Source organism: Papaver somniferum, chromosome 1, assembly GCF_003573695.1.
Source record: "Papaver somniferum cultivar HN1 chromosome 1, ASM357369v1, whole genome shotgun sequence".
Lineage (NCBI taxonomy): Eukaryota > Viridiplantae > Streptophyta > Magnoliopsida > Ranunculales > Papaveraceae > Papaver > Papaver somniferum.
Window position 1 is genome coordinate 69,500,756 of NC_039358.1, and position 72,089 is coordinate 69,572,844.

Consider the following 72,089-nt stretch of genomic DNA (forward strand, 5'->3'; position numbering starts at 1 on the left):
ATTAAAACCCTTGCATATTCACCAAAAAAATCTACTAAACCAATAAGAATTTAGAGAAGAGTTTTGTTCTCTTTTTGCTCAGTTATCAAGTCGGCATGTTTCATGCGAAATTTTCTTTTCCACTTTTTTTGTGCGAAAAAACCATTTTTCACTTTCCTTTTATTTGAAAATTTTGTGTTTATCTATGGATACATACTGTTTGTTGAAAACTTTTAACGTAAGTGAAATAAAAGGGCAAAAGTGGTTGGTGGGATTATTTGGCTGGTAGCGATATTTGGGTATTGGGTAGTGGACTGGGTGATAGGACCTTGAAATATGAAGGTGGAATTGATAGTTGGACTTTTAATTGTACTTGTGGAGTTAAAGATCTAGGAGGGATAAGGATTTTATCTTGCGAAGTGTGTAAGGTAAGGAAGCATATTAGGTGTGTTGACATCGATGATGTTGTTGCAGTGCCATTGTTATTTGTCTGTGCTGTAAAGATACAACCCGCTATTGCACAGAAAACTGAGGCTATGCCGCATGAACAAGTTCAAAGTGATGGGTTCGAACAAGTTCATAGTGATGGGTTCGAACAAGATTGCATGGAAATTGAGGCTATGCTTGAACAAATCAAAATTGATTGGTTCAAAGACTATTCTAGGGAACCTGAGTTTACGACCTCAAATGTGTAAACTGCAAATGACATAAACAGTGGAGAATATTTACAAAATGAAGCTTACCAAGCAATTTAAAGTAAGTTTATCAGTAATGTGCAATGGGAAAAAGCTCCATGTACAAATGCATTAGGCAAAAGCCATACTTTGGCCTGAGGACTTCAAATTTGGGGAAATTAGGAATATGTCCCATTTCCTTCTATTATCCATGGATTATCTAGGCTATAATAGGGAGAGAAGTACTGCAAATCTTTATGTGAATCATTTATATAATGACAATCGTTTGATTGTCCCTCGTGAAATTCTTTTAGTGGGGACCGGATTTCATACTGCTAAACATTTCCTCGCTGAAAAGGATTTCTTTGTGTCGATTGATCCTGTAATTATGAGAAACATATTATCAGTATTACGTGTATGATTTTTAAGATTTTGGAGCGAAAGATAAAATGGGAATATGCGGAAGTGTGAGTTGGCATGGGGTGTGAATATGTGGCCATGTGAACATTGAGTCCATGTACATGACATTGATTGTATTGTCACCGATTGTAAACAGTGAATATGATTAGATTTGGTAGTTAAATAACCAATTAACGAAAAATATTTGTGATGATAGTAAAACTTAACAGATTTGCACGTGATAGCGCAAGATCTTAACCTTAGAGCTTTCATAAATAGTGATTTCTTATTGGTTGTTACTTACTACCAACATGAAGTTTCTTTCAAATCATGTTGCATTGGCTTAGTATTCTACTGAACCCTATTTTTCTCAAATATCTAAACAGATTCATGTTGTTGTTGGTTCTATTGCAATATTTAATCATATTCCATTTCAGCTGGTTGGTAGAATTCCAACTTCCCCAGGAAGTCCAATTGATGATAGAGTATATATGAGTGCACCAGTGTCATTATACACGTAATTATGGAAGTTTATATTCAGCTCATGATCCCATCTGTATCTCAGTGATCGGGAGATATCGAGTTGACAATAGGTGTTGCAATATGTGGGCTAGCATATTGCGATAATTCAACGTTGCACTTACAAGTTGGTGAGCACATGCATAATAAATAAGATTGGTTATATCTCGGTTTATTATAAAGTTATTTATATTGGTAATGGCTCGTGTTGTGCAAATACGACTGATCAAGTTTAAAATAAATATATGTGAATAATAGATATTACAAATGTGTTTGCAGTGCGAAAAAAAAAGATTTTATTATACTATAGAAAAAAAACCATATACCAGTATCACCTATGTTACAAATCTTATAATTATGTTTCGTTAACTTTACCATAAAGTGAAGAAGGATATGAAGAAATTCAAGAAGGTGCATTGTTAAACACCACAATACAAATCCTCACAATATTGTATAATTTTCAAGTTACATTCGTAATATCGAAGCAGAACTTTTAAGTTATGATCGGGATATGAGAGTTGTAATTATAAGTTCGTGTTTATCTGAATACTAATATTAGCCCATTAAAATAACTACTGATATTAGTACATGAAAATAAAGTGACCATAAATTCTAGTATAACAACTATAAAATTACAATTCTTATATACAAAAACGCGTGAAATATTGGGAAGTTAATGATAACATTTTAAGTTATGGTTGTCGTCTTTGCTAACTTTAGAGAGATTAATATTTGAGATCGATTCATTTGATATTTTGAGCAAACGTATTTGTGTGCTTTCATTTCCCAGTAGATTGCGCATAATTAATTTCCTTATTTAGCAAAGATAAATTTCGCAACTAGTTATACAGTGGTAGTAATTCCAATGGGGTAAAATCACCTTGAGAAATGTCTTCCTCTCCCAATTCCCCCAAGTTCCCCACTACCATAGCTTGTTGGGAAGCAGCCGACAAGGTCGAAGGAGGCGACAAAAGTAGGTGGAGGAAAGCCAAAGACGGGCAACCGGTTTGCCGGAAACTACAAGGGTGTAAAGGCCCATTTGGTTTTCATGTGAAACCAGTAAATTCAGCTCTAGGTCTGTCAAAGGACAACTGCGAATTACTAGAGCATTCCAACAATGTATTCCGGTACCGACGACGAGAAAGATGTGGAGATGGGGGTTTACGCTAGCGTCAAGAGAGATAAGATGATGGAAATGACTGCAAGTGTTTCTCGGCCAAGCAAGCAGCTAAACCATGTAATGCTAATTATCGTCACTGTGAGCTCCCAAAGCTAAATATTAAAAAATGAATTTGGAACAGGGCTATCAACTTTTTATAACTAATTAAGCGTTTCCAAAAAAAAGAAAGAAATCCAATGGGGTATTTCAAGTATTAATGTAGCATATATTCTAGATTATATTTATGATATATTTTTCTTAATTATGAATGAGTTATGATATATTCTAATTAATCCTTATTTAGCAAAGTATAAATTTCGCAACTAATTAGATAGTGGTAGTAATTCCAATGGGGTATCTCAAGTATTAATGTGGCATATAGAATACAAGAATATCAAGACAAAGCTAATTCCAAAAATGAGCATTAATGTACATCTTTCGATTTTGAAAATGATTTATCTTGTTTCCATAACAAGCCTTGATCTAAACACTATAAATGGTGGAGTCTTTTATTCTTATAAACTCCTCCAAGAACATACCTGGTTAGGTGGAAGTTATTGTCCAAAGAAGTAGCCTTTGATTAATTTCGGGTGAACGAAGGATTAACTTGTTTAAAGCTTTCTTCGGGGATCAAGAAGGAATTGGCGTCGGTAGGAAACTAGATTATTATCTGGTTTGTTTTTTATTGTATTTGTGACTAACAAGTAGCTCTCTTTACATATTTTTTGTTTATTCCATAATCATTCTCTTATACAATAAGGATACTCAAAAACTTTGAAGATCGAGTTATACATATTCAAGTGATTCAGAATCTCTGGATAGAATTACCGATTAAGTCAACAGTCTCCATTTTGTGCAGCTATCGGTAGTAGAAACAAGTTTATTTTGAAAATATTACTTTGAAGATTGAAGACTGTGGATAACATGAATTTAAGAATCTTGGTTTGGTTATCTGCTAGACTTAATTGACTTGAACAACAAGGAGTCTTTATTAACAACAAAAGAACCTTGTATAACAAACATAAATATTATAAAATCAAGTGGTTTATTTCGGTAAACATAAACCTTGATCATCTCATTCAAGGGGTTTAAGATCTGAATATGCCATGTGGATTCAAGTGGTTCAGATATTAAACGAAATAACCTTGACTTGGGATTAAATTACTCTTTCTGTTTGTTATCGAAACTGAGTTAGAATCATAGAATTTTCCTTGGATGTTTGATTGATATCCTAACGGAAATCTTATTCATCTATTTGGATGTCGGGTAGCAATAGTCTTCACTGCAAATTGTGGATCAAAATCCTAGATTGTAATGCACATTAACTAAGATATATAGAACGTGCATGCCAGATTGGTTGTAGATGCAGAGATACTGAGATACTGAGGAGATAGAACTAAACTGAAGTTGCATAGTAAGAAAGAGTACAGCGGTTAATTCTTGTTTGAGTGAATGCTTAGCTGAACCCACAAACATTGATATGTCAAATCTATCGTTAAGTTTGGATGCCAAAACTATTTATTGATATAACCTACTAAAGTTGAGCTTTAGATTAGATTAGATAAGGTAGTAGATTCCTAAGATTATCCAAGTTACTCTTGAAGATTGGAGACTGAAGATCACACTAAGACATCATTTTGAAGAACTTCATCAACATGTAAGTATAAAAGACTGATTTTCCATTCATATTGTTTCCCGTCTGTCTCTCTATCATTCTTAGAAAAGTCTTAGATTTTAGTGGTGAATAATCACAAAGAAGAATTTTAGTAGAGACTAGAAATATGCTTAGCAAGTCGAAATTCCTTAATCCAAGATTTGCTTGGCAAGATTGGAAATAAAGGATCATAAGAGAAAATCAAGTGAGAACTAAAAGTTTGTGTTAGAAAAATTCATCTTTTGATTTAGCAAACAACTTAATTTATGTAGTTTACTACTGATAAACTTCTTTGTTCAAGTTTCAGAAACTCACAATTTGAGTTCACGAATCTAAAAATCTATAAAAGTCTGAATTAGTGAACTTTTCCACGTTGAATTAGCAGACATAATTCACAAACCCATGAAATGAATTTTAATTTTTAATTTTTTTCTTACTATTACTCGCACGTGTGACCACAACGATATCTCGTATCTGAAAACTAACATTCGACCTGTCAATTCTCCAGGGATAATAAAGAAAGCGAGGATGTATTGGATAAACAAAATCCACTTGGTTTTAGGAACACCATTCCTTCAAAACTCGCGTGATAATTTTTTTAAATTAGGCAATTGCCACAGTGTGTGCAACTTACTTATTATTGGTAGGTTGAAGATATATATGGAAGTAATTAATTTAGGGCTAATTGATTTTCGGTACTTTATATATTATCCAAATTTAGTGTTTGGTATAACTTTTCCCCAACTTAGGGGTTGGTACTTGGAAATGTCGTTAACTATATCAAATTTTATCATCTATAATGTTTACGCACTTATTATTTTACCTTCGGTTGGACCAAATTATCCTTATTGTCACACAAACTTTTTACACGCTTCAACATTTTTACCTAACCTCCTAACTCTCCATCCCATTTTCTTTTAGCTTTCCCTTTTCTCTCTTTCATTTTACGACCAAATTTACACCACTACCTCCATAATCTTCCGACCAAAACCTAAATTGTTTAAATCCACTAATTACTATCGAAAAAAACTAGAGCTTGGCGCAAGCTGATTAATTACAATTTCAATTCACTCATCTATCAAAAAAATTATCAAAGAATCAAAATCAATAATGTACAAATCATTTTGGCCATAAGTAATCGAACTTCAATATGATAACAATTCTGAAGAACATAAGTTTCGAAAAACCCGCTCCACCTGACATGAACCACCACTAATAAACCTATACCTGCCCACCACCATTTCGATTTCTTTATCTCTTAATGAAAAACATCAATACCAATTGCAAGTAAAAAAAATCCGCTGGAAGAACATTATCACAACTTACTATACAGAGAGGTAACTAACATAAAGAAAAAAACTATTGATTAAAAAACAAACATATCAATTGGACTAAAATATTTGTTCATTATAATTTCTTATCCTAAATTCTCTATCATCCTTTACTTCCCTAGCATCGCCATATTCACCACCACTATAACATCACTACTTGTAACCAACACCACCAGTTCAAAAAAGTAACAACAAAAATTGGGGTTTTTATTTAATGAAAAGCAGGGTTTTTATTTATTAAAATTGGGGGTTTTATTCAAAAATTGAGGTTTTGGTTTTATTCAGTAAATAAGGGTTTAGTTTAATTCATAAATTGGGGTTTCGATTTACTGAACATGGATTTTGATCTACTTAATTACTAAATTAGGATTTATTTGGTTCAGTAAATCAGGGTTTTGCTAGATTCAAAAATTGCATGCATACAAGTTACTTACCAAACTCATTTGGCATCTCTTGATGCTAATCTCGCATCATTGGCCATGTCCAAACCCTGTTTGGCACATGCCATTGTCTGGCTGCAACTCGGACATGCACTCCGCATATCTGACCTTGGCCAAGTCACGGATTATTTGCAACATCACTTGGCCACTTGACAGCCATGTCATAGACCTCCCCACCAGCTGAAATCGACTCCCTCGTCGATTCCTTTTGTTGTAGGTGAGCCTGAATTTGTTCTTCAAATTGCCACAATGTAGTATCCTTCTCCCAAGAAGCTTCGGAGTCTGGCAACCCTTGCCACTTAATCATAAAATAAGTTTCATATTCTTCTTGCTTTTCCCCTCAACTCGATCATCAAGTATAGCCTCAACTTGCTTGTCGAATTGTGATCTGATTACTGGTGGTGCACGCTTCGCTTGTTGTCTCGAAGTGTCCAGTAAATCAGGATGGTACTTTTTCAAGAAGCTGACATGAAAAGTCGGATGCACTTTCAATCGTTCCGGCAACACGAGTCTGTAAGCTACCTTACCAACTCTTTTCATCACTTCAAAAGGACCATCATACCTTGGAATTAGGCCTCTATGCACTGTCTTGCTAGAAATCTTCTTCCAAATTTGGGGCGTTAGCTTTAACAACACCATATATCCCACCTCAAATTCCACATCTCCGCGATGTAAATCAACATACTTTTTCATGCGTCTCTGCGTCTTGGATAAACTATAACGCGCCTGCTCAGTCATCTCCATATTTGACCTTGCATAACGATATGCTGCTGTACAGGAACCTTGCTTCTTAGCCTTTTGCACCTCATGAGGGGTTAATGGTTGCTGGCCTGTTGTTAACTCAAAAGGACTCAACTCTGTTGATGAACTCTTGTGTAAATTGTAACAAAATTGGGTTGTATCCATTAACGCCGCCCAATTTCCCTGACTTGAAGTCACATAATGCTTCTAGCAATGCATTTATCCTCTCCGTCTGACCATCGGTTTGGGGGTGATTTCTAGTAGAAAACTTCAGTTCGGATCCAAGCAATCCAAACAAGGCGGTCCAAAACCTGCCTGTAAACCGTGAGTCTCTATCACTCACAATATCTCGAGGAAGTCTCGAATACTTCACTACATTCTTGAAAAACAGATCCGCTGCAATGTATGCATTACAAGAATGGGGACAGGGAATGAATGTAGCATACTTCGAAAAGCGATCAACGACGACCATTATCGAGCTAAAACCTTGCACCTTTGCTGGCCCATTAATAAAGTCCATCGACAAGCACTGCCATGACTTGTATGGAATCAACAAAGATTGTAGCAATCCTGCTACGCTTCTCCTTTCCGTCTTATCCGGTTGAAACACTAAGCATGTCTTCACATACAATTCAATATCTTCATCCATCTTAAGCCAGTAATAGAAACGAGCTATCAAAGCATGCATTCGTTCCATGCCTGGATGACCAGCCCAAATGGAATCATGCGTCTCTCGCAAGAGTTCCCTTCTCAGTCCACCTGAATTATGTACATAAATTCTTCCTCCTTTGGCATAAATGACTCCATCATCTAGCCAATATCGACGAACGATCCCATCACAGATCTGCCTAGTCAGACGCACACATGCCTGATCATTCTTCGTCTCTTTTTTGATTCAAGGCAAAAACTCTGCCTCAATCTTGGTCAGTGCCGCAACATATTCTTACACCAACTTTCTGCTTAACGCATTTGGCACAGAATTAAGCGTTCATGGCTTATGCTCGAACTTGTAGTCGAACTCGCTCAAAAAGTCAAGCCACCTTGCTTGTTTTGGCGATAGTTTCTTCTGGCTGGAAAAGAACGTAATGGCCATATTATCCATCCTTATGATGAAATAAGTTCCCAACAAATAATGGCGCCATGTTCTTAGGAAATGTATCACTACCAACATCTCTTTCTCATGCATAATGTATCTCCCTTTAGCATCGTTAAGCTTACGACTCTCATAAGCTACCAGATGGCCATCTTGCACCAAGACTCCCCCTAGAGCCCTGTCTGAAGCATCAGTGTGAACTTCAAATAGTATATCGAAGCTAGGCAAGCGAAGAACTGGTTCTGTCGAGACCGCTTCCTTCAATGCACCGAATGACCATTGACACTCGTCAGTCCATGCCCATGATTTGTTCTTCCTCAACAAATCTGTCAGTGGGGCGACTTTCTTTGAATAGCCAACTATAAAGCGCCGGTAATAGTTTTCCAAACCCAAGAAAGAGAGAAGCTTTCCAAGCTTCTTCTGCTCAGGCCAATCCTTAATGGCCTGTACATTTTTCTGGTCCATATGCACGCACCCTTGCTATATCACATGGCCAAGGAAAGTAATTGTGGTCTGGGCAAACTCACACTTTTCCTTATACATATACAAACTTGCCTCCCTAAGCTTTGCAAACACTTTGCGAAGATGCATCGCATGCTCTTCCAAAATCTCATTGTAAATGACTATGTCATCCAAGTATACCACTATAAAGCGGTCGATGTACTCAGCAAACACATCATTCATCAGGTTGCAAAACGTTGCAGGTGCATTCGTCAAGCCGGATGGCATTACACGGTACTCAAATGAGCCATACCTGGTTACCATTGCAGTCTTTGGTTCATCTCCTTTTGCTATGCGCACTTGGTAATAACCTGAGCGCAAATCCAACTTGGTGAAGAATTTGGCCTTGGAAAATCGATAAAACAAGTCTGCCAATAACGGAATTGGTTACTTGTTCTTCACAGTTAGCTTGTTCAAATCCCTATAATCAACACACATACGAAGCGAGCCATCTTTCTTCTTTTGGAACAAAACCAGAGCACCAAATGGAGCTTTAGACGGTTGTATATAGCCTGCCTCCAGCAGTTCAGAAATCTGCTTCTGCATGTCCTCAAGTTCTAGCGGTGACATACGATATGGTGCTTGCGCAGGCGGCCTCGCCCCTGGCACCAATTCTATCATATGATCGATCCTACGCCGCGGTGGTAGCGTCTTACGCAGTTCTGCAGGTATCGTGTTTGCAAACTCTTCTAAGACCTCAGCTATTCCATCCTCAACTTCTACCACCTTTCCTGGTTTTATCTCAACCAACACGCCTAGGAAAGTAGCCAAGCCTTTGCGCATACCTTTTTTCACCTGAATCGCAGACAAATATGGCTTAAGTATCTTGTTTGGTTCACTTTGCCTCACCATAGAGACAAAACATGGGTATTGAGGGTGCTGTATAAATATCCCATTTCTATGAGGTAATGGCGACGCCTTCGTCGCGCAAAAAAAAATCCATGCCCAAAATCAGGTCATAATCATCCATGACCATCAATATAAAATCTAGTTTCCCTTTCCATTCTCCAACTTGCACATCTGCATTGCGAACTTTCCCTCGACTGGTTTTTGGTTATGCATTAACAACTTTAATGGTGCTAGCCGTGCTAGTAACTGTTAAGTTCAATGCCATGGCAACGTCTGGATGAATGAAAGACTTTGTAGCACCGGTATCAGCAATCGCTAATACCCACTCTCCATTGATCTTCACATCAATGTACATCATTCCAGAAGACATCTTCTTCTTGGTGTGTGCTTTGCTCCCTAGCAAACGACTGATGTTGCGATGTTGGTCCATACCAACATCATGCTGAGCCCTCCAAGCATCGTGTTGTTTGCAGCGTCTCGGGTACCCTTAGTGCAGTTCTGATATGTAGAACAACTCGTTTCACCCTCATCAAGTTGTTCCGAGGAAATTCTTCATGTATGATTATCAATTGCAGATTCTTGGATTAATGGTTCACATACCTTTAATGATAACCTTTGTCTTGATCTTCGCCCCATCCTTTGCATGCCTTTTACTTTCTGTGTGGATTCTTCACTTCAAATACAATTCACGGGCAAACTCAAGAACAACAACAAATTCACTCAGCCTTCTATAATCCAACGTGAACAGAGAGGCCCTTAACCAGGAATCTGATACCCGAATTGTCACAGGTTTGCACAACCCAAATGCAATACCAACTTGACAATGACAATTATGCTCCACAACACAATCTCAACCAAACTCACACTTAGCCAATACTTCAACTTCTTGACTAAATCTCTATTCAACCCATACTAAATAGAAGTTTTGATCACGAATCTTCCAAACCTTCAATCAAATACACACGCTCCGCTTGATGCATAAACAATAAGCCAAAACAAAGGGACAATGCACCAACAAAACTTAGCTTTTTAAACTAGGTCGTAGCCTTTTATTTATTGCACACTTAGGGTTACACACTCTTCTTGTTCCGGATTACTCAATCCCTTCACAAGATCATGCTTATATAGCCTTACAAAAGCTATTTACAAGTAACTGTCAGGCAGTTACATATTTACTTTATACCAGGCAGTTAGCCAACCGTGCCAACTGATCCAACTACATTCTAAAGCCAAACAAACAGGTCCTAGCCTTCAGAAATGCATAAAGAAAAGCAACTTCCATGTAACCAACTCGAAAACGTCAAGGCCACGTGCCCGATACATGTCATTCCGGCCTTGTTGCATAATCATTGTGTCTGCCAGCCAAAGTCGCGCAATCATTGCTACACATCATTCTCCCAATGATGTAAGTGTGCTAATGCAAATCTGATTGACCATGTTCAAACCCTGTTTGGCACATGCCATTGTCTGGCCGCAACTCAGACATGCACTCCGCATATTTGACCTTGGCCAAGCGACTGATAATGCGCAACTGTTGTGCATCATCACTTGGCCACTTGACAGCCATGTCATACCAGGGGAGGGAGAGCATGCTGGATAAATTTTTGGGTTGCTGATAGCATTTTCGATCTAACCCTCTACGAATCAGATTCCAGAGAAACCTTCCATCGGCAGAGGAACAGAAGACTGAAAAGATCTAAACCAAAAGAAAATCAGAAACACATTTGTTCTCCTTACAAACCCTAGATTCTCGTAACCTGCCAATTTTTTCTCCTTTTTACGACAATCATTTCTCCTTGTTCTAGAAATGGTAAATTCAAGTTCATCAATTCATTTGCTGAAAGAAAAATTACAAACCAACCATTCTTGCATCTTTTAATCGCTTATATGTTTCTGCAGATTCGATTCATATTGTTGCAAAACAGACAAGGCAAAACTCGTCTTGCAAAGTATTACGTTCCTCTTGAGGAATCTGAGAAGCACAAGGTTGAATACGAGGTAAATTCCACAAATTCGTTCGATCTAGTCTAGTTTTTTCATTATAATTGTATCTATTAAGGTTTTTGAGTTTGATTTCACTTTACAGGTTCATCGTCTGGTGGTTAATAGGGATCCCAAGTACACGAATTTTGTCGAGGTTGGTAGTTTTTGAGTGTTTATTATAATTACACATAGTTCAGCATATTTTGATTTCATATATGTTGTGTAGTAGTAGCTATTTGGTCAGCTTATTGCATATATGTTGCCTAGAATACGATTGATCTGTCGTGTGAGCCCTGAGTAAAGTAAATTGTTGGGCAAATTCATCTTTTTGGAATTCCTGCCCCATTGTCCTGAATGTGACCATGTCCTAGGACTTGCAGAAACTTCGTTTTGGATATTTGAGATCAAATATGTTAAAAACATGTACTTTTAGCTTCTTCTCAAGTATGTGAATTTATTTTGAACTTTCAAAGCTAGCAAAAGAAACAGCTCTCCAAGACTAATAGGTTCTATCTCTAAGTACGCAAATTTGTATTTTAATTGGTAGATAAAATTGTATCGCCGGCCAGCCAGAATGCAAATGTACCTCAAGATTTAACTTTGAGGCCATTTGGAGTACCGTGTTAGTACTTCCTTTTGTTTTTAGTTGAAATGTATTGTACTGGGTAGTATTAATATGCCACTATTGAGACCTCGGATAGTTCATCCATCTTACATATATTATCTTTGTACGTCTGCAAACACTTTAATGGCATTAGCTTGGTAACTCATAAGACATCTCATGGTATTATATATAAAAGGTCACTGAGTTTAAAACTACCCCGATTCTTGCAGTTCCGTACAAACAAGGTTATCTACAGACGATATGCAGGACTGTTTTTCTCCATGTGTGTTGATATAACGGATAATGAGTTAGCGTACTTGGAGTGCATCCATTTATTTGTCGAAATATTGGATCATTTCTTCAGTAATGTTTGTGAGCTAGATCTGGTTTTCAATTTCCATAAGGTTTGTACTTCTTCTTTTTTGTCTTTGATTTGGTAAATTATTCTCCTGCTTAGTTATTGTCATCACTTGAAATAATCTATGTTTTCTCATGATAGGTATATCTAATTCTCGATGAATTTATTCTGGCTGGAGAGCTCCAGGAAACAAGTAAAAAGGTCTGTATGCAAAGTATATCTTCCATTCAACTCATTTTCTGTAAAAAAAGGTCTGCTAATGTATCTGTTTGAAATCCTTTTCCTCTCTATATCAGTAACTAAATAATAGGTTGATTTTTACACCTAGTCGTAAAAGAAAAAATATATCTTCCCGATGACGAACTCTAATTTTAAAACCATTGCTGTCTACTAGGGCCTTCTCAGAGATACTATATGAACAACATATGTCTGTTGCTCACAATCTTTCCTGCCCTGATAGAACATTAACTGAAGCAGTAGAAGTTATGCCTAAAATGCTATCTTACTTAAACTTGCAGGCTATCATTGAGAGAATGGGGGAGTTGGAAAAACAAGAGTGAGAAGCCTATGTTCAAGATGAGCTTGCTTCCTGTTGTTGTGCATCACAGTTCAGTCCGCTCTGCAATTTGTTTATTCGATTGTATAAGTGATTAAGTGATAGGAACGTCAAACAGGACTTCTTTATTCCTGTGTCTCAGGCAGTATTATTATTCAAGTACAGATGTCTATTTCTTCCGCCTTGATGTATATACATGTTGGTGAAATGTCTATTATTATCTCTGCCGAATGGTTTCTTCCGAACTAAATTCCATTTGCATTTGATGAAGATACTTGAATTGGGTTTTGTTGGTTTCACCATCAGACTCAATTGGCTAAATTGAAAATTGAAAATTGAAAATATGACCAGTGACCTCACTTTTCTAATTGAGAATTTGACCTCACTATTCTACTTGTTTCTCTCGAGTAATCTCTCGAGTAAATCAAAGAAATTGGTCTTTTACGGATGGCTGTTATTCTGTGTACACGACGTGTAAGAATATCTTTTGGCACTAAAGGTTTTTGCTTTTTAGTTGAGAACATCTTTCTCATATACTTTCTGATTCTCCAACGTTTCTGTTTTGTCTTAATCAAATTTTCTATGTAGTTTATATAATCACCTTTTTGATGCATTTTTCAATTGCCCTTGTCCTGGATTTGCGTAGTTCAAACACAATTTTTCTCTCCTCTAATGGCAGTTAATCTTCTTTCAGCTGCTCTAGCAATACTTTTGTTGGCACTTGTGTGCAATCAGGCAGGTAATTAGTTAGGCTTTCTAATTTTTGGTTCTTTTGAAAGAAATATCAGCTTCTTACTGCTGACTTGCACTGGTTTTCTTTCACAGATTGTTACAACTCTTTAGATCCGCACGGAAACATCACTGTTACTTTCGACATACATAAATGGACATCAGATGGCTATATGGTTAAGCTCGTCATCTTCTTTGAATTACTACAGCTAGTTTTTGAAGATTTTATTCAGTAATTTGTACTTTGTGACCAACTGATATCTGACAATTCTTAACTGAAAACATCACAAGTCTAACAGGCTTGTTCAGAAGAAATTTATGTTACCTCAATATATGATCATATACAGAGTTATGGTGAACAATGCAGGCAAGAGTGACTATCCAAAACTACTACCAGTATCGCCACGTGGAGAAGCCAGGTTGGGCACTAGGATGGTCGTGGGCCAAAGGTGAAATAATATGGTCAATGATTGGTGCTTTTGCAACACAACAAGGGAATTGTTCAGCTTTTAAGAATCAAATGATTCCACATTCATGCAAGAAAAATCCAACGATTGCTGATTTAATGGAAGATGCTAAAGCGGAGAAAAGATCAGACAACTGCTGTCATGGTGGACTTCTTTCTGCATGGGCAATTGATTCTTCAAAATCCTTTTCTAGTTTTGAAATAGTAGTTGGCAATTTGGAGGGAAATTCTTCTGGTCATATGCCTCGGAATCTCACTTTAATGGCTCCCGGACCTGGTTACACTTGCGGAGCATTTGGAGACACCGACCCCACCATTTATCTAGACAATGATGGTAGAAGAGAAATGCAAGTTTTCAGTAAGTACAGTCCCATTGTTATTATAGGATAAGCACTCATAGCTAATTTTAGCCTGAACAGGTTCAATCTGACCTGGATGCATATTACTTGAGACCCTGCCTCAGATACTGGCTGAAATCAAGTGAGCGTTTCTGTAATTTGCAGGGACTTGGAAAGCAACATGTACTTACTCTTCCTTCATAGCTAACAAGGCTCCGGTTTGTTGTGTTTCTCTCTCTACATTTTACAATCCTACTATCACTCCGTGTCCCGCTGCAGCTGTACATGTAGACTTGCTGCCGACAATGGTGCAGGCTCGTGCATAGGGTATGGTTTTCTCTTCTCAGTCCCTTCTCCCGCTACTTGTATCTTTAGGTTATAGTACTCGAAAGCTGAAAGTCTGTGTATTTTAAACACTGCGATAAAGATGTAAGACACGATGCATTAATTGATGCAGTGATGGCTTCTGATCCAGTGATCTGGACAGTAACAACAACTTACTACAATGCACTGATCACATGTGCCCGATTCGGGTCTACTGGCATGTAATGAGGAACTATGATGGTTATTGGAGGGTAAAACTTACTGTAACAAACTATAAATTTGGCACAAACTATTCCGATTGGAATGTACTGGTGCAACATCCTGGTTTCAAAATGTCTCCTTCAACTTATAGCTTCAACAGTACATTGCTTCCATCTTTGGGCTTTGAAGGTAATCAATCTTTAGACTACACCATTCCAGGTGCTACATAGTAGACAGACTTTAGAAATACATCGTTCTTTGCTCATGGGATTCGATTCCTTGTATGATCAGGTGATAAGGTAGCTCTTTTCTGGGGCATTGGTCACTACAACAGCGAACTTCCGCAAGCCAAACTGAATCAAGAAGGATATGTGACAACTGAGATACTTTTGGGGAAGGATGTTAAGTCATTTACACTGAGAAATGGATGGGCTTTTCCTCAAAAAGTTTCTTTTAACGGCGAAAACTGTGTAATGCCTCTTCCTGATGATTTTCCAATACTGCCTAGCAGTAGCTTCATCTGGAAACCAAACACTTACCACCTTTTATTACTTTTAACTGTCGTTTTTGGAAGTTCATAAATTTTTGTGTGTTGTTTGCATATCAAGTAAAATATTTTTCTTTGACATCTTATTACTGATAACAGCGAAAAACTGTGTAATGCCTCTTCGTGATGATTTTCCAATACTACCAAGTGGTAGCTCCATATCGAAACCAAATATTTACCACCTTTTGTTACTTTTCACTGTCCTTTTTGCGAGTTCATAATTTTTGTTCTGTGTTGTTTTGCAAATGTCCACTAATATCAGGTAAAATCTTTTTCTGCGACATGTTGTTGTCATAAAAATACTCATTTTATGACACCACATGATTTTCGGACAAATGGTATCTCTAAAATTACAAGAATGAAAATATTTTATATTATTACATTTAATGTACATGAAAGTTACATAAATTCTGTCTTCTTATAGATTCGAACTAAAGTCAATACACAAAGAAGTGAACAACCAAAAAAAAAAATGGCAGTCAAAATCAATCTATTGTTTTGTTCACTTTTCATCTTCTTGTTCATCGTCCAAAGAGGTTCAGGAGAATGTTCATTCGATGACATAAAAATCGAACAACAAAAGACTGGCTTAACACATCAAGGCGTGGACGAATACGTTGTCAAGTTTTACCACACTTGCAAGTGCCGTATACTGGACTTGGTCGTGGGTTGTACTAACTTTCAGAGCACTGAAACAATACACCCTGCAACGTTGGATTTTTTACCTGGTGGCCCTGATGTTGAATGTAGGGTCGGTGGTGGTCGAGATATTACAAGTCCGTTTTTCTTCAATTACGCGTGGTATAAACCTTATGAATTCATCCCTAAGACATTCAACTACGACTGTTGACTCCACAAGAATGTCTTCAGCATAGTTTATGTAGTCTGCTTTTTGATTATTTTGTTTGCTAATAAATGAAATGTCGTACGTTATTATAAATCGTATCAAGAATGAAATTCTATTATCTTTTGCTGATAAATGAAAGATATATTGTGTTCAAGGTTCAAGTTTGGTATTATCTTTATTACAAAGTGTAAAAGTGAGTGAAAGGTGTAATAAACATTAGACAAAACACCTATTTTGCTAGAGAATATATTATCTTTCTTACACACAAGGCAAAGAAGATACGAAAACCAAAACCTCCTTAACAGACCAATGAACACAGTACCTAAAAGACTTCTTTCCCTTGCCAACATCCAGAAATCTAACTTCATAACATCCAGCATAAAATTGGAAAACCAAAACAAAAATCATTCGAATGTTATCTTTAGCAGCAACTCCGGGACATCCAGTGTCCAATGCCAAGGCTAATTCTCGGACCAGAAAGACGCACCCGTCTTTGGGTCTGGTGCGCTGCAACAATCTGCATGATCATAGCTATCGCGGTGATAATCACGGGGGTCGTCGTGTTTGCAGGTTACATGATTATGAAACCGAGAATCCCTTCTATGAGTGTCAACTACGCTTTTCTAGACAGGTTAAGCTACGATCAGTCAGGACAAGTGACCATCCAGATATCTCTAAACATCAAGGCAGAGAATGAAAACATGAAGGCAGATGCAAGCTTCTCCAACGTAAGTTTCCTCCTCAATTTCCATGGATTCAAGATTGCCGAATTAAGGGCTGACCCGTTCGTCCTGCCTAAGAATTCCTCGGTCAATCTTGCTTACGCTGTTCCATCCATGTCAATTCCATTAGAACAGGATGCTTGGGAAGACATGGTCGCATCAGTGAAACAGGATAAAGTATCATTTAGTCTGAAAGGCGATGCAAAGACTAGATGGAGGGTAGGTATTATAGGGCCTGTCAAGTTCTGGACTCACTTATCCTGTCAACTTAATTTCTTCGCTAGCAATGGCAGCAGTATAAAAACTGATTGCAGTTCTAAGTCTAGATAATCTAAAAGTTCTTCCAGTTATTTCTTTTTGCTGTCCTTGTAGGGATAGTTCATAAACTTTCTTAGTATTTGTCAAAACTCATTTGAAACTGTATGTATATTACCAAAGCATATCAAGTACAGTATATTTTAAATCCTTTTTTTTTTCCTGTCATTTTAGGATCTTGCAAATTTTAACAACAGTCGGAACCATACATTCGCACCCATGATGGTGCGTCCTTGCTATCATTTTCCACCTTTTTGGTGTTTTATTTTGTATCTTGTACCAATATAAGTATACCTATGTTAGAATGGGGCACGCTATTCTTTCCTGTTTTAATCTATAAAGAATTGGGTGTCGAGGAGTTTCGAATTCAGATTATATATGTATCTGACTTTACCCATTGTGTTACAATGACATCGCCAAAATAGAGCACCTTAATCGATCATTTCTCGTGGATTTCGTGGAGCTCTTAGTTTTTCCTCACCGGTGACCGACCCCAGCTGACATGAATATTTTCAGTTTCCATCTGCCGGATCTCCGATGACTAGATACATCCCCATTTCATACCAATCCTCCTAAATTATAGGCCTTGACAAATGCATCGCTAGGCGCAGCATCGAAGTCTATATAAGCACTTACAACGCGTTTGTTTTTTCCTCTATATAGGTAGAGTGTTCTATATAGAGGTTTACCTCTATATCTATATAAATATCACTATATAATCTCTCTTAAAATCATGTTTGTTTGATCACTATCTAACAACTCTATATTGTGTACCCAATTTTATATATTTCTCATTTTACCCTTATAATATTCAAAAAATCCATGAATATCCATTACAACCAAAGATGTTCAAAAATTCCAAAAGGAAAAAAATGTATTAGAAAATACAACCAAAGATGTTCACTTTTTCTGAAACGGAGCGAAAGTATAACTTTTTTCTGAAACGGGGTAAAAATATCACTTTTTCTGAAACGGATCAAAAATATCACTTTATCTGAAACGGGCGAAAGTATCACTTTATCTGAAACGGGCGAAAGTATCACTTTTTCTGAAATGGAAAAAAAAATCACCTTTTCTGAAACAGGGCAAAAATATCATTTTTTCTGAAACAGGGCAAAAATATCACTTTTTCTGAAACATGGAAAAATATCACTTTATCTGAAACGGGCGAAAGTATCACTTTATCTGAAACGGGCGAAAGTATCACTTTTTCTGAAACGGAAAAAAAAAATCACCTTTTTCCTGAAACAGGGCAAAAATATCACTTTTTCTGAAACATGGAAAAAATCACTTTTTCTGAAACGGAGCAAAAATATCACTTTTTCTGAAACGGCGCGAAAGTATCACTTTTTCTGAAGCATGCGAAAGTATCACTTTTTCTGAAACGGGGGGAAAATATCACTTTTTCTGAAACGGCGTCAAAGTATCACTTTTTCTGAAACGGGGAAGTATCACTTTTTCTGAAACGGGGCTAAAGTGTCACTTTTTCTGCAACGGAGCAAAATATCACTTTTTTCTGAAACAGCGCGAAAATATCCCTTTTTCTGAAACGGGCGAAAATATCACTTTTCTTAAAACATGTAAAATTTTAGATTTTAAATTAAGGAATTATTTTTGGACATTATAAGTTTGTTCGAGGATATATTAATCATTTGAAGGTTTAATGGAGGTAGAGGCTCAAAAATAACACCTCATTGGTGCTATTTGATTTCCTCTATATAGATAGAGATTTGCCTCTATCTTTGTAGAGGTAGTGGAAAAAACAAACACCAAATAAATGAGACCCATCACTATGTAGAGGTTAATATAGAGGAAAAAACAAACATGATGTTAGTGTCCGGGATCCCAGGCAGAACCAAGTAGCGGGAGGGATCGTTTTTTAGAAAACTTCTCCGCAGAGAAGAAGAGAGAAAACAGTCCAGTTTCTGAGAAAAACACAAATAGTCAGTCCTCTTTGTTTATACCTAAAAAATCACAAACCATAGAAATTCATGAACACCGAAAAAACGAAGTCGGAGTTTCTCAATTTCGCCATTTTGTAAGTAGAAGAAGTAGAAGTAGGGTTTTAATTAAAACCCCTCTCTATGCAACTACAACTTCAAAAGATGAGTCCAATACAGAACTTCGAACAACATGCACGGGCTCTTGTTGATCCTGATCTTCGTAAGTTTCGAAACCCTAATTCTCTCTTTTGATTTTATTTTTACTATTTCTGAGCGAAATTAGTCTTGTTTATTGGTATTTTTGGTAATTTTTGCTGCGGACTGATGATTTGATTTTTTGTGAAATCAGCAATTCAAACGAGATTGCTTATGGCGATGGAGGTTAGAGATAGTCTAGAGATTGTTCATACAGCGGAGTATCTTAACTTTCTGAAATGTTACTTCAGGGCATTCTCAACAATATTTACACAGATAACAACGCCTCAATTTACTGATAATCCTGAGCACAAACTTAGGAATGTCATAGTTGAGGTGCTTAATCGTCTACCACATAGTGAGGTTCTTCGCCCTTTTGTTCAGGACTTACTCAAAGTTGCTTTACATGTACTCACTGTGGATAATGAAGAGAATGGGTTAATTTGTATCCGTATTATTTTTGATCTTTTAAGGAATTTTAGACCTAGCCTAGAAAATGAAGTGCAGCCATTTCTGGATTTTGTTTGTAAGATATATCAGAATTTCAGAGCGACAGTTACTTATTTCTTTGAAGATGGGGGTGGAGGAGCAGCAGCTAGCAGTGGAGGTAGTGGTGGTGGGATAAGTAGTGGTAGTCTTAGTATAAGTGGTAGTGGGAGTAGCATCATGAGTGGTGGGTTAGGGTTAGATGATACTAAGATGTTGGATGCCACAAGTTTGGGATCAACTGTATACACGGGTAACAATGGCCAGCTTAATCCGAGTACTCGCTCATTTAAGATAGTTACTGAGAGTCCTCTGGTGGTGATGTTTTTATTCCAATTGTATGGGCGGTTAGTGCAGACCAATATTCCTAATTTGTTACCTTTGATGGTTGCTGCCATATCTGTACCGGGTCCTGATAAGGTTCCTCCTCAGTCGAAGAACCACTTTATTGAATTAAAGGGTGCACAGGTTAAGGTAATATACTTTTGTTTCATTGTGTTAATGAAACCATTTCTTTTCCTATTTTTGTTTTAAATTCATCAGCTACTCTAAATATTCAAGGCTTGATACAGTCATCAATGAAATGAGAGACTTATACAGACACTTAACTTTTGTTATCCATATTGTCTACTTTATAATGAAACTAGTTTGACTGTAATCTGTCTAATGATTGGTGGTGGTTAAAGCTGTTTTCTCCATTTATTGCAGACAGTGTCTTTTTTAACGTACCTGCTGAAGGGTTTTACTGATTATATCAGACCACATGAAGAAAATATTTGTAAAAGCATTGTAAATCTGCTGGTTACATGTCCTGACTCTGTTTCCATTCGTAAGGTATGAGATTGGCTCATGGCGACTCATCACTTGATTTTTATGCGTTCTCTCCTTGATAGTTATCTGTGCCAAATTGATACAGGAATTGCTTGTAGCCTTAAAGCATGTTCTTGGAACAGATTTCAAGCGGGGTTTGTTTCCTTTGATTGACACACTATTGGAGGAGAGGTAATACTACTTGGGATTTATGGAAATCTCCATGTAATGAATTATCTTTTATGATGTGTAAATTGATTATTTCTGTAGAAATATTGACTTCATTATGTAGTGTATACTAGCATAGCCTTGTATGCTAACAGCTGAAAACAAGTTCCCCTTCATTTATTAATGCTTGAGTATGGGTAATAGTTTTTTATTCAAGTCTTGTAACTGACTTATTTCTGTTAATTCATGCTATTTCCATATTTTTAGGGTTCTTGTTGGAACTGGCCGGGCATGCTTCGAGACTTTAAGACCTTTGGCTTACAGTCTACTGGCAGAGATTGTTCATCATGTCCGGGGAGATCTTTCGTTGTCACAGGTATTTCCTTTCAGACAGTGAACACTTTGTGTTGCTGTACATGATTTCATTTATATCCTGTGAGCATTTTCTATTTTGTATTTTTGGATTGAGACATGGGGTTTGTGTTTGTGTTGTTTACGCTGCTTGTGATCCAGAACAGTTTCCATGGTTTATTCTTCTTTCGAATCTCATTAATTCCAGTTCAGATTTGTGTGTCAAGTGTTTGATGATTTAATATCAGAGGATTTCTCTCATTACCATCAAGGACTAACACATTCTACTGATTTAATTTTGACACTTTTTACGAAGTCTACTGGCAGTAAAATTAAACTAAAATGCTTGTCATTCTGGAAACTATTAGGGCATTTTTTTTATATCACGTTACGATTTGGTGTTTAACAGATGTATGTTTGGTGCAATTCACCAACTGTACATTGCTTCTGAGGATCTTACTTACATGACCTGGCAGCAACAGACTAAACGAGTAGTAGTCCCCTGACACTTTTAACATTTGTTTTGCATTTCTCCTTCCTGGATAACTCAAGGTTGACCCACAGACCCAGACTTTGAGTATTAGTAGCTCTTTGAAGAGACTTAAAGTTTTAAGGTTGGCCCACAGACCCAGACTGCTACGAGATAGTTTTTGAAAATGAAATGCTTTATAAAACACTGCATTGTTTTTTTCGAATTTCTAACATGTCATTTTGTCCGTTTCTTACATTTGTCTGTGTCTTGCACTGAAGTTGATCAAGAAGTAGAGAGATAAGTTTGTTGGCGTTTGTAGTATATTAATCTTCTCATTTTCCATGTCGTTTAGTAAGTGACTGTTGATGTATCTTGTGTGTAGGCTGTGTAATTAATCATCCCCTTTCTAGGTTATATCTTCTAACGTGCTAAGTTATTTATGCCATCATTTACTGTAATGTTATTTGATCTTGCAAGTATCGAGTAGCAGAGGTTGCCCCACAAGGGAATATTGGTTATATAAGTTTGGGCTGGTTTGTTAGTAGGGATATATGGACTTAACGGGTTTTTTCTCTTATGTTGCAGCTGTCGCGGATCATATATTTGTTCTCAAGTAACATGCACGACGCTTCCTTGTCCCTCAGTATTCATACCACTTGTGCTCGCCTAATGTTAAATCTGGTATCAATATGACCTCTCTCCTTAAAGAGGATGATAGTTATACGACGTTGCTATTCGAACTTGGTTACTGGTATAATTCAAAAAAATGACGAATGTGTGTTTTGCTTTCTAGGTGGAGCCCATCTTTGAGAAAGGTGTCGACCTGCCTACACAGGATGAAGCACGGAGTCTATTGGTATGGGTCTTTTTATCTGCATATTGAACTAGTGCAGAGCTCTTTACTTTTGGGTGTTGAATCATGGACCTCATTGTTAAATATTTGCATATGGAAAATTTCTTTTCAGGGGAGAATCCTTGATGCTTTTGTGGGGAAATTTAGCACCTTTAAGCGCACCATACCACAGGTATGCAACATTATTATGAGGAGAAGTTGTGTTAGAAGTCCTTCATAGGTGGTGGCATTACAATCTCTGGCCCAAATACCCAACAATCTTTTGATCTTCCTTGGGTTTGTCAGGCATCAGTTTATATTATGCTGAGAAGCTAGTTATAACCCCATATTGATCCTTGCGTTTGATCACTGCTTCAGTTTTATTCGGTCTGAGTATATTTTCTGGTTTAAGTAAATATTTTTGCTTGCATTCTTGTTGTGGTACTTAATCTTAATCTGATTGAAAGTGTTCTATTACTTGGACTAGCTGCTGGAAGAGGGTGAAGAAGGACGGGATCGTTCCACATTGAGGTCGAAGCTTGAGATCCCTGTTCAGGTAAGTGCAATGAAAAATTGCTCGAAGAAAGTTTCTTTATACAATTGCTTCAATTTGCAATAAACTAAATTGCAGTTCAGATGCTTTCGTGACTTGTAGGTTCCAGTTTTCTCGTTCTACATTTTTTTTATTTCCATCTGCCATAGAATTTGCTGGGAGGTACTGTGTCTAGATATACGTACAGTTTCTAAGAATAGGTTGACATTAGTGGCTTGTTGTGCTCGTGCCGCTGGACCTCTAAAACGATGCACACCTTTGTTGAAAACGTAGATATTGTATAACACTGGTAATTTCCCACTTGCACTACAAAGATAACTGGAAACCAGAAATTTGTCTCTACTAAACATGTAGAATAACTGATAAATATGTGAATCAGACCCCCACTCTATAGGCTAAGATCTGTGATGTTAGGGCGCTATATGCTAACATACTAGAGACAATCTCAAAGACACGATTAAAATCATTATAAGCTACCGACATATTACAGGTTCTTACTATGTAGTTTGATGGTTGACTCTTTTTTAACAGAACACTACTAACTCATTCAAAGAACAAAAGAAATATGTATGACAAACTAAAAATACTGATTCCCTACTAACCAGGGATATTTGTTTGATATTAAAATTTTCAGCCTTCCTTAAACTCAAACTCTCAGAACTATGAACTCCCATCATACTTCACTGTTGTATTCCGTTAGTATATCAGCAACTTTTGTCGAAACACTGGAGGAAAGGTCTTACTTTGTGTATGAGTCTTTTGTCGAAACACAAAGGTCTTACTTTGCTTTTTAGTAATAGCATGTGAATACATAACCATGACTTCACAACTCTCATGTTATCCCCTTCAGTATTTCATTAGCTATGGTTAGCATAGCTATGGAGCATGTAATAGTTATGTTCTTCTATGTGTGAGTTTTTCTCAACATCGTTGTCGCCGTGGCTATCTGTTTATTTTGATGAAAGAGATATCGTAGGATGTCTTGGCATGTTGTTGGTTTCTCGTGTACTTCACTGTTGTATTCCGTTAATAGAAAAGACAAGTCTAGATTAACATGCTACATTTGGTACAGTAATGGTTCTCTACCATGTTTAGGTACAGAGTAAATATCAGGTACATGGTTGGTTTAACTAGTATAACGTTTTACTTTGACTGTTAATTTGATTTGGCCTTAAATAACTTCAAAGCAGATTTGCCGTTGGTTTAACTAGTATCATGTTTCACTTTGATTGTTAATATGATTTGGCCTTAAATAACTTCAAAGCAGATTTGCCAGTTTGATTATCTGGTGTTGTGTTATTTCGTAAGCTTAATTGGTGCTCGCTTTTAATTTCCTATTATTGACCTTGGATCTGGTTGCAGGCAGTTCTTAATTTGCAGGCTCCCTTGGAGCATTCTAAGGAAGTTACGGACTGCAAACATCTGATTAAGACCTTGGTTATGGGTAAATATGTCAGAACCCTGTTAGCTACTGTTTGTGAATCTTCAAAGCACAACTTTGATGAGTACTTAGATTATATTCGCCGCTGCTGTTTGTAATGTTACGTGGTGCTTTGTAGGAATGAAAACAATAATCTGGAGTATCACACATGCCCATCTACCCCGAAATCAGGTTAATAGAGCTTTCAGGTACCAGCTCATACATGTGTGTTTCCATCATTATATAATGTGCCACTTTTTACGGTTCAGGTTTCACCATCAGTACATGGAGCACATCCCCAGATGCAGGTTCCTTCTTCATCCAGCGTACCAGTTAACCAAGGGTTTAAAGGGATGCGAGAAGATGAGGTATTAATAACAATTGGATGGTTCATTACCACTACCCTCCAAAGACTCCCACATACTATTCCACTGACTGTATTTTGTTATTATCAATTTTCCTAGGTCTGGAAGGCATCTGGAGTTTTAAGGAGTGGTGTACATTGCTTGTCTCTCTTCAAGGAGAAGGACGAGGAAAGGGAAATGCTTCATCTGTTTTCTCAGATTTTAGCTATTATGGAGCCTCGAGATCTTATGGACATGTTTTCGATGTGCATGCCTGAGCTCTTTGAATGCATGATTAGCAACAATCAGTTGGTTCACATATTTTCTACCCTTCTGCAAGCGACGAAGGTGTTTAGACCATTTGCAGATGTTTTGGTCAATTTCCTCGTCAGCAGTAAACTTGATGTATTAAAACATCCCGACAGCGCTGCAGCAAAACTTGTTTTGCACCTTTTTAGGTTCTTATTTGGTGCAGTTGCTAAGGCTCCTTCAGACTGCGAACGTATTTTACAGCCTCATATACCTGTTGTCATGGAAGCCTGCATGAAAAATGCTACAGAAGTTGATCGTCCATTAGGTTATTTGCAGCTTCTTCGCACAATGTTTCGTGCACTAACTGGAGGAAAGTTTGAACTTTTGTTACGAGACTTAATTCCTACATTACCGCCTTGCTTAAATATGTTACTGTCTATGGTGGAAGGTCCCACAGGCGAAGATATGAGGGATCTTGTGCTCGAGCTTTGCCTGGCCTTACCTGCAAGGTTGAGTTCCTTGTTGCCTTATCTTCCACGTCTTATGAAGCCTTTGGTATTGACTCTCAAAGGAAGTGATGACTTGGTGAGCTTGGGTCTAAGGACACTTGAGTTTTGGATAGATAGTTTGAATCCTGATTTTCTGGAACCCAGCATGGCAAACGTTATGTCTGATGTGATTTTAGCTTTATGGTCTCACTTGAAGCCGGCACCACATCCATGGGGTGGAAAAGCATTGCAACTTCTTGGTAAGCTTGGTGGTCGTAACAGACGGTTTCTTAAGGAGCCCCTTGCACTTGAATGCAAAGAAAACCCCGAGCATGGGCTCCGTTTAATTTTAACATTTGAGCCATCGACCCCGTTTTTGGTGCCTTTGGATCGTTGCATTTCATTGGCTGTGGCTGCGGTATTGCAGAACAACGGTAGCATGGATGCTTTCTACAGGAAGCAGGCGCTAAAATTTCTACGTGTATGCTTGTCATCTCAGCTGAATTTGCGCGCAAATGTAACTGGCGAGGGAATGTTGTCCGGAAAATTAGCTGCATTGTTAGTTTCTTCAGCGGATCCATCCTTGCTGCGGTCTGATAACGCAGACGATAAGGTTGGTTTTTATACGACTTTCATTTCCTGCAAGGCTACATATGTCAACTGTTCGTTTAATCCTGTTTATTACGGATCATTCAAAAAAGAAGCAAAGTAAAACTTGGTAGTTTTCGCATGGAATTAGGAAATGGTAGCTTACCACAATGCGTAAAATGCTATAATACACCAGTAAAACTCGAGAAGTCATTGTGTGATGATTTCCTCTGGTATTACATCTTTGTTTTTTTTTGTTGTTGATGATTTGCCTTACTACTTGACATTTCTGTTGCTCTGCTGTGGAAGGGAATTGTTGTCCTATCTTACTTGCTACCAAACTTATGTTCTTGGTTGAATTAGAACTTGCAACATTATTGAACTGAATTCTTACTACTTAGGTCACTGTTTTCTAGGCTGATTTGGGAGTAAAGACTAAGACACAACTTATGGCAGAAAAATCGGTGTTTAAGATTTTACTGATGACCATCATAGCTGCCACCGCAGAACCAGATCTACTGGACCCGAAGGATGATTTCGTCCTAAACATTTGCCGCCATTTTGCTATGATTTTCCATGTTGATTGCTCTACAACTAATTCACTGGTTGCCAATGGGCAGCTTGGTTCAACCCTTTCATCCGGAAGTAGTGCGACTTGTAGGTTAAGAAACTCAGCCTCTTCCAATCTTAAGGAGCTGGATCCTTTGATATTCTTAGATGCACTAGTGGATGTTCTAGCAGATGAAAATAGACTCCATGCGAAAGCTGCTCTTAACGCCTTGAATGTGTTTGCTGAAACACTTTTGTTCCTTTCTCGTGCAAAACATGCCGGGGTACTTACTACGAGGGGAGGTCCTGCTACTCCCATGATGGTTTCTAGCCCATCTACGAATCCTGTATATTCACCCCCACCAAGTGTCCGGATCCCCGTATTTGAGCAGTTGCTGCCCCGTCTCTTGCATTGTTGCTATGGAAGCACATGGCAAGCACAAATGGGAGGTGTGATGGGTCTTGGGGCTTTGGTTGGTAAAGTCACAGTTGAGACCTTATGCTTCTTCCAAGTGAGAGTAATTCGTGGCCTGGTTTATGTTCTTAAAAGGCTTCCTTTGCATGCTAATAAAGAGCAAGACGAGACAAGTCAAGTGCTCACTCAGGTTCTTCGTGTTGTAAATAATGTTGATGAAGCAAACAGTGAGCCACGTAGACAAAGTTTCCAAGGAGTTGTTGAGTTTCTTGCTGCAGAATTGTTTAATGCGAATGCTTCTATTGTCGTAAGGAAGACTGTGCAGTCATGCTTGGCACTTTTGGCTAGTCGGACTGGTAGTGAGGTATCTGAGTTACTCGAGTCTCTATATCTACCACTACTTCAACCACTTATAATGAGGCCATTGCGGTCCAAGAATGTAGACCAACAGGTAGGATCTTTTGGCTGATCCTGTGCTTTTTCCTTTTTGTTTTCGCTCTTTCTAATAAATGTTAATTTATTTGTTAGTAAACCACGTTGTGTTATTTCCTCAATTGTGCAGGTTGGAACTGTCACAGCTTTGAACTTCTGCTTGGCATTAAGGCCACCGCTTCTTAAATTGACACAGGAGTTGGTTAATTTCTTGCAAGAGGCTCTGCAAATTGCAGAGGCTGATGAAAATGTTTGGGTCGTGAAGTTTATGAACCCGAAAGTAGCAACTTCTTTAAACAAACTAAGAACAGCATGCATTGAATTGCTCTGTACAGCAATGGCTTGGGCAGATTTCAAGACAGCAAACCATACGGAATTACGTTCAAAGATCATTTCCATGTTTTTCAAGTCTTTGACATGTAAAAACGCGGACATTGTTGCTGTTGCAAAGGAGGGTTTACGACAGGTTTGTGATGCATTTGCAACTTATTGATGCGTTCTTGTTTCTCGCATGCAAGCTCAGCCAGCAGCATTTAGTCTGTTGTAGGTCACCTAGTTGGACCAACCAATTGATTGACATCTTGAACCAGTGGCCTTCTAGACCAAAAATAAATGGAAGGATATTACCTTGTAAAAGGACCTAACTTGTGGCGTGCTAGCTATCTCTTAGCTGGACCATCCAATGGTGGTCCATCAGCCATGTGCTTCAGAATTGCCTCACTTCCGTGAACCATGTAGTGATTTGTCACAGATAATTTCTCTATCTGAATGATTGCTTGTTTGGTTTCTGAGTAGTTATTTAGTTTATTCAGCAGCAAAAATTGTCCAAATATCATGCTCATGGTGCGAATATATTAGATACTGATCACGCTCGAGCTGTCTCATAGGTGGACCATCTCATGGTAGATCCCTCAACCACATGCACCAGAATTACCTCACCTCTATAGACCATCTAATGATTTATTTCTCGTATATTAAGTTAAGTTTGTTTACTATGTGAACTTAATGCTTGCTTGGTTTCTGATTTGTATGGAATTTGGTCTTACATTTTTTAGGTTATTCAACAGCAAAGGTTGCCCAAAGACCTGTTACAGAGCAGCCTCAGACCCATTTTGGTTAATTTGGCAAATACAAAAAGTCTCAGCATGCCTCTTCTGCAAGGTCTGGCCCGTTTGCTTGAACTGTTGTCTAACTGGTTTAATGTTACCCTGGGTGGTAAGCTGTTGGAGCATCTTAAGAAATGGCTGGAGCCTGAAAAACTTGCTGCATGTCAGAAAGCGTGGAAACCTGGCGAAGAACCAAAAGTTGCAGCAGGTTCCCGTTAAATCTTTGCAAGTGTAGTTTGCCACTAATCCATGTGTTTGACTGGCCTACTGAGTAACATATGGTGTTTGTTTGTTGCAGCTATAATTGAGCTTTTCCATCTGCTCCCTCCTGCAGCAGGGAGATTTTTAGATGAACTTGTAACACTGACAATGGACTTGGAAGGGGCTCTTCCTCCAGGACAATTTTACAGTGAAATTAACAGTCCGTATCGTCTCCCACTTACCAAGTTCTTAAACCGTTATGCCGCAGATGCAGTCGATTATTTCCTTGGTCGGCTAAATCAACCACGATACTTTAGGCGGTAAGGGTAAAGGAACAGTGAAGTAACATTTGGCATGGCTTTAGTTTAGTGCCGATGAAAAGTAATGATCTCTTTTGTTTTTGTGCAAGTTAGGTTTATGTACATTATCCGTTCAGAAGCTGGTCAGCCCTTAAGAGAAGAGCTTGCTAAATCCCCACAAAAAATTCTTGCAAATGCCTTCCCTCAATTTTGTCCAAAACCTGAACCATCAATATCAGCTGAATCAACAATGTCGTCGATAACACCCCCTGCTGTGTCCATGATTGATGAGAGCCACGATACGCCTATGCCTGATAATCATGCTGCTCCTCCAAACCCAAGTGCTAGCTCTGAGGCCTATTTTCAAGGACTTGCTCTTGTATCAGCTTTGGTTAAATTGATGCCCGACTGGTTGCCTAATAATCGTGTAGTTTTTGACACCTTGGTACTTATTTGGAAGTCCCCGGGTAGGATTGCTCGTTTGCACAACGAACAAGAATTGAGCCTGGCACAAGTAAGTATAGTTGTTTGAGTTCATAATGATGTTTCTTCCCCTCATTACCATGCAATGTACTATGCTACCCCATTGTTATTTGTTTTAAGGCTACAGTTAAGATTGATATTCATTATAATCCAGTGTGGGTGATTTCCACTGTCCCTAATGGAATGTCTACTGCTTTGTGACATGAACAAATGGAACAAGTATATGAGTTTTCATAATAGCTTGTGGATGTTCTGATATGTTTAGGTTATAATACTTCGGCTAGAAGTTTCCACAATAAGCATAGATCTGTCACGTTTCTTGGAATCTCAATACGCTCACTGTAAACTTCTGAGGCAGTTTCAAATTCTGTAGAAGATTTAGGGCAACAAATTAGTATCTATATCTCGTCTAGAAGTGCAAAATAATTGTAGACATTGCAGTTGAAGGTTATCCAAGGATAGTTAGTTTAAAAAAACTGTAGAAGATGCTTTGAGTTTAATTTGTCTTCTGTTTGGAATCTGAAATGCAGGTAAAAGAAAGCAAGTGGTTGGTGAAGTGCTTCTTGAATTACTTACGGCATGACAAGGGTGAAGTGAACGTCCTCTTTGATATGCTCTCCATATTCTTGTTTCGCACTCGAATAGATTACACTTTCCTGAAGGAGTTTTATATCATTGAGGTATGCACAAATTTCAGTGTTGTGACTATTTGTGGCTTCACAGCCTCTGCGATTGATTTAATTTGATATCTTAATATTTGTCTAAATGATGATACTAATAGACATTGTCATTTATTTCAGGTTGCAGAAGGTTATCCCTCCAACATGAAGAAAACTCTTTTGTTGCACTTTTTGCAGCTTTTCCAATCCAAACAACTAGGCCACGATCATTTGGTCATCGCCATGCAAATGCTCATTCTTCCAATGTTAGCACATGCTTTCCAGAATGCTCAAAGTTGGGAAGTCGTTGACCCGGCTATTGTAAAAACTATTGTGGACAAGCTTCTCGATCCACCAGAGGAGGTGCTTTACCAATTCTCTAACTTCTCTGAGCAACAATGTTTTGGCTTTAATCAGAATTATCTTTTGATTTAAAGCAACTTTGCTTGTTTTGTTGCCCGTCTCTTGCTGCAGGTTACTGCTGAGTATGATGAGCCACTTAGAATAGAACTTTTGCAGCTTGCTACTCTGCTTCTCAAGTATCTACAAAATGACCTTGTTCACCATAGGAAGGAACTTATTAAATTTGGTTGGAATCATCTCAAGCGTGAAGATAGTGCCAGTAAGCAGTGGGCATTTGTCAATGTTTGTCACTTCCTCGAGGCATATCAAGCTCCAGAGAAAATTATTCTCCAGGTACATGTACAATCATTATGTTAAACTTTCTGTTCAGCAATTTGTATCTGATAGTCATGTGTCCCATGGGTGGGAATTACCTTTCGCTTCTGCACATCCTTGCACATAAATATTAGATTATCTTTGAGATTTTCATTTGGTATGATTGATAGCTTCAGGCATATGAATCCTGGCAGATGCTTTGGGTTCATTAGCGAAAACAGGAATTTAACACAGAAACTATGGAGCAATGAAAGTATGAAAGAGAAGGGAGTGTATACCCCTCAAGTTCACATAACTAACCAATAAAGACTTGGTCCCTGATATATAAAACTTTGATGAACAAGTTATCTACTGCCTGTAGAACTTTGTAGGTTAATAAAAACGAAGGGAAAGTTCTACTTATAACTCTCTAATAAGCGTTGTTGCTGCTTAAATATCTACACATGTTTAATGATGTATATATGATGGGAAACTGGTAGTTTTATCTGGATTACAGCATGATAATTGATGAGACATGCTTATAAGAAAAAAGTTTTGTTAGATATGTTCCTAGTGGTGTTTTTAAGAGAATAAATTTCGTGTATAAGTCTTATCAAGATCCCGTAGTAAATTTCGTAGAGCAAGTTCTTGCTTGAATCCTGGACTTCTTATGATTTGCTAAATTTTACATAACTTCTGTTTATCCTGCGACAATCAGTTGTAATCCTTTTTGGCCTTTGCATGAATACCATAAACTAACATTTGTTTATGTGTGTAGGTTTTTGTTGCTCTTCTTAGAACATGCCAACCAGAAAATAAGATGCTGGTCAAGCAGGCCCTTGACATACTAATGCCTGCGCTTCCACGAAGATTGCCATCTGGGGATTCCAGAATGCCAATTTGGATTCGTTACACCAAAAAAATCTTGGTTGAGGAGGGTCATTCAATTCCTAATTTGATTCACATTTTCCAGCTCATTGTTCGCCATTCTGATCTCTTCTACATCTCTAGAGCGCAATTTGTACCTCAAATGGTAAATTCTCTTAGTCGGCTAGGATTGCCGTACAACACAACAGCAGAGAATAGGCGCCTTGCTATTGAACTTGCTGGACTAGTTGTCGGTTGGGAAAGACAGAGGCAAAATGAAATGAAAGTGATACCTGAAACAGAGGGTCCCAACCAGACTAGTGAAGTTTCAAATCTGGGGTCTGTAAATGGAGACGTAAAACGTCTATCAGATGGTTCTGCGTTCGGTGATGATCTTAGTAAGCGGGTAAAGGTTGAACCTGGTCTTCCATCCCTTGGTGTAATGTCACCTGGCGGTGTCTCATCGATCCCGAATGTGGAAACCCCAGGTTCCGCTTGCCAACCTGATGAAGAGTTCAAGCCTAATGCTGCAATGGAAGAAATGATTATAAATTTTTTAATACGGGTATGCCATCTTTAACCTTCTACCAGAGGTTCTAGCACAAAATAGGTAATACCTTCAATATGCTGTTATAGACCTTAAGTTAGCTTATTAGTTATTTGTGGTTCCGGGATTATCCACCAACTTCCTGTTTTGATTTGTTTACTTTCGCGAATGTTCTTAATAACGTGTTTAATTGAGATATAAAATGGGACCAGGGTTAAGCTACTTGTGTAGTGTTGCTTTAGTATTTCGGTCCTGCGGTTGAAGTGGTTGAATATCAAAGTCTACCTCTATGATACTGTGTATCTTGAAAATAAAGTTGAATTTCTCTTGGCATAAAGATTTCATATTAAACTAAAATATATAAATTCACATCTGTTGAATAGGTGGCTTTGGTTATAGAGCCCAAGGATAAAGAAGCAACTTCGATGTACAAGCAAGCATTGGAGCTTTTATCAGAGGCTTTGGAGGTTTGGCCGACTGCGAATGTTAAGTTCAATTATCTCGAGAAATTGCTGAGCAGTCTTCAGCCATCTCAATCAAACAAGGACCCTGCAACAGCTCTTGCTCAGGGCCTCGACGTCATGAACAAGGTTTTAGAGAAACAGCCTCATTTATTCATTCGAAACAACATCAACCAAATCTCTCAAGTATGTACCTTCTCTTAATTATGTCACTTAATTTTATGGTAAATATCTTTTTGTTGAATGATTTCTATTATGTCATGTAGATACTTGAGCCCTGCTTCAACAGTAAAATGCTAGATGAGGGGAAGTCTCTTTGCACCTTACTGAAGATGGTCTTTGGTGCTTTTCCTTTGGAAACCCCAACGACTCCTCAGGATGTGAATATATTGTACCTTAGGGTCAAGGAGCTCATACAAAAGCATCTTGATGCTGTGATATCCTCTCAGATATCCCTTGAATCTGCAAACTCCATGATAAGCTTTGTTCTGTCTGTGATCAAGGTTTTGACGGAGGTGCAGAAGTTCTTCATAGACCCGTTCCTTATGCCATTAACTCGTGTTCTTCAACGCCTTGCACGGGATATGGGCTCATCTGCAGCTTCTCATGTGAGACAAGTATGCTCCGCCTCCCTGATATAATATTTTCTTTTATGGACTTCTGATTATGGGATCGTCTGCAGGTTCTTGTGTGTGACAGATGTTCCACTTCCATCTGGGTTTACATTTTCTTTTTTTAATTTGAAAAACATGTAGTTCCATATGAAAAAACATTTTTTTCCTCAGTAAATTATTAGATGTGTAGCAACCACCGGATGATCATGAGTGGGATGATTCTCTTAAAGAACCTATTGGATGGTGTTTTTGGTCATCGATTTGCTTTGCAGGGAAGTTTTAATTGGACAATCCTCGTACAATCATTGATACTTGATGAAAGTTAATTTGTCAGAATCCTGTCCACTTACAAAAACTAAAAACATGTTTGATGGCCTTCCCATCTAAAAACAATGTTGTTTATGGATTTTATGTATGGTTTGGCACATCAACATTGATCGCTTATTTATTTTTATTGCTTGACAATGAACTCCAGGGTCAGAGAATGGATCCAGATGCTACAGTCAGTTCCTCACGTCCAGTTGCTGATGTTGGATCCGTCACTCCTAATTTAATATCCATTTTGAAACTTATCAGTGGAAGAGTGATGTATTCTTCTGAATCTAAGCGATTGATGAGCCAACTACTAAATGTATTTTTGACTGAGAGGGGTACGGATGCTAGTGTTCTTCTTTGCATACTTGATATAGCGAAGAGCTGGATTGAAGATGACTTCAACAGGCCTTCCACAACCAGCGGATCAGTTCTTGTGCTCTCTCAGAAGGAGATAGTTGCTTACCTACAAAAGCTCTCACAAGTTGATAAGCAAAACTTCTCAGCTAGCTCTCAGGAAGAGTGGGACATCAAGTATCTTCAGCTTCTGTATGGAGTTTGTGCTGATCCTAACAAGTAAGGAACAGAATTAAGATTCGTGGACCACATTATTCATTTTTTTGATCATATTTATATGTTAGACTTAATTGTTTTATTTCATATCAGGTATGCTCTTCCTCTACGACAAGAAGTGTTTCAGAAGGTTGAGAGGCAATTCATGCTTGGTCTAAGGGCTAATGATCCTGAGATTAGACAGAAATTCTTTTCGCTATACCATGAATCGCTTTCGAAAACACTGTTCACAAGGTTGCAGTATATCATACAAATTCAAGACTGGGAAGCACTAAGCGATGTCTTTTGGCTGAAGCAAGGACTTGATCTTCTTTTGGCAATTTTGGTTGAGAATATCCCTATTGCACTCGCTCCAAACTCTGCTCGTGTACCCACTCTGGTTTCATCTGGATCTATTCCAGACCATACAGGAATACAGCAGCAGTTACCTGATGCTCTTGATGATTCTGAAGGTGTTCTAACGCTTGATGGCCTTGTTTATAAGCATGCCCAGTTCTTAAGCGAGATGAGCAAACTACAGGTTAGAGTTCTGTTTTGATTATCTACGGCTGACATTTTAGAACATTAGCTGGTGGTACCTTGTCTGGATTTCCATTATCAAATAGGTTTAGTATGGTGGTCTCGTATACGATACTGGTAGATGCTGTTTAGGTGATAGAGGTGAAATGCATCGTTAGATTGGGTGTGAAGTTCTCCTGGATTTCTTAGCTGTCGTAATCATAATTAATTTTTATCCGTTGTCCGACTTGATTTCTGATCACCGAAACTTGCAATAGGAATAGGTTAGGGATTTTTAGGTCGTCTAACTGGGTTAACCACTTACTGTTGTACACATTTAGTCTGAATAGTCTGAACTAGAAGAGCCTTTGCAGTTCATGTTCCATGCACCAGCTCTGAGCTCTTATTAGTGATTGGCCTATTAGGATACCTCTCTTAACTTTGGTAAAGTCTTTAATGCTGCAGATTAATTTAAAGTGTGAATATGTTTTTATCTTCAGGTTGCTGATCTCATTGTTCCTTTAAGAGAACTCGCTCATATAGATGCAAATGTTGCTTACCTCTTGTGGGTTTTGGTATTTCCAATTGTGTGGGTAACTTTACATAAGGAAGAACAGGTAGCACTGGCAAAACCAATGATTGCTCTGTTATCAAAAGATTACCATAAGAGGCAGCAAGCAAGCAGACCAAATGTTGTGCAAGCTCTTCTCGAAGGTCTTCATTTGAGCCATCCTCAACCTAGGATGCCAAGTGAACTTATCAAATATATTGGAAAGACATTCAATGCTTGGCATATTTCACTTGCTTTGTTAGAAAGTCATGTTATGTTGTTCATGAATGAAACTAAATGCTGTGAGTCTCTAGCTGAGCTATACCGGTTGCTCAATGAAGAAGATATGAGATGTGGGTTGTGGAAGAAAAGGTCAATTACTGCAGAAACTAGGGCTGGCCTTTCGCTTGTTCAGCATGGTTATTGGCAGCGTGCTCAAAGTCTTTTCTACCAAGCCATGATCAAGGCCACACAAGGCACTTATAACAATACAGTACCTAAGGCTGAGATGTGTCTTTGGGAAGAACAGTGGCTTTCATGTGCTGGTCAACTTAGTCAGTGGGAGGTGCTGGTTGATTTTGGCAAGAGTGTGGAGAATTATGATATACTACTTGACTGTCTTTGGAAGGTTCCTGACTGGAACTATATGAAGGACCAGGTAATTCCGAAGGCCCAAGTGGAAGAAGCCCCAAAGCTACGTTTAATCCAAGCATTCTTTGCACTTCATGATAGAAACACAAATGGTGTGGGTGATGCTGAAAACATTGTGGGGAAAGGTGTTGAGCTGGCTCTTGAGCAGTGGTGGCAGTTACCTGAAATGTCTGTCCAATCACGGATACCTCTTTTACAGCAATTCCAGCAGCTGGTCGAAGTTCAAGAATCAGCTAAAATTATAGTGGACATTGCTAACGGAAGCAAACAGGTTTCGGGAAGTTCCACGGCAGGTGGTCATGGTGGTGGGTATATGGATCTTAAAGACATTCTAGAGACTTGGCGACTTCGAACTCCGAACGAATGGGACAATTTATCTGTTTGGTATGATTTGCTTCAGTGGAGAAATGAGATGTATAATGCTGTAATAGACGCGTTCAAGGATTTTGGTACCACAAATGCTCAACTTCATCACCTCGGATACCGGGACAAAGCATGGAACGTAAATAAGCTTGCTCACATTGCACGCAAGCAAGGCCTGTATGATGTGTGTGTCACAGTACTCGAAAAAATGTATGGTCACTCAACCATGGAAGTGCAGGTACGTGAAATTTTTACCAGAAGTGCTACAGTTTTTATATATAAATATAAGATATATGTGGTGTGTAGGGAAAGTGCATTAGTCACTATGATGTGGGGAAAAAGCTGCCGGCCCACTATTGGAACTGTAAAATAAAGATAAAACTAAAAGGTGTCACATGCTTTAAGTGGAAATTAGCAGGCATCCAGAGTTTTGGAGCTCCCACATGTGGGAGTGTTTCTGACAGTCCTGTCTATATTATTTATTCTGTCAGGACTCAGGGGTCTATGTTGTATAGCTCGCGTAGTTATGCTGTAAGATATATCCTTGTTGGGTTGCATGGATCAGTTTATCCTAAACTTTATTCTGTATGGTCACCAGTGCGTAGGGCATTGATTTTCCCTTCTGCTGCTTTAACTGGCCTTATATATTTGTTCTAACCATTTTATCATTTCAGGAAGCTTTTGTGAAAATAACGGAACAAGCGAAGGCTTATCTGGAGATGAGGGGAGAACTCAACAGTGGTCTTAATTTGATTAACAGTACCAATTTGGAATATTTTCCTGTGAAACACAAAGCTGAAATTTTTTGTCTCAGGGGGGACTTTCTGTTGAAGCTAAATGATTGTGAAAATGCTAATCTTGCATATTCAAATGCCATTTCCCTGTTTAAGCATTTGCCTAAAGGATGGATAAGCTGGGGAAATTATTGTGACATGGTACTCACTTTTCTCTAAATCATACCATGAAATGACATTGGGATAAGCCTGCAACTGAATTTTTCATGTCCACTAATCTTTTTTTTTTAACATAGGTTTATAAAGAAACTCATGATGAGGTTTGGTTAGAGTATGCTGTCAGCTGCTTCCTTCAGGGAATTAAATATGGCGTCTCTAATTCTAGGAGCCATCTAGCTCGTGTCTTATACCTTCTTAGCTTTGATACTGCGAATGAGCCTGTCGGAAGAGCATTTGATAAATACTTGGACCAAATACCTCATTGGATTTGGCTTTCTTGGGTCCCGCAGCTATTGCTGTCCTTACAAAGAACCGAGGCTCCTCACTGCAAACTTGTCCTGCTGAAAGTTGCGACTGTGTATCCACAGGTAATTACTCTTTCGTTTTGGACGGAATCATGGAGAATAGATACTGAAGTCAAGTTCCTTTAATTTAACTATCTTAGTGATCTTGGTTTGTAATGTTGATAATTACAGGCTTTATATTACTGGTTACGCACATATTTACTTGAGCGCCGAGATGTTGCCAATAAATCTGAACTTGGAAGGAGTTTAGCGATGGCTCAGCAGAGGATGCAGCAAAATGCCTCTGGGGCTGGTAGCGCTCCTTTAGGCTTGGCCGATGGTAATTCAAGAGTACAGAATCATGTGGCGGGTTCAGAAAGTCATCAGGTTCATCAAGGTTCTCAATCTGGTGGTGTTAGTGGGTCCCACGATGCTGGAAATTCTCATGGTCAAGAACCTGAAATGTCCACACCTTTGGAAACTAATGTGCATGCTGGACATGACCAACCAATGTCTCAAAGTTCAAACATTAATGAAGGTAGTCAAAACACTTTAAGACGCAATATTGGATTGGTAGCTTCAGCAGCTAGTGCCTTTGATGCTGCAAAGGATATAATGGAGACCCTTCGAAGCAAACACACTAATTTGGCAAGTGAACTTGAGGTACGGATCAATATCAATAAATTATTTGGCACTTTATATATTTGTGATTCATGTTGAGACGTACTAACTCGAGTATTTTCATCTTCAAGACGTACTATCATATATCTCGTTTCTGGGGACCTTAGTTGGGGATTCCATTTTTCTTTTTATAATGACCGCTCTTTGCTTCTGTTTTTGTTATGAATGTGTAAGAAGATGAATATTTTTGATCCTTAATGCCGAATCTTGGACATAGTACTTACACATGAGATCCTTACACTGCAGGTGCTGTTAACAGAAATTGGCTCTAGATTTGTTACCCTACCAGAAGAGAGGCTTCTAGCAGTGGTCAACGCTTTGCTACACCGCTGTTATAAGTACCCAACTGCCACTAATTCCGAAGTTCCTCAATCTTTGAAGAAGGAGCTCTCTGGTGTTTGCAAAGCTTGCTTTTCAGCTGATGCTGTGAACAAGCATGTTGATTTCGTGAGAGAGTACAAGCAGGACTTTGAACGCGATCTTGATCCAGAGAGCACAGCTACTTTCCCAGCCACTCTCTCAGAATTGACTGAGAGGTTGAAGCACTGGAAAAATGTACTTCAGAGCAATGTCGAGGACAGGTTTCCAGCTGTCCTAAAATTGGAAGAGGAAAGCAGGGTTTTGCGTGACTTCCATGTTGTTGACGTGGAGGTTCCAGGGCAGTATTTCACAGATCAGGTAAAACCTGAATTGCAGTTTTGGTGTTAAATTGGGTAATCTTTTGATGTTTTACTATACATACAGTCAAAGTGTACTTACCTGGTTACAACCTCGTTTTCAGGAAGTTGCACCCGACCATACAGTAAAGTTAGACAGAGTTGGAGCTGATATTCCAATTGTTCGTCGCCATGGCAGTAGCTTCCGTCGTCTTACTCTTATCGGTTCTGATGGTAGTCAGCGCCATTTTATTGTTCAGACATCTCTTACCCCTAATGCTCGAAGTGATGAGCGAATTCTACAGTTGTTCCGTGTGATGAACAGAATGTTTGACAAACACAAGGAGTCGAGGCGGCGCCACCTAAGCCTCCATACACCGATTATTATTCCTGTTTGGTCTCAGGTGATGAATCCCTGCCTGCTAGAAACACTTTTTATGCTTTTCTCCCCTCTTTGAGTACTTGAGGATATTTGAAGCTAGACAACTGGTGAAACATGCAAAATAGTGCCCGACCATCATATTATGTGTTGGGCTCACCATTGAGTTTCTGCTTCGGAAATTGAACTAAGAATGATCATGTTCATATTAATTCACATCTTTCGTTGGGGCAAGCAGATATAGTTAAGGGGTTTTCAGTGAGACCAATTCTGATGGTCCACTTACAGAAAGAAAACCCTTAACCTACCTTGTATTGCCTATTTCTCTTGATTTTGAATGCCATTTGAATGTTTGTGATGCTTGTGATATTCTATTCATTTTATCTTAAATGTCAACTGATGTTTATAACAGGTCAGAATGGTAGAAGATGATTTGATGTATAGCACCTTCCTTGAGGTATATGAGGTCAACTGTGCTCGGCACAATCGAGAGGCTGATCTCCCCATCACTCATTTCAAGGAGCAACTGAACCAAGCTATATCTGGTCAGATCTCACCAGAAGCAGTTGTGGATCTCCGGCTCCAAGCATATCATGAGATTATAAAGACTTTAGTCAATGACAATGTATTTTCTCAGTACATGTACAAGACTCTTGTGAGTGGTAACCATTTGTGGGCTTTCAAAAAGCAATTTGCTGTTCAGCTAGCTCTCTCCAGCTTCATGTCATTCATGCTTCAAATCGGTGGAAGGACTCCAAACAAGATTTTATTTGCCAAGAGCACTGGAAAAATTTTCCAGTCTGATTTCCATCCAGCTTATGATGCAAATGGAATGATTGAGTTTAACGAACCAGTGCCTTTCCGGCTGACGAGGAATATGCAATCGTTCTTCTCCCATTTTGGTGTGGAAGGTCTAATTGTGTCTTCCATGTGTGCTGCAGCACAGGCTGTTGTTTCACCTAAAGTAAGTTCCGTTGGCAAAGGTAGTAAATCTTAAGCTGTTTGTGCCTTCTCTTGCTGGTGTTAATGCTTTCTTTACTCTTTGCAGCAAAGTCAGCATTTGTGGCATCAGTTAGCGATGTTTTTCCGCGACGAGCTGCTTTCATGGTCATGGAGGAGACCTTTAGGAATGCCTACAGCCCCTGTTGCCCCAGGAGGTAGCATGAACCCCATGGATTTCAAGCATAAGGTTACGGCCAATGTCGAGAATGTTGTTGGTCGAATTAAAAATATAGCTCCACAATACTACTCTGAAGAGGCAAGTCAATATAGCTGATTAAAACCTTTAAAGTTTCATCCTTCAACAAAAAATGACCTGTTGATGCTGCTCTGCTGAGATCCGGAGTTGTTGGCCCATGTCAAACGTGGGTCAAGATACACGTATTGTTAGGATGTACAGAATTGAACTCTTAATGCATGTCAAATCAACCTGATTGGCATGCACCAATTATACCTTGGGTACATGTGCAATACCATTTAGTAAGCAGGACCATGACGTGCTGCTCTTTTGTTTGAATGCCATTTTTACCACATTGTTAAGTAACTTCGAATGCAAAAGTACTCGGGTTGGCAACTACTAATTTTTGTCTGACTTTCGGTATTACCTGTTTGTTTTCAGGAGGATAATGCTATGGAACCACCCCAATCGGTACAGAGGGGTGTGACGGAGCTGGTTGAAGCTGCCTTGACACCCAGGAATTTGTGTATGATGGATCCAACATGGCATCCCTGGTTCTAACTTTTCTTATTCTTCCCTGCGGCATCTTATTAGACTGCTAAAAAAAGTTGTGTGCCGATAGATAGCCAAAAAAGTTGTAATTATTTAGACATATTTTAGTTTCATTTATAGGTTTAGAAGTCATGTATGGGTCCATCTGATATTCTATGTAATTACTGACACAAAATTGCTACGCAATTTTTCCAATAGATGTCTTGTGAATAATGTCATTGAAGTTTTTTGTTTTGAAGTCTACCCTGGCTCTGAATGGTTGCGCATCGAAGCATGGCAAGTAAACCAAAATTTAAAGTAAGACAGATTAGTAATAATCTGGATTCTGGTATGATTTAAGATTCTACATCTTAACCCTATTATAGGAATGCTGATAATTGTCTTCTTTGTTGCTATCGTTCTGAAATATTGTTCCTACGTGGTTCTTAGCGAGTAGCATAGTTCACAAGAAGTATTTTTGTGGGGTTGTCCTAGAGTGCCAATGTATCCCAAATGCAACGCATCCTAGGTCGAGTTGTCAAAGAGTTAGGATGTCCTAGTATTGTGTAAATTGGATATTTTAATCCACACCAGGCACGTCCCACATGGCCGGGCAGGGCAGCTTATGAAGATAAACAAATTTAAATCTACCATCAAAGCCTGCTAAGAGGCGGAAAGATCTAAAATATAACCACAACATATAATAAGTGATAATGTAAGATTGAGATTCTTAAAAAAAAATTAAACGGGGTAGCAGGCCAGGCAATTAAATTTAGGGAAAGCACGAATTAAATTTTAGGGAAAGCACGGGCCCTACCATTTAAGCTAACAAGACAAGCTAACAAGACCAGATCAGGCGTCAAAAAACGGGTTGTAACAGGTTTTGGGTTCCTATGGATACACGCGGGATCGGGTGGGTACAAATAAATAAACTTTCAACTCAATCTCCATAATTCTTCTTGATTTGTTGGATCTTTAACACCCTTGAATTTTTCGTTCTTCTAGTTCTTCTATTGGTGCATATGTTCGTTCAATACCTTATTGTTGAAGATCCATAGCTTGATAAAAACTTATGAGAATACTCAAGTTGGAGCATATAGAATGAGTACAGAATTTACTATTTTTTTTTCTGAAACGCGCATTTTATTAATCTACTTAAAAGGCTATTACATTTGGAATGAAAACAAAACAGAGGGGGAACAACATGAGCATTAGTCTTCAGATCATAATTGCATCGGGGGAGATATAGGGGTCGAAGGTCGGAAGGCCTTCGCTCAATGTTTTTCACAAGAAAAGTTGTACTTTTGATGGACACAACAAAGTCCTTAAGAGGTCGGTTGATGATAAGGCTGAGGTGTATTGCCTGAACAATAACGTTTTATCTCACTTTTTTTACGTCTTGATCCATCAGATGGTGATTACTATAGAAGATATGAGTTACTACTGCTAATCGATTACTGTATGCCATCGACTACTGTGGTGATTACTGTAGAAGATATGAGTTACTACTGCTAATCAATTACTGTATTGCATGGACAATTAATGTATTGCTAGTAGGTAATTGGTGTAGCAGCTTATAATCAGTGTGTGTTCAATATGGACTAGGTCCCGAGGTTTATCTACAAGATTGTAGTTTTCCTCGTTAATAAAAATCTCTGGTGTCTGTGTTATTTCTTTTCCGCATTATATTGTTTTATCTTTATAATTTAAATATCAGAGGTCGTACGATTTAAACCTAGATTTTATTAACTCAATTGTACGGAACCTACAAGACTCGTTCTTGTTGAATTTTCATCTTGAAATATAGATTACAAGACTTGTTCTTGTTGGAATTCGGTACGTGAACAGTTCGAGTATATACTAGGTTTACCTTGTTAAAACAATCTTAAATACAGTTTCATAACCGAACGTATAGATTGTACAAGGATTGTTCATATAGGTTCACGAACGAAAACGTTGGTGGTGTACTAGTTACCCTCTCCTTTTCAGTTGGTATCAGGGCACGCAAATACTGTAAGACCTTATAAGTCTGTGTTTGTAGCATTTCGAACCTATAAACATGAATATGAACTTGTATCAACCAAGTTCAATTTACGTACCACCAGTTTGATGGAACTAATTACTTATGGTGGAAAATAGTTATGTGCTCCTTCTTACAAGCACGTGACTTTCAGACATGGATACTTGTTGTAAATGGGTACGTTCCTCCAATATTTCGTGAAGGAGAGAATACTGTTGCTAAGGACATAACTACATATAACGAAACTGAATCAGTGTTGCAAAACATAATTCTGATGGATTGAATGACATTATACATTCCACAAGCCAAGATCTTCAACATCATGTGACTACATGTGAAACTTCGAAAGAAGCTTGGGGTATCTTGCAGACTGTATTTGAAGGGAATACCGCAGAGAAAGAAGCAAGACTTCAAAACCTAGTATCTGACTAGGAAAACCTTTGTATGTCTGATGATGAAACCTTTAATGAGTTTAACCAAAGACTCTCTCAGATAGCTAACTCCTCATATTCGTTAGGAAGAACTATTCCCGAGAAAGATATTGTGTGCAAAATTCTCAGGTCTCTACCGTCAAGATAAGAGTCTAAAAAACATTTCATCGAAGAAGAATATGATCTTTCAACACTTTTCATAAACACCCTCGTTGGACAGTTAAAGATCTTTGATAATGAACACCGGTCTGAAAAAGAGGTGATTTCTCTTAAAGTTGCAGACAATATCAAATCCTTTGAGGATAAATCTAGTTCGTCAGATACTAAGGATGATACTCCACGAAAATTTAAAGAAATCTTTAGAAACAGGATAAAAAAGATTTTCTAAAGATACAACATCTCCTGGTGATGTTGTGTAATGCTGCAACTGTCATGGTCTCGGGCACTTGTCTTTTGTATGCCCTAACAGGGACCGTAGATAACCAACATATGTTGCAAATCATCAAACTCTTGATGATATGTATGAAGATTATCTAGAGTACACAAGAGAGTTTGCATTAGCTACTGTAAAACGTTTTTCAGACGCTGATTCTGACTTTGAGGAAGAAGTGTACCATGAAGATCTAGTTTCTAATAAACTTCTTAAAGAATGTCATCAACATCTTATTCAGCGAGAAAGTCAAATGTGACATACTTCGTAGTGAGAATAAAAACTTGCGAGGTCAACTTGATTCTAGTTGTGCAAGGAATTATGTCAAACAAATACGAAATATTAAAGAAGAAATTGTTGAAGGTCGTAAACGGGAAATTATTCTTCAAGCAAAGCTAGATAATTTGGGGAACATTGAGATGAACTTGCTATTTAATTCGGAACGATAAGATCTAAAAGTTCAATTTGAATCATCCAAGAATGATCTAGTTATTTCGCTTGAAAGGATCAAAAGGTTGGATGAATACCAGCTTAAAAGAAAGCTTGGCTAGCAATAGTAGCTCGGATAAATTAACCTCAATACTGGGAGCATGTAGAAATCATTCTGATATGCGAGGTTTGAGCTGTGAAGGAACATATGCTCCTAGTATTTGCAAAGAAGTGAAATTTTTCAAAGCTAAAGATTTTTCTCAACCAAAAGATTCCACTGATGATAAAAGTGAAGTATCTCCACCACCTACAGATGATGGAAAGAGGAAATTCAATCAACCTTCAAAGCACACACATACACATCCAGGTAACAACAAACATCATTTTTTTCATTCTACTAAAAAAAAAATTATTATGGAAAACCAGGTCAGTTTGAAAAAGGGGTTGCAGATTTCTTAAAAAGAGATAAAGCTAGATATGATGTTCTGAACTGGAGAAAAACTGATTTGCATAATATCAGTTCTTCGAGTATTCCTTCAAGGAGGTCTAACAATATTTGTATAAAAAGAAACACGTTGCTCCAAAAGTTACTCAGAAATGTGTCCTAAAGAAGATCAATAAAGCAAAAAGTGTCCTTAAGAAGGATCTCCTAGAAAAGAGTACGAAAAAGGACAACATCTTAATGAGGTACGTAAAAATCGTTGAAAGTTTAAGGAAGTTGTACAATTCCTAAAGATCATGCATGACTTTGTTTCAACTACCTGCGGTGAACTAAATGATGTTCACCTCAACATAACTTGATTGTGTTGAAAGTGCATCTTCACCAAGAAAGACCCTAGTATAAAATATGGTGGGGAAGGCACAAGAACTAGGGCGCACATATTGTGTTGGGTAAGATGCTAAATATTTGGTAAAGCCATACGATTCATGATTGAATTATTCTAAAAGGTATGTCTATAAACTTGAGCAAGCTATGATTATATTATTATATGCTTGATGCCATGATCCATTAATATCAAAAAAAAAAATTATTTTTGTTACTGATACTCATTTTTTTTCGCTAAGTGATTTGGCGGAAATCCGTGTATCATCATAATTAATTGTTAAAACACTCACTTGCAGTTAAGTACCAAATGTCTCTGATGTAGGATCAGAATTTCGCGACAACGATACGCTCGCGAAATTCTTAACAATGCATTACAAAAATATCGCAGAGAACTTTGAGAAACGACACAATAGGTGATATTAGCTTAAACATAAGAAAAATGTAATAACTTTGCGAAGATTAGAAGATCTGCGAAATTAACATTTGTAAGCTTGCGATATCATCGCAAGCCAGATCCGAAATTAGGGGAAATCTTAGTTGTATATGAGCTGTCATCCACTAGGTAGCATCTTATATAAAGAGAAAGGTAGGAGAGAGAAAAGTAACTTGTATTCTTATTATCTTCTTATTCTTCCCCAAAAACCGGAGAGAGAGAGAGCTCCAAATACTCATTAATGGAGTCTCAATGTAATTCATATGTAATTCAATGATCATAGTAAAACCTAACCCCGTGGATGTAGATCAAATTGATCGAACCACGTAAATCTTGTGTCTTATTTTCTATTTTCATTATTTTTATCTTTATTTTCATATCAAATAAGTTTAGATCTAGAAATCATAGTCATGATAGTACAAGGGGTGTGTTGTAGGATTTCCCGCAACTACATTTTATGCGCTAGAAACAGGGAGGAGTAAAGGATTTACCCCTCCTGTAGCTTGTTGGTTCAAAAAATTTCCATGAAGATTAGCTATTGTTCATATTTTTCTAGATCTACAAAGTTTTAGTTCAAAAATGGGAATTTTATGGAAGAAATCACACTTTCAGGGAGTAAACATTATCAACAATTTAAAGACATGAAAAGAGTGAGAGAAAAAAATTAGTTGTTGTGGTGAAATTTAAGGAAAACATGAAAGTTTCAGTGGAAGATTTTCATGTTCAGGAGAAGAAGGCAAATGTGAAAGAAGTTAAGGAAGGACGAAGAAAAGATAAGAGGCAGATGCTGCAATTTCAATCACAAACAGAAAATTCGCACAGATGGTTCAAGGCTGAGCGAACAACAAATATGTCACGGGTTCGAATTTGCAGAGACACATATTTTTCATTTTCTTCTCATTTGCATGAGAGAATAAAAGAATAAGGAAAAAAGTTATGCTTTAATTTCGCAGAGAGGTTCTTGCACAATTGGTCCAGAGAGCAGTATGTGCGTTCGTGGTCGCAAGTTCGAATTCGCTTGCGAATATAGTTTTCTTCTTTTTTACAGAGAGCGAAAAAATGATAATTTCGCAATATTGTTTCATTATTTCGCAAACAAGAAGGCAGCACAATTGGTCATCTGCGAAGTTAATGAGTTCATGGTCGTGTGATCAAGTCCCAACACATGCGTATTTTTTTTCGCACAGATATTTCTTTGATTATTTCGCACAGAAGAGAGTTTATGATAATTTCGCAGAGACATTTCGCAAAGAAGAAGCTTGCACAGTTGGTCAGGAGGCATGAATGCAAGCAACAGGTCGCGGTATCAATTCTTGCTTCTTCGCATGTTTATTTTTGTTACGCGAAATTTATACAGAATTGCCTCTCACACAGTTGGAATTTGATTACTCCGCAAGAAATTTGATTATTTCGCAAGAGAGGCTTAGCACAGTTGGTATGGTGCAAGAAAATCCAAGAAGCAGGTCGAGGGTTCAAGTCTCACTTCTCACACTTCTTTTTGCTGCGCGAAATTCATACATTTCAAGGCATTTATTCACTTCTCTTACAACAATAACGACTCACATGAAAGATAAGTACCACCTCCTTGAATATTTTACTTTATACTAGGAACGAATAAAAAGATTTTTGATTTGATTTACAAAAAGCGATTCAATCGCACGATTACAAAGATTTCAAGATTTCAAAGATTATAAAGATTACTAAGATTTCAAGATTACAAAGATTTCAAAATTACAGAGATTTCGAGATTTCAAAATTACAAAAAACTGAGAAAATTCAATTTATATGTTTCTCTAGAATATTTCTTTTGCAGAGAATAAAAATATTTTTGATTTGATTTACAAAACGCGATAGAATCGAAGAATTACAAAGATTTCACAACTACAAAGATTTCAGAGTTACCATGTATTAGAATTTCTCTTGAATATTTATTTTGATTCAAATGATATGATATTATGAGAATGAAAGAATGAATGAAAGAGATGACAGAAATGAAAGAATGAATGAAAGAGATGACAGAAATGAAAGAATGAATGAGAGAATAAAGAAACGCGAACATTTCACAGAAACAAAGAGACGCGAAAATTTCACAGAAACGCGAATAAAATCTCGCAGATAGGGGCGAACCTTTATGGTGTACACCCTAGTTCACGAATACAATTTCACAAGAGGCAAATGTAAGACCTAAAGTACGTCATATAAAGGGGTACCGGTTGCATGGCTCAGGGAAAGGTTACACCGCCCTGGAACCTGAGTCATGGAGATTTGGGGTCAATAAAGCCCATCCGGGAGAGGCACCTTGGATTCTTAGCTTAAGATTATGACTTAGGTTGGGCGACTAAGGTAATAAGAACTCTCCCAAGGAGTGCAGAATCTGATCAAGGCGCCGAGGTACACGGTTGAGTCAAGAGTGCCAGGGGCGTCTGGGGCGTACCTTGACATTCTTGACAAGTCTTGGCTTATAATGCACTCGGCTCGAAGAAAACCCCACTTAGGGTGCAGTATCGTAACCATAATCCCTATAGGCAAAAGGGATAAGAGGCTGAGAAAACAACTGGTCGTCGTTAAGACCGGATGGGAGGATCTAACCTTGTATGGTAGAAGTACGCCTCCTTGAAGGGGCAACCAAGGGGGAGATAAGGGCGGCACCCTCCATTAGGGAGCTGATAAGTGTCTTAAGACGCAAATGTCATGTGGCTTTTTACTCGCAAGGGTATTAAGACTTGTCATATTTGTTCGACAATCCTGAAGAGGCAATAATACTAGAGAAAAAGATAAGACGAGATCAATGGGTCATTACATGAAAGTGTGAAGACGTCCTGCGATTTCGTCGCAAGACGACAATGTCATGGGGCTTTATTTTCACAAGAATATTTAGACCTGTCATATTGTCGCAACAATCCTGAAGAGGCAATCATATAAAAGAAAAAGTTAAGACAATATCAATGGGTTTTTGCATGAAAGTGCAAAGACGTCCTGCGATTTTGTCGCAATGACAAGAGGTGGCAAAATAAGACCTTTAACTAGGAAGGCAAAATAAGACCACATAAGAAAATGAGTAAGCAAGTAAGCTTGCGAGAATGATTATATGTAAGCAAAAAAAATTGCGAATGTGTACATGGAAATGAAACTGAGGCAGTGAAAATGCCGCAGACTTGATATTATGATCATCCTGTTATGAGATACTAATAGTGCAGGAAAAAGGAAAGATGAAACACAAGTAAGAACTTGTAAGGAAAAATAAATACACGAAGAGGAATGCATACACTAAAGAAAAAGCCAGTGAAATGGAGAATGGAGGCAATTTAAAGCTACATCAATTTTAGCGTGCAAAATGAGCTAAGTAACACAAACATTATCTACACATTGCAATAGATAAGCATTCTCATCATACAAGCATCATACTCGCATCATAAAAGCATTGCATAAGCATTTCATAGCATAAACATCGCATACACATTTCATAACATAATCATCAAATAAGCATTATATTCGCACAAGTACTTTACAAAATTGTACGGAATAATATTGCAGAACTTCGCAATAATATTGCAGAATTTAGCAGAATTATTCAAGATTACTCAGAATTTCACAGGATTATTCAGAATTTCGCAAGATTATTCAGAACTTCGTAGAATGATTCAGAACTTCGCAGAATGATTCGAAATTTCGTAGAATGTGTCAGAATTTCGCAGAATGTGATTATTTCGAATGATGTGATTATCTCGCTCAATTATTTCGCACAATTATAAGCAACTTGAAGAGATTATACTATCGCATGAGCACAAAACATGAGATAGAGGCAAGATAAGAATGAAGAAACAATTCGCACATTCAACATTTTCTCAAGGATTCTACCCTCATAGATAAAAAACAGAGGCAACTATGGATTACCAAGAAAACATTTTATGTTCTTTATCTTCTCGGCAAGAATCACCAAAAATGGAATAATAATTTCGCATGAATGGAGGCAATACTTATTATTCCCATTCAAGGACGGATACTTCTTATATTTCGAGGATTGAATACTTCTTATACTTCTCAAAGAATACTTCATACTTCTTATATATTTCGAGGATTGAATACTTCTTATACTTCTCAAAGGATACTTCATACTTCTTATATATTTCGAGGATTGAGTACTTCTTATACTTCTCAAAGGATACTTCATACTTCTTATATATTTCGAGGATTGAGTACTTCTTATACTTCTTCAAGGATACTTCATACTTCGCATACTTCAAGGGTTGATACTTTTTATTTACTTCGCAACATTCCGGAACTTCACAAAAGAATAGAGGCAAGTACGTACTTTTCAAGTCCAGTATTCTTTCGCTCGTTCCTTCATCAACAAAGATCAAAGACTACTCCAAGAACACGTATCTCTCTCCAAAAACACGTATCTCTCTCCAAAAACTACTACAATGGATTTTTTCCTGAAGATATCTCTTCAAGCAATATTCAAGAAAAAAGAGGCAAGATGTAGGATCAGAATTTCGCGACAACGATACGCTCGCGAAATTCTTAACAACGCATTACAAAAATGTCGCAGACACTTTGAGAAACGACACAATAGGTGATATTAGCTTAAACATAAGAAAAATGTAATAACTTTGCGAAGATTAGAAGATCTGCGAAATTAACATTTGTAAGCTTGCGATATCATCGCAAGCCAGATCCGAAATTAGGGGAAATCTTAGTTGTATATGAGCTGTCATCCACTAGGTAGCATCTTATATAAAGAGAAAGGTAGGAGAGAGAAAAGTAACTTGTATTATTATTATCTTCTTATTCTTCCCCAAAAACCAGAGAGAGAGCTCCAAATACTCATTAATGGAGTCTCAATGTAATTCATATGTAATTCAATATCATAGTGAAACCTAACCCCGTGGATGTAGATCAAATTGATCGAACCACGTAAATCTTGCGTCTCTCTTTATAATTTTAGCACTTTTATATTTATTTTCATATCAAATAAGTTTAGATCTAGAAATCATAGTCATGATAGTACAAGGGGTGTGTTGCAGGATTTCCTGCAACTACATTTGAAAACAATAATTTATATCTCTTATACATGTTGAGCCACTGCTCCATAGAGATGTGTCCATGGAAAAAGGTTATACGACCTTCTTGTGATAATGGTTCTGACTGCAAATTTCCCTAGTGGTTGTCATAATTTTCTTTTATGCACCTATAAATTAAAGAGTCAATATAGTTTTATACGACTCAAGGTGTACCACATCTCTTGTGAGTCCAAATTGTAATGAATTGATGTGGGTATCAATAATTTTTATGCTCTTTGCAGAGTTCTTCCTGCCTATCTGACTCCTATGCAAGACACGAGAACATGATCCATGGGAATTTCTACATAACAAGCTAAGAAGGATATGAACTAGATAATCTATCTAATCATAATGTTGATATTTAAACTTATGTTATTATTTTTGGGTAGAACTCTCAAGACATGATAATCATACAGATTACGGGTACATCATTTACCATAGTTAATTGCTAATGCATCAAAGGTGAAGTACTCATGGTAGACAAACAAATTCGGCTAATGATCCATATATATCGAGTATGATTCGTTTTTACCTAACTTTATTTGTGTTTAAGTTCTAAAATATACAGGTTAGAATAAACAAAACAAAGTGATGACTTTCGGTTTTTAGTGCAAAGAAGAAATTTCGAGTTCAAGCTTGTCTTTTGTAAAATATCGAAATATGATTCTAAGCAAAGATGTTCGAAGGTCCATAAAAATATTAGTTCAATGAATTAATTTGTGGATCAATTGAAAATCTCCAATGCAAATGATTTTATCATTTGGGAATGTTTCAGATATCATATGGGAGAAGTATTGAACTTACTGATATTTCTACTCAGGGTAGGTTGGAAAACCAGTTTGCAAACCATAGATATCTGAGTTTCAGAAATATAGGAAGGTTGGCAAACTAGTTCGCAAACTGCAAGTTCAGTTGGGTACAGTTCACGAACCCGGTTGGCAGACCATGGTGCACTGAATTTTCAAAGTTTGTAAAATAGGGTTGGCGAAACCGGTTCACGAACCGTTGCACCCTGACTCATGAACAAGCCATGTGGTTGGCAAACCATCCTACCAACTATCCCGGTTTATATTTTAGTATATGCTCAAAGACTTCTTTTCATAATATGTTTAGCATTACTATAACTCCCTTAAACATTTCTAAGACAAATATGATCATTAAATCACTTTGTGTTTGTGGATTTTTGCTTTGTCTTGAGTGTCATTGAACACCATTATTGCTTGAATGTTCGCAGGCTTCTTGATCCATTTGTGAATATATGATGCACAGTTCTTAAATGACTTATATATTTATATATATATGTGCATCTTCTTCTTTGTCAAGGATATATTTTCATACGCTTTTTGTAGTTATTCTTGGTGTAAATCCTTGCGGAAAAGGTTGATTCTTCTTAATAGTAAATCAAATCTTGTTTTTACAAGTTTGTATCTTAAAAAAAATGATCCCAACACATGAAGAATATTGTGTAATGTTTTTTTATTACCATGAGATAGTTCTAAATTATTTAGTAACACGATCTTATGAGAAACTTTTAATGACTGATTCTTAGCTCATACCTCCATATGAGATTGCTAATATCCATCATTAAAACCCTTCTCTTTACGAGAAAGGTCGCTTTTGTTGTTCTCTTGAGAATGACATAAAATGGGATAGAATTTTATTGAACTTGTGCTTAATGGTAAGGGTACTAATGGTAATATCTTTGTGAGGAGTGAAAATCTAAAATTGTAGGAGATGCTTGCGCTTTATGTCTCCTTAACGCTAACCGATACTTATTGGTTGAAATCGTCTAAATTAAAGGTTGGTATGTGTTCTCCAGTCTTGAAACTCTTTTGATTAATTCATGATTATCCCGATTTTTCACCTTTGCGAATTTTGTTGACAAAAGGGGGGAGAATTATTAAGTAGTATCTTACTACATTACATACGGATTTACAAAGCGTCATGTAATAGGAAAGTGAATTATTATATGTAGGTTTTACCTATTTTGCAGAATTAATATGTATTAACTAAGGGGGTGAACATATCACCATAATATTGCTTCAAAATTTATGGTGCAATTGAATTTTGAGGAAGGTAATAATACCATGTTTCCGTATAAAAACCAATGAGCAGAGTGATTACCCCATTCTAATAAAGCTATTTTTGAGTATTTTCAGAAGTTGTTAATATGTTACGGATCTTCAACAAGTACATAATGAACACATGCAAAATCGAAGACATTGAAGATTCCAGAAATCAAGAAAGCATTGTGGAATTAAAGCATATGTAAAATGGTTTTTTCACTAAAATTGGCAAAGGGGGAGATAGTTAGAGCGATGCTCTGTTAAACCCACTAGCATTGGTATGTCAAGTTAGTTTTCGATGACAAAACTCATTTTTGATTTGGTTTACTAAAATCAGTTCCGGACTAGATTTGGTTCAAAAAGTAGAGTATTGGATATCCTTGAAGAATGGAGATTGAAAACCACACGAAGACATCGATGGAGAATTTTGTTGAAGGTTAGTAACAAATACTTGATTCTCTTGTTTATTCTACCTTTTTATCTATCGAAACAAGTGCTCACACTATATTATGGAACAAAATATATGATGGTAAATATATATTTCTATATATACTCGAGGATATTTGAGCCCATGAATTTTATGAGAATGAAATTTATCACTAGAAAGGTCATCGTTCGCAGTGAATGAAAATATGAATGCAACGAGCCAAGAATCACTCAATTCCAAGTTATAACGAAGAAATTATGAGTGATTTACTAAAGAAACACTTATGAGTTTGGCTAAGGTTGATTTCATGAATATGAAATTATACACGAACTTTTGGAAACAGTTCGCGAACCTAAACTGTGAATTCGTGAATAAAAGCTATTTTGGTCAAGTATTTGGGTGTTTCCTAACCTAGACAAGGTAGCTTTGTTTCCAAGCAACATACCCTTGACCATTCACTATAAATAAGGATTTCATGTAACCACACCACATATCCCTTGGAAAATTGTGTTTGGTTGCATAAGGTTGTTTTCCATATATTTGTTCTTCACGAACAAGAATGAGGTTTCAAAAGACTTTCTTCGGGATCATAAACCACAGGGAAGCTATCGTGTTTGATAGTTTCGGTTCCCGTTTCTAGGTATTTTTTATAAACCCCAAATTTGATAGAGAAAGATAACCCTAGTCTTTTCTAGGTGATCTTGTAAGGAAGATTCAATTACCAATACAGTTCTGTAACCTAATTATTGGAGAATATCTTCTAAAGAGAATTAACATTCTTCTAGAAGATTTTCAAGAGTATCTACTAAAGAGAATTGGTGTTCTGCTAGAAGATTTAAGAGAAGAATTCCTAAAGAGAATTGGTGTTCTGCTAGGAGTTCTACAAGTGCGTGAATACAACTGAAGCAGGTATTACAACTAGTCTGTATTGCTAGTAGGTAATTGGTGTAATAGCTTATAATCTGTGTTTTTTCAATCTGAACTAGATCCGAGGGTTTTCCTAGAAGATTGTAGTTTTCCTCGTTAAGAAAAATCTCTAGTGTCTGTGTTATTTCTTTTCCGTATTATATTTTTTTTATCTTTATAATTGAATTATCACAGGTCGTACGTCTTTAAACCTAGATAGTATTAACTCAATTGTACAGAACCTACATGTTAGAGCATAGCTTAGTTGAACCCACCAAGCGTTGGTATATCAAGTTTGGTTGTCATATTTTAGTGTCTCAAAACTCATTTAAGAGTCGCTTGATTATGTACTAGAGTCATCTTCGTATAGGTTAGCTTGAAAGTATTAGGATAAGAGACATTACAAGTATTGCGAAGACTTGAAGAAGAAAGAATCTACAACGACAACATCATCCTTCCACTTGAGGTTAGTGATATTTGACTTGAACTGTTTCGTTCCCTAACGTATCTTTCAAGTCGTGCATATTGAAAACAAAACTGCGAAGCATGTTTGAACTTTAGATAGATATAGTATTAAGGAATACAATATGAAGTTTATTGCTTAACCATTAAACTTTGTAGATAAGACGTCGACATAATTGTTTAAATGCTATTGTGATTATGTATGTGTATGAGGTGAGGATTTCATCCTAGGAAACAATGTTCTACATGTGTTTTTAGGAACTAAGTTCATAAACTTATTTATGAATCGAAAAGGAAATCACCAGGCGTTATTTGGATTGTTATTCATTGCATATCTTGTGAACATCCAATATGTGTGATTTAGTACAACCGCTCACGACTTGTTTGTGTTCTTGGTAAAACTATTCGCAAAGGCCTGACTTATGTATTGGTATGACTTTTATTAGTGAAACCGATCTTAAGTAATCACCTGTGAGGTATGATCGAGTTTGTGTTTTGTTGAATCGAATCTGGATAACGGGGAACCGATCCTATGAAGAGGTGAAACACATCACAAAGGGTAATCGATCCTTGTATGGGGTGCAACAAGGTTTATAGTAGAAAGGAGAACCGATCCTATGAACATGTGCAACACGTTTTTAGGTAAAGGGGAACCGATCCTATGGACATGTGCAACACATATAAGTTAAAACCATATATATGTGTGGAACCTATCCTAGTACCTAATCAACCGAATTTTGGAAAGCTAGTGTGACTATGCACAGTACTCACATGGAGGTAAAACCGAAACTTGTTTTGGTAGAACAGTGAAACCCATGATTTGTGATTGAGTGTTTCTTAATCAATCGCATAGTTCTTGAAAGTTAGATGAACCGATTCTAAACTTGTTTGGAAGTGTGGCAAATCGGTTTCAAGGTTGTAAGTATGAAAGAGGACTTACAAAGTAAGGATGTCGACATACTTTGAACACGTACAGTAATGCTTATCTTTTATTGTTCAAAGTTATTCCTTAATAGCTACAGGAAGAAAATCCCAAGATCGAAATATAAATAAGTTAAGAATTTTTTAATTAAGGTTGTTCATTTTATTTTAGGAAAATGAGAACTGGTAATGTGCATTTACTAGTTGAGATTTTCCATAGAGATTTTCGATCATTAATGAATTGTGGAAACCGAATTTTGAATGTATTGAATATCTTTGAGAATATTTTCGTTTTTGGAAATTCCTTGGTGTCCAAACTTCCTTGTCTATAAATACTTGAAGTTTGCATTTCTAGAAAACTAATTCTTCGTGACATCAAACTTCCTCGGTTGTGTTGTTACTGGTGTAGCCGCCTATTCGGAGAGGAGAGTAACCTAATTAGGCGAAATCTCTTAAGGCCGCTCAGTTTAAAGTCTTCTTTGGGATTGAGAAGCTCTACGAGTACCGTTGGTGGGAAACTATATAATTGCGGTTTATCTTGTGTTTTCGATTGATTTGATTGACTAACGGTGGTTGAACTTTGATTGCACCTAGTTTGTTTATGCTTGAGAATCCGTTCTGTGCGTGATTGATCACAAGAGATTCAGTTGTTGTGTGCAGGTGTTTATTGAAGATCTAAGAAGATTTGCAGACAAAGAAGGTGTTGAAGATTTCTGATGTGGGGATGTTATAAATACCCTCCATTTTGGTTGACCTTGCACAAATACCCCTGAGGGGTAAAAATTAAGGTTTTTGGAGTCAACTTGAGAAAATTGCTTCCACTTTTTGGAAGCAACTTGTACAAAGTTGCGTCCACTTCTGAAAGCAACTTTTGCTAGTTGTATATACTTCTGGAAGCAATTTGTGCTAGTTGCTTCCACTTTTCATAAGGTAGGGGTATTTTTAAAAATTGAATAAGGGTATATTTCAAGAGGTAGATTTTGAGGGGCATTTAAATAATGTTCCCATTTCTGATTTGAGGTTCATAATCTTCGGTGTGCACAATACTTGTTTCGGTATAAGAGGATCCAACTATAAACGGTTTATCCTTGTGGTAGATTTTGCAATCAATACAATTCTTTGTGATTAAAAGTATTGATTGCAGAATCTTAACAATTACCTTTGGTAGTTGAGAATAAGATATATCTAAGAACCTGATGAAGGATTTTATGTTAAGATAAACAGAAGAGCCTTTGTCCGACTCACATCACTTGGTTGAATAGAGTTGATACCAAACAAATTTGTTGTTCCTTTACTGTTTGGAATACGGACCAAAGGAATTGTTCCAAGTACGTGACTTATTTATAAGTTGGAGGCGTAGGAATACAGACAAAACTAGGTGAACTATAGGTTTAGTTTCTTGGTATCAACTATACGAAGTTAGGTTTAATTTTGTGTAGCGGCTTAATCCTGAGAGTATTCAATTGTGGACAAGGTCCCGGGGTTTTTCTGCATTTGCGGTTTCCTCGTTAACAAAATCTTGCTGTGTCATTTACTTTATATTTCTGCATTATAATTGTCTTATTATAATTAAAGTAAATTACACAAACGTTAATTCTTATTTACTTGATAAGAAATCCTATTGTGTTTGGTTAAGTTCGAGCCTTGTATCAAGTAAACATACTTCGTTGTTGTATTGTCTCGATCTGTTATCCATAAACGATCACACGAAGTGTGAACCGATTAGTTGTATTGTCTCGACTCAGTCCATAGACAATCACTTTCGGAGAAAGGACTTATAGGTAGGAAAAGTTTTAGCTTGAGGTATATTTGGTTACCCTAGCCTTTTCACCACAAGACTCGTTCTTGTTGAATTTGTATCTTGAAATATAGATTATGAGACTTTTTCTTGTTGGAGTTCGGTTCGTGAACAGTTCGGGTATATACTAGGTTTACCTTGTTAAATCAATCTTAAATACAATTTCGTAACCAAATGTGTAGATTGTACAAGGATTGTTCATATGGGTTCCCGAAAGAAAAAGTTGGTGGTGTATTAGTTACTCTATCTTTTCCATGTAGGTTTTGGCTTAGTTTGTTTCTTCTTCCTCTCATTTTCTTATTTTCTCATTCGGGTTATCATAAAAAGAATCAATTTTAAAACCTTTGAGATAAATATCCATATTTCTCATGAGATTTTCAGCTTTCATCCGTAATCATGGACTCCACCGTTTCTTTTGTCGTGAATTTTTCTGGGAGATCCTTCCTCCTGACACAAGAATGCTCCAGTGATGTTCTTTGCTATCAACTTCTGAGTGGGTTTAACAACAATTGGAGTCTTCTTCCCATTATTCTCTCGAATTTTTCTCGGGAGAAAATGGATTGACTATCCTTTTAAAAGTTATTTTTTCTCCAATTAGGAGCTTCAGATCTTGTCTTGGCCTTTTCCCTTCTATAATCTTGAAAATTATGAAGGGATTTCGTGGAGCGTTTATAGGAAAAAAAATTAATTTATCATAAAAGTTATTTTATTTTCATAAAGGGTGGACGTTTACAAACCATATAATTTTACCCTTGTTGTATGATCTAGGTTTGAACACTTCTTGTGATGCCCAAACAAGAACGTCGTTCAATCGTTATGCAAAATAGGATATTTAATTTGCAAGTGACCTTTATTCCCACAATAATATAAAACATAAGGAACGTTCTTACCTGCATGCGGTTTGCTGGCTTTAGAGCTTGATAGACTTTGCTCTTTTCATTATTAACTGATGGTGGGGGTACTTCTCTTATGACATCAGCAGAAGCCTTTGGTAGAGAAGAATCTCTAGTCTTTACAAATTTTACCTCTTTGCTAATACTTGGAGCATATATTCTCTTATATCCCAATCCTAGTATATCACGATTATTTTTAGTTTCTCCTAACATTGGGGGTTAATTTGTTCGAGCTATTATTGAACTTTTTCAATTCCTCTTGTAACATATTGATTTTGTCAAAAGCAACAATTAGATCAGCGTCAAGGAATTTTTCTAGAGAAGGACGTACACTTTTTCCTCACGAAGATTACCGCATTTAAAGTGACATTTTACTTCGGTCTTCCTCACGATCTTTGAGGAATTTTTAAGCTAATAACCACAATCAAAACCTTCATAAATGTTTCTAAATTTCTTGTTTTATCGAAACAAAGGATTCAGAAAAGTAATGAGACAATAAGTCATCATGTTTTTGCTTGTCAAAGAGGTCAACAACTTAACATACTCTGAGATTGCCTCATCTACTTCTCTATCAATGTATGAGTGATCAAATTTGATTCAACTGTTATATATGTGTGTTACCCCAGTTATCAATAGTTTCCACATCTATAACACGATGAACTTGTGTAGAAGATTCACTTGAGGTGATTTCATGAGGATTTCATACCTTGATCTTGATGAAGAAGTTTCACCAGGTGTTAATTTTAAATTTTCAATAAGACCATATCCTGAGTATTGCGTATTCGATTTTATGTTTATTGGTCAAACCGCTAAAAATACAGACTTATTGGGTCTTTACAGTGTTTGCATGTTCTGATATCAGTTGCAAATGAAAGAGTACCTAGTAGGCCAGCAACCTTTTCATTCATGAACCTATAAAACAACTCCTTAGACGATCTCAAAAATCAACATCTGAGATTAGCCTAGTATGTATCGAACTGTACAATATATGAATGCCAACAAGAACAAGTATTGTAATCTATATTCAAGATACGAATTCAACAAGAACAATTCTTGTACGATCTAGACAATTTAAGCTAGAAAAACTATTTAGGTTGATTATCGTATCCCTTCTTTTTTAATTTAATAACAAACATGATTGTAATGCGGAAGTAAAAAGTAAAGCAAGATACAAGAACTTTGTTAACGAGTGTTGATGGGTGAAAATGATTTTCTAGTTTTTGAGGAAAAGTGGAGGGTTGTGCAACAGAAGGATCCTCAATTGAGCAAATTTCCCAAACCTTTAACAGATGCATTGCAGAGGAGTGCTTTGAGTTCGAGAGATCAATTTGTATGATTCTGGCCTAAGCCAAGACAATGACCTTTCCAGAATCAATTCGGTCACAAAGAGGGATGAAGGTCGATCTGTAGGAGGGAAGTGTATTAGATCCATGATGATTGAAGGATTATGGATATGTTGGAGACTTCTGCAAGTTTAGTGAACCATTGAGTTGAGTTGAGTTAAGTTCAGATAAGTTCCGAGGATTCCGGTAGATTATCAAATCATGAATTTATGAACCTATTTATATTACAAAAGTAGTTAATACATGGATCTCCAGTAAGTGTGACAGTTGCAGAGGAGTGGAAAAATGTGAAGTGGGAAATCGTGGTTGAAATAGCTCCACACTGCGCGGGAGACTTGGTTGATTGTCCATCCAATGTTTTGGTAACTCCTTCAACTGCCAGCACGACTTCATCACATTTCTCATCGTGGATGTAGTATTACATTACACGTGTTGTAGGCCGCCATACCAAAACCCTAATGAGTATCCCCCATGTGACATGATTGATATCTCATGAATATGGAGTTTGCAAGGCAGATGTGTATTTATTAGTCAATTGTTGACGTGGATAGACCGTGAGTCTTATCCTTGATGAGTCGAGCATAATGAATGAATGAATGTCATATGCTCTGTGACTCATGGATTGGGCTTAAGGTTTCTGTTGGGACAGTAATAATGAAGAGACGTCGAGTCTGATGAATTGTGATGTAAGATGATTTGGATCGACGAACGTCGGTATAATGAGATTGCTCGATCATGGACCTATTCTGATATGTTGACAGGAAATCTACGAAGTTATTGTAGATTTCTCATTCTAATATGTAATGATTTATCGAATAACAAAGCAGGAATTAGAGTATCGTTAAGTATTGGACTCGATAGTCATCCAATAAAATATTAAATAGTCGGACAAGTGGATGGCTGTCCAAATCATGTTGCTCCTCGACAGTCGAGCACCAAATATATATTTTGGTAGCAGGACTGAACATTTAAATATTAATTAAAATATTGGTAGCTGGATCAATATGAAAATTATTGATATTTATCAAAATTGTCATAAATCTGAAACCCTAATTTTAGAGAACTCGGATCCAAGAGGTGAAGACATGTCCAATGTGTATGGAGAAATATCGACCAACCAATGGGTAAGGGGACCATCCATTGGTGGTGGAGAGACCGGCTAAGCGGTGTATGGAGAATTGTCCAACTGGTGGAAAAGGATTCACCAAAAATATGGAGAAATATCCAAAATATGGATGGTTGTCTAAAATAATCAAGGAGTGTGGGACCGGAGGGCCATGATGGCCAAGTGGACCGGACAAGTAGGACATGTTGGTGCACAGGGAACCATGTTGGACGTGCGTCCATTCCTGAGAGTTTAGGTATTTCTGTTGCACACTTGTGCAATATTTTGTATTTTCAGAAGAGTTTGATCTTGACTGAAACTCTCAATTTTTGCATGAATGAGCAAGTAGGCTTTGCTCGCGTGTCCAATTTTTTAGAATATTAAAATAATGTTATTTTTATATTTATTACTGAAAAGGCCTGGCGGTCGTGGGACCATTATATTTTTGTACGCTTTTTTGGAGAATTGAACAATATTTGGAGAAATATGAAAAACTAAGAGTTTGCATGAATATGGGAAATCAAGAGTTATGAAACAAATAATAATAATAATAATAATAATAATAATAATAATAATAATAAAAGAAGGAAATGCAAGAGGCACGAGACCGGCCACGACCGCGGCACAGCCACCCGGCCGGTGGTCCCGGTTTGCGTGTCTCTTTCATTTTTTTTGGGTGTATTTTCTTTCCTTATTTTGTACAGGTTTCCATATTTCCATATTCATCCATATTTTGGATGCTCGTTCGTGCATTATAGTTAAGTACACCCACACCATTTTCTCGGGGATAACTAGGTGGCGGCCCATATGCCCGAAAAGTGAACATCTATTACTAATCCATGAATTCAAATTAGAAAAGGCCGTGAATTGAAGTAATGAAATATTATGATGAAAATAAAATATTTTCTAGGAATTCAATTGATGAATACTGCACTAGAATTAATTAATTGATGGCTATATATTATAAGGCAATCTTTCTATGAGCATTATATTTATTCGAGAATCGAGGTATGAGATAGTAGAAGCATCATACTCGTTTTTGAGTGTTTATTCCGCATAGTCAGGAAACATTTGCGACATCCTGAAGATGTTATTGCTCGATACTAGTGGTCAATCCATCTAGGAGCCATCCAATCATTCTAGATTCTATACAGAAGTGAATACTGGAATTTCTCAGTATAAATGATGAAATATGCAGAATATTGAAAGCTCTGTTGAGAGGCTTTAAGAATTGCATATTTAAGCATGTTCTGAAGAGGATACACAATCAGTCAGAGATCATCGTGACATGAGCTTTCATGTCTAAATTCTAAAATATGGATTTTATAAACCCTTCTGAAGCTAGGTCAGAAATACACAAAATTATGATTTTACGATTTTAGCATTTGTCAAAAATCCACCATCAACAACGAGAAAAACTTCAACGTGCAGAATAACCCAGGTGCCTGGTCTATCTTGAAAACCATGTTGTATTAATCCTCTACAAACACTAGCCTACTGTCAGAATTTGGACTTGAATGCAGTTGAGACCGAATTAACCCTCCAAGAAATTCAATTCCAGAAGTGTTCCTTACGTCTCTTGAATCTCGCAAGAATCTACGCACTTGATTCCCATACTTGTCTTCCTTTATAGGCCTAAGTGCTGCTTCAGTCACATTGAAGACTTTAAGATATTATGCCTCCATAGAATATCTACTTGATTTACTTTTAAATATGAATCAAGGTTTTGGAAATATTATTGTTAGAGCACTGCTCGGTCGAACTCGCATGCGTTGCTATCTCAAGCATGTTTGTCAATGTTAGTGATCAAAACTATAAGTCTTGATTTCTAGCCTATTTATAGATGTCTCGGACTAGGACATAGATTGTGTAGTTGAGCTCAAATTTCACGACGTTCATCATTTGAAGACGAATAACTACTAAGGGGAGCTTGTGGAACTTCATCGACAAAAGGTATGTGGAGACTAAAACTCATCTATCACTTGGAAAGTCTATTTCTACTCTATCTCCTATATTGAGACATAAGTCGTATTACGATATATTTTTCTATATACACATTTGAGATTTTGAGCTGAGTTTATCTCGCTTACATATTTCTCGAAATATGTGTTAGCAAGCTTTCGCTTCGACCAAGTTCATCTTATATCATGTGAAAAATTCCGAGTAACATCTTACATGGTTTGTGTGATACAATCATTTGGTGTAGACTTGGAATGTTTCGTTATGATTATTTCGATATCTTGAAAATTGCTTTGATGCTAATAGTGTGTGAAAACGGCTATTGTCATCCTCTAAGAAGGTTTCAATGATTGAAATAAAGAGTTTAGAATCATATAACCATATTTGGATATAAAAAAAGTGTGTTATCACATTTGTGTATAAGTCCAAAACCGGGAACCTTAAGTATGCGTACCCGTACGCGTACTGGTGATTGTTGGATGTCTGGGGAAGTATGCGTACCCGTACGCATACTGGCGGAAGTCTCACATCCGTGAATTTCTGTTGGAGTTTGGAATGTAAATTGGTATGCGCACCCGTACGCGTACTGGCGTAACCAAACTCGGTCCGGATGCTTAAGTATGCGTACCCGTTTGCATACTTGAGTTGGTTACTTTCTAAAATCAGTTGTGTACATGAACTTAACATTTATAAAATAAGGAATGCAATCTTTGCAAACCTCGGATATAATCTTCATGTATTGATTCGAGTGAATCAAACTAATTTTGCTTCAATTATGTTCTTGTATACTTCTATGAGAATATGGCAATTGAACGGCTCTTTAACTAGTTTCATTTGAGTCATTTGAACTTGTTATGGTTAAGATGAATAAGGTTGATATGAGAGTAATCATATGGTTAACTTCGGTTAACTGTTATCGAGCCAACATGGTCTACATGTTTGGGTACGGTAACATAAACCTAAATTAGGGTACATTTCATTTGTGTGTAACAAGCTAAGTTCGATCTAACAGATGAAAGATATTAGCTTGGTTGAATCAGGTTTTTCATCTAACGGTGAATATTGAATGCTTTGTTACCAAGGTAACTTGGATTGCAAACCCTGATTTGAAAACTATATAAATGAAAACTCTAGCAACTGGGAAACCTAATCCCCACACCTCCTGTGTGTTACTAGTTGCATCAACTAGAGTCGATTCTCCTTTAACCTTAGGTTTCTTCGATACCCTGTAGGTTAACGACTTCAAATATTTCATTGGGATTGTGAAGCCAGACCCAACTATTTTCTTTGTAGTTGCGTGTTCTGATTTTGCCCGATTCTATCATTTGAGTACTATCTTCTCTAAGATTTGCTCGAGATTTAATCTCCGATAGGCAAGATAAAAGTAATCACAAACACCTTCGTCTCATCGTTTGTGATTCCACAATATCTAGTTTCTCCATCATACGATTTAGATTATTGTGAGGTGATTGATAATACTAGGCTATTCTTCGGGAATATAAGTCCGGGTTATCAATTGTTTCCTGTTCACCTTGATTTATCAAAAGACAGAACAAAAACTCTTGGGTATTTCTGTGAGAGACAGATTTATTCAATCTATAGACTTTTATGTGTGAGACAGATTTTCTTATCAAGTCTTCGACTTTGGGTTGTAGCAACTATTGGTTGTGGGTGAGATCATCTAAAGGAATCAAGTGCGTAGTATCCTGCTGGGATCAGAGACGTAAGGAACGCAACTGTACCTTGAATCAGTGTGAGATTGATTAGGGTTCAACTACAGTCCAGTCCGAAGTTCATTGGTAGTAGGCTAGTATCTATAGCGGCTTAATACAGTGTGGTGTTCAAACTGGACTAGGTCCCGGGGTTTTTCTACATTTGCGGTTTTCCTCGTTAACAAAATTCTGGTGTCTGTGTTATTTATTTTTCGTAATATATTTTGTTATATAATTGAAATATCAAGGGTTGTGTGTTAAGATCAATCAATTAGATAATCCAACCTTTGGTTGTTGATTTAAATTGATTGACACTTGAATATTGGTCTTTGGTACCGTTCAAGTTATTCCTCTTATATTCAATCGGGCTAGCAGATTTCTATTTGCTGATTGAATTAAGAGTTAGAGATATAAACTCTTTGATATACTTTCCTCTAGATTGAGTCTGACTGTCTAGTTGATTCTCTAGAAAGTATATTGGAGTAAGTCATCTCAGATTGCCAAACGAATTGTTGGGTGTGGTTGTTAGACCCCCGCATTTTCAATTGGCATCAGAGCAGGCAAACACATTAAAGAGCTCATAAGTCTGTGTTTGTAGCGATCTGATATGAACAGAAGTATTATCTCTATAAACGTACCACCAGTCTTCGACGGTCAAATTACTTGTGGTGGAAAATTGTTATGCGTGCCTTTCTTCAAGCACGTGATTTTCAATCATGGGTTTATGTAGTTATGGCTATGATGCTCCCGTTGTGGCAGTAGGAAATGTGACCGTTCCAAATGATATTGGTGCATATGGCGCTGTTGAGATACTTGTTGCAAAGCAAAACTCCGACAGTTTGAATGCCATCATACATGCCATTACCCCAGATCTTCAGCACCATGTGAATATGTGCACTCGGTCTAAAGATGCTTGAGATATCTTAGAAACCGTATTCGAAGGGAATACCAGTGAGAAGGAAGCTAGGCTTCAAAACCTAAATTCCGATTGGGAAAACCTTCGTATGGCAGATGAAGATTCATTTGATGAGTTTAATCACAAAGTGTCTGAAATTGTTAATGCATCCTTTGCATTGGGTAAGACTATTACTGGAAAGGACATTGTGATGAAAATTCTCAGATCGCTGTCATCCATATACGATTCGAAGAAGCATGCCATAGAGGGAAATAACCTTGATGCTCTCTCCAAAAATACGTTGTTTGGAAAATTAAAGATCTTTTAAAGCACAAAAGAGCACTAAATTACTTGACAAAAGTAAAAGTGTTTGCGTCTCTGAGGATGATTTTTCTGAGGCTGATTTATCAGATGAAGATCTTGACAAGTCAGTCTCTTTGATCACAAGACAGTTTAGATATCTTCTATTGAAGAGAAGTAAACGGTTCTCCAGAGATAAACCCATATCATCAGTTAAACCTCATAATCGCATTCCTCCTAAAAACAGGGATGCTGACGAGGCTGATAACGAGGATATGCCACGATGCTTTAAGTGTAAAGGGTTTGGTCATTTTGCAAATGAGTGTCTGAACCGTAGAAAATACAAGGGAAACAAAGGTCTTACTGCAACTCTTGATGAAATGTCTGATCACTATGATTCCAATGAAAACGAAAAATCAAGTGTTGCACTTCTTTGTGAAGATATCGATTTTGATAATTGTAGCAATACATACATCAATCTTGATATTCTTTCAGAAGAAGACTCAACAATCTGGAAGAAAAAATTGACCTTATTGTTGAAAACTCTCTGTCTGATTTTTCAGGTTCCACTCTATGTATAGCATCTTGCACATCTCGGGCGTCTGAATCATCTTATCCGTTGACATGCTCGTATTGTTTATTCAAAGGTCATGAACTTTCAAAGTGTTTCAAGTACAAACACAAAGAGAAAATCGACTAGCAAACAAGCTCAAACTTGTTCAAAAAACCGCTGAGGTATGTAAGATTTTATCTTCTTCAAAGAAGTTAGATTCCAAAGAAAAGACAAGACCACTAGAAAAAAAAGTATGGTCTAAACATTTTTATAGACAGGGTTCTATGAATTCTTTTCAAAAAGGGTAATTATGGTGGACAGATTGTTGTTCACCGCAGCACAACTTGATTGTGTTGTTTTGGTGGATCTTGTCTCATGTGCCTGATCAAAAGAGACAAGATTGTGCACACCTCAGGCTTTAAGAAAAGAAAAATATTTTTGTTATTTTCTAAGCTTTGTTGTGTTTTGAAAATTTGGAATTCTTTCATATCTAATTGATATTGGAATGGACTTCCCTGTTTAATCAATAAAAGAGGGTTATTCTCGACAATTCTATTCTCTTTAGGGTTGTAAATTGTGCGTGCGTGCATGAACCTGTGTGGTTAAAGGTTCTATAAGCCTACATTCATTTTTCTTCTTTGAAACTCTTTGTATCTTAAGACTGCTTGTTGAGATTAAATTGTGATTTCCTCTCACAAACCCATACACGTATGGATAATCCAAGCATCATGTCTTCTGATGGAAAAGATATTAATATGATTGTTAATCCATCAATCATGAAGGAAAAAGAGAAACCTCCGTTACCTCCAAATTTGAAAAGAAAAGGAAGGAATGTGAGGAAGCCAAGAGTTGTTCCTTCAAATTCTCAGAATTTTTTGGTGTTCTTGAAGAGTTGAAGGAAACAAGGAAGGAGATTCAGCAAATAAAGGCTATTCTTATGAGAACTCTTGAAATTCTGAAGGCACAGGTTCAACATCATCAACCTAGAAGGTTTATTTGAATTGACTCCTTTCTTCGCGAACCCTATGTACCTATGGCTGTTGACGACAAGGAGTTCGGGGACGATAAAGAATTCTTTAGAGGTCTCAATGTATAGGAAACTTCTTATGAGAATTTATTTCTTGTGTTTTTAGAAGTTTTACTAGGGTTAGGAATAGCCATTATTGTGAGTACACATAGCTATTTCCAATGTTTTCATCTTCAATGTTTTTAGATTTATTTATTTAAATTCTAAGTTTTTTGGAAGATGATTTTTGCAACTTTAATCTTTATGATTTTATATATTGTAAATTTTTATGGGATATGTTGTTTACGTCCGTGAACTGTGACTGTCCCATACTTGTTCAAAAGCTATCTCAATTATGTCAGTATGAAAGTATTGATAAAAGATAAAATGAACTTTTGACAAACAAAAGTTAAAGCCTTTTATGTCATTATGCAAATTTTGATGGAAGAAAGGATGCACTTTTGTTTACAAGGATTGAGTCTATTTGTAGATGGGGAAAAACGATTTGCTGGTTTTTAAGGAATTGAGGAGACGACCGTACGGAGGAGACTCCTCGAACCGAGCGAAATGTTAAACCTCACACAGATGCACCGCTGCAAAGGGGGTGCTTTAGATTCGAGAGATCAATCTGTAGTACTCCGGCCGAAATCAAGACAATGACCGTTCAAGAGTAAATTCGGTCACAAGAGAGGATGGGTTGATCTGTAGGAGGGAAGATGGGAAATGTGTGGAATCAATGGTAATCAAAGTTTATGGGTGTATGAATTCTGAATATGATAAGCTCTGAATGATTGAAATTGCTCAATTGAGAGTAGTTGCTCAATTGATGAATTGATGATCTCGTATTTTCGATGAGACGTGAGATTGATGATACTGTTGACGCTGATGATTTAATCATGATTCAGAGACTTATTTATATTGCTGGAATTTTAGACACCATGACCCTATGAAGTGTGACCGTTGATGGAATCAAGGAGTGGGGAAGTGGAGATCGTGTTTGAAACCAGTTGCTCAACGTGTGGGGACTTGGTAGATTTTCCACCCACTACCTCGTAGACGGCCAGACCAAAACCCTAAGTGATATCCCCCCAAAGTGACACGATTGGCGTCTCGTGGTATGTTAGTCAATTGATGACTTCGTGGTTTGATGGGACGATGATTCCATGTAGTTGCTGAGTTGAACATGATGTTCTGAAACTCATGAGTTGAACATGTCATCAGACAGAGGTATAGTTCTTACGACGAAGTGAGCAAGTATTGCTCATTCGATGGATCGTTGAATATTGATTGTTGAACCAATATTCCTTGGTTTGAGAAAATATTTATCATCTGATCAAGTGTTTCTCATGTGATGAATTGTTGAATATTTGATCGTCTGAGCATGTCTTGCTCATCTGATGGATTATTGGCAGCGTACCAAAAATATTAATTAGAATACTGGTCATTGAACCGAGCATAATTAATAAAATTAATGACCATGAGTTCGTCGTAAAATTATTAAGGTTGGAATCTGGAATGATGATCCTTGGATTCAGAAACAATAATTTGATCAATTGATGATCAATTCATGGTTCGTCAGAATTTTAACCATGGGACGAAAGAGACATCGACTACATGGGACCGTGGATCAACCATGTAGTGTCCATATTATCACGTGAGCAAATACAAAGAACTCCTGAAGAGTTGGTGAAGAGATGATCAAATGTTGGTTTAATCATTTATTCAAAAATGCTCGTCTGAGCCTTAGGTGAAAAAACCTAATTAATTATGAAGAGGTGAGGGACCGACCAAGGGGTCATGAAACCGGCCCTGGGTGGTCACGGGATCTAATGACGATCACTTCATGAAAATCCAAAGTGTTTAGAAGAGTTTTGTACCTAATACGTGCAATTGTGCAAATTAGGTCAAAACTGTGAAAATCGATGGAACCGGCTTCTGTAAGCCAAAGAGCCAATCTTGGTCGATCAAGATAACATGCTCGTGTCCCCAAGACATTTGTGTCTCAGTGATGAGAATTTTGATATTTTCTGACGTGCAGTTGAGCGTCCATTCGAGAAAATATGCAAAAATTAGGGTTTAGATGAAACTGAAGAAAACACCATGAGATGATGGAGAATAATTATAAAATAAAGGAATGAGAGGCGTGGGACCGTGAAACCAAGGTATGGTCGGCCAGTCGTGACCACGGTCCTGTGGTGCCTTTCCCTTAATTTTATAATATTTTTCATGATTTTATGAAAATATCATGGATTTAAAGAGTTTTGATGAATTTAGGGAGTTTCCCTGAAGTGAAGGAGTTTTCATGAGTTCAAAGAAGTAAAAATATTAAAATAATAAAAACAAGGGCGTGTGGGGCCATGGGAAGAACGGCAGGCCGGCTAGGGCCCGGTCCCACAAGTTTTCATAATTTTATATATATTTTTTAATGTATTTTTCATGATTTGAGGGAATTTTTCCTAATTTGATAAAAATACCATGAAATCAAGGAATTTGATAAATTCAAGGAAAATAAAATAAATAATAATAAAATAAAGGAGCGTGTGGGACCGGCTAGGGCATGGCCGGCCGGAAAGGGCCCGGTCCCACGAGTTTTCATAATTTTATATTATTTATTTCCTAATTTTTGCAAAATACCATGAAATCAAGGAGTTTTTTCATGAAATCATAGAAATAATAATAATAATAAAATAATGAGGAACCATAAGGTGTGGGGCCGGCTGGGACCAAGGCATGTCCGGTTGGCCAATGGTCACGCCCCACACTATTTTTCCTTAATTTTATATTATTTTCATGGGTTTATAAAAACAGCATGAAGTCGAGGAGTTTCCTCGAGATGAAGGAGATTTGTTCAAATGAAAGGATTTTCATCCGATGAAGGAAAATAATAAAAATATGATAAAATATAAAGCTGGCGTGGGATAGGTCATGGCACGGTCGGCCAGTCAGTGAGTCCAATCCCTTGGCGCCTTGGTCAATATTTTGATTATTCATTATTTTTCTTCCTATTTTGCAATAGGTTAATCGTTTCGTCGTATTTTGAAGTACTCGTTCGTGCGGTGACTGTTAGTGCATCGTCGTTGAATACACTTTCACCATATAAATCGGGGCTTACTTAGAGGTAGCTCAGACTCCCGGTTGTTGATTATTTATTACTAGATGTGGAATTTAGTGGAGAATAATTCAAAAAACTGAGTAATAAGATGTTTATTATTAATTCATAGGATCAACTGAGGATTCGAATACGAATTCAGAACAATAAAGTGAGCATTACCATTCCATGGGATCGTAGATTCGACCATAAAATCAGAGTAATTAAGTTTTATCTATTACCATTTATGAGACCAGTTGTGGATTCGATCATAAATCGGAGTAATGAGAAAATATAATTATTGCTATTCTATGAGATCAAGCCGTGGATTCGATCATAGAATCAGAACAATTGTTTATTGCCATTCCATGGGACCAGTCGTGGATTCGACCATGGAATAGGAGAAATTATTATTGCCATTCCATGGGACCAGTCGTGGATTCGACCATGGAATAGGAGCAATAATAGATTATTCTGGGAATTCAGTAGTGAATGTCATGGCAGAATTAATCTTAATTAGGAATAATTAACTTTGTGGCTCTATACTAGCAGAGCAAGCTGTCTAGGAGCATTAATTATCCCGATATGAGCTTGTCGGTAAGTCATATCCTTTATATAGTCAGGGTAAACTCGTTGTTTGTTCCTGAAGATGTTATCACTCTATACTAGCAGAGCAAGCTGTCTAGGAGCCGTCCATCTCGTGATACTATATAGAAATAATCACTGAAAGTGTTCAGTATTCATGAGATATGTCGTTGTCCGGCCGCGAGACTACATATCTACATGTACTCTGAGAGAAAGTACTCTCCGTGGAGAATTCATGAAAGACCCATGCCTCGATACTCATGTATGATTGCTGGATCAGAGGCTCGTATAATCACGAGTTTACGATTTTAGCCCTTGTTGAAAATCCACCATCTACATTAAGGCCCCTGCTTACTGAGGAAATCCATGTTCCTCAATCAGCATTAAATGGTGATTTTCCGGCCATAAATTATACAAGTAATTGAACTTAGTCGTAAGTTAGGACATTACCGAATTTCGAGAATATGAGCAAACCATGACTTGATGAAGGCTTCAGTGTCATGATTAGAGCATCATTTGATCAGCATAAATTGGTGTGAACCGCTGGTTTGAACGACGAAACCTTGGTTGTTTAGGATTTGCGGGCCGGGCCCAATAAGGAAATCCTTGGAAAATTAGGTTTTGGAAATAAAAAATTGTATAAAAGGAATTAATCCTTTTTTTTTTAATTTTTTCACGTCCAGCTCTCCATCACCTCTCCTCCTTCACACCAGCAGCTTGAAGTTCCGCCGCCACCTGATCGCCGTCGCCGCCAGTCGCCGTTGCCGCCGGAAAACCAGGTGCGTGCATTTTTTTTTGCTGATGTCCATGAGTATCATGGGTTGTTCATGCTTTGGTCATGAGGAAGTTATATACATGTGTGTATATTAGTGTGAGTTTTATGAAAAAAACCCTCGTTTTTGAAAACGTATGTTCGTTCGATCGTTAGTTTTGAAAACTAACTATAATCCTTGATTTAGGAGAGATTTTTTTTTTTTAGTATATGAACCTAGGTCCAGTCATAAAACTTAGCATATGAGCTTTCATGTGTGCCACGGTTTTATCATAAAAGGAGTAAATTTTCACGAAATCGAAATAATCCTTCATTTTAAAGACAAATTACGACGACTCGAAGGAAAATTCATATGATGAACTTGTTGATTATAGATTTTTCTGGGGTTGTAGTAATGAGGTTCAAACTCTCGGACTTGTGAAGATTAAATTTAAAGGTTTAATAAAATTATATACAAAATTATTAACAATGGGTGCGAGAGGTAACCAAGACACTAGATTCCACTATTAGCAAAATTGAATGATAAATATTTCAAAA

General features: G+C 37.3%; 3 protein-coding genes across 4 annotated transcripts; all 3 read left to right on the forward strand.

The window, feature by feature from the left end:
- Positions 1–10,950: 10,950 nt before the first annotated feature.
- On the forward strand, positions 10,951–13,184 carry LOC113290199 (AP-2 complex subunit sigma-like). Its single transcript, XM_026539781.1, has 6 exons — positions 10,951–11,149; positions 11,239–11,337; positions 11,426–11,476; positions 12,157–12,330; positions 12,426–12,485; positions 12,803–13,184. Exons 1-6 carry the CDS (start codon positions 11,147–11,149, stop codon positions 12,842–12,844), a joined length of 429 nt encoding a protein of 142 aa, XP_026395566.1. The 5' UTR covers positions 10,951–11,146; the 3' UTR covers positions 12,845–13,184.
- A 115-nt stretch (positions 13,185–13,299) lies between these two features.
- LOC113290195 (COBRA-like protein 2) lies at positions 13,300–15,473 on the forward strand. Of its 2 annotated transcripts, XR_003331461.1 has the most exons (6): positions 13,300–13,579; positions 13,666–13,745; positions 13,937–14,393; positions 14,539–14,700; positions 14,831–15,087; positions 15,190–15,473. XR_003331461.1 is itself a non-coding variant. In XM_026539769.1 (4 exons), exons 1-4 carry the CDS (start codon positions 13,513–13,515, stop codon positions 14,697–14,699), a joined length of 765 nt encoding a protein of 254 aa, XP_026395554.1. In that variant the 5' UTR covers positions 13,300–13,512; the 3' UTR covers positions 14,700–14,783. The 2 variants fall into 2 exon arrangements, 1 of the variants encoding a protein (XP_026395554.1); XM_026539769.1 differs by lacking the exons at positions 14,831–15,087; positions 15,190–15,473 and having other exon boundaries at positions 14,539–14,783.
- A 3,706-nt stretch (positions 15,474–19,179) lies between these two features.
- On the forward strand, positions 19,180–41,481 carry LOC113290207 (transcription-associated protein 1-like). The gene is made up of 35 exons (XM_026539790.1): positions 19,180–19,492; positions 19,622–20,427; positions 20,662–20,787; positions 20,870–20,955; positions 21,199–21,307; positions 22,340–22,435; positions 22,548–22,610; positions 22,720–22,779; positions 23,074–23,142; positions 24,502–24,583; positions 24,699–24,751; positions 24,829–24,927; positions 25,024–26,256; positions 26,648–27,646; positions 27,758–28,093; positions 28,683–28,941; positions 29,032–29,254; positions 29,348–29,747; positions 30,247–30,396; positions 30,517–30,738; positions 30,850–31,071; positions 31,811–32,464; positions 32,830–33,093; positions 33,174–33,524; positions 33,997–34,409; positions 34,500–34,926; positions 35,405–36,706; positions 37,143–37,403; positions 37,499–37,789; positions 37,898–38,368; positions 38,633–39,064; positions 39,168–39,446; positions 39,834–40,385; positions 40,470–40,679; positions 41,040–41,481. The coding sequence occupies exons 1-35, from the start codon at positions 19,414–19,416 to the stop codon at positions 41,157–41,159; spliced, it is 11,799 nt and encodes a 3,932-aa protein (XP_026395575.1). The 5' UTR covers positions 19,180–19,413; the 3' UTR covers positions 41,160–41,481.
- Positions 41,482–72,089: the final 30,608 nt, after the last annotated feature.

Bases quoted from the DNA above. Each gene is read 5' to 3' on its own strand.
- LOC113290207 (XM_026539790.1), top strand. From the start codon at position 19,414: ATGCAACTACAACTTCAAAAGATGAGTCCAATACAGAACTTCGAACAA. The intron at 22,436-22,547 runs GTATCAATATGA...TTTGCTTTCTAG, and splicing joins CTCGCCTAATGTTAAATCTG to GTGGAGCCCATCTTTGAGAA. The intron at 40,386-40,469 runs GTAAGTTCCGTT...TACTCTTTGCAG, and splicing joins AGGCTGTTGTTTCACCTAAA to CAAAGTCAGCATTTGTGGCA.
- LOC113290199 (XM_026539781.1), top strand. The intron at 11,477-12,156 runs GTTGGTAGTTTT...CGATTCTTGCAG, and splicing joins AGTACACGAATTTTGTCGAG to TTCCGTACAAACAAGGTTAT. The intron at 12,331-12,425 runs GTTTGTACTTCT...TTCTCATGATAG, and splicing joins TGGTTTTCAATTTCCATAAG to GTATATCTAATTCTCGATGA.
- LOC113290195 (XM_026539769.1), top strand. From the start codon at position 13,513: ATGGCAGTTAATCTTCTTTCAGCTGCTCTAGCAATACTTTTGTTGGCA. The intron at 13,746-13,936 runs GTTAAGCTCGTC...TGAACAATGCAG, and splicing joins GGACATCAGATGGCTATATG to GCAAGAGTGACTATCCAAAA. The intron at 14,394-14,538 runs GTAAGTACAGTC...TGTAATTTGCAG, and splicing joins AAGAGAAATGCAAGTTTTCA to GGACTTGGAAAGCAACATGT.